We start from the raw sequence: 70,055 nt of genomic DNA, 5'->3' as shown, positions 1-70,055 counted from the left end.
TTTATTATTTTTCCCCATCACATGTAAAGATAAATTGCAACATTCATCTTTGTAAGATTTTGAGCTCCAGATTTTTCTCTCTCTTCCTTCCTTCCCTCACTCTTCCCCGAGAAATCCGATATTAGTTATACATGTACAATCATGTTAAATATATTTCCACATTAGTCATGTTGTGAAAGAAGACTTAGAACAAAAGGGAAAAACCACAAAAAAGAAAAAATAAGAAGTGAAAATAGTATGTTTCAATCTGCATTAAGACTCCTTAGTTCTTTCTCTGATAGGGTCCAGCATTTTTTATCACAAGTCTATTGGAACTGTCTTGGATCCTTGCATTGCTGAGAAGAATTAAGTTCAAAGTTGATCATTACATAATCTTGCTGTGTACAATGATCTCCTGATTCTGTTCACTCGGCATCAGTTCTTGTAAGTCTTTCCAGTTTTTCTGAAATCCATCTGCTCAGCATTTCTTATAGAACTTTAGTATTCCATTACATTCAAATATTACAACTTATTCAGTCATTTCCCAGTTGATGGGCATCCCCTCCATATCCAATTCTTTATCACCACAAAAGAGTCTGCAGTGAATGTTAGTATACATGTGGGTCCTTTTGTCTGTTAATGATCTCTTTGGTATATATACCTAATAGTGGTATTACTGTATTAAAGGGTATGTGCAGTGGGCCGAGTTCCAAATTGTTCTCCAGAATGGTTGAATCAGTTCACAATTCCACCAACAATGCATTAGTGTTCCAATTTCCTCATATCTCCTCCAACATTTATCATTTTCCTTTTATGTCATATTAGCCAATCCGAGAGGTAAGAATTGTTTTAATTTGCATTTCTCTAATCAATAGTAAGTTAAAGCTTTTTTTTCATATGACTACAGATAGATTTAATATCTTCATCTGAAAATTGTTCATATCTTTTGACCACTTATCATTTGGGGGATGACTTGTATTCTTATAAATTTGATTCAATTGTATCTAGGATATACTGTGACATATTCAACATGTAAAAGACTGCTTGCCATCTAGGGGAGGGGGTGAAGGGAGGGAGGGGAAAAATCGGAACAGAAGTGAATGCAAGGGATAATGCTGTAAAAAATTACCCTGGCATGGGTTCTGTCAATAAAAAGTTATTTAAAAAAAATAAATTTGATTCAGTTTTCTATATGATGAAATCAGGAACCCAAATGATGCAGTTAGTGGCAGTGCAAAGAGTTGTGGGAACCTGTCTTGGTTGGCGCAGGTCCAATGTGAAAAAATTCACGAACCTGAAATATTAGACTGGCAAAAGGAAGTTTATTGCACAGAGAAGTCAGTTTTTGCTAGAAAGGCTGACTTCTGAGTGACAAAGTTCTGGCAGAGAGATAAAGGTCCTACCAGAGAAATCCAGGTAGAGAGATAAATAGAGGTGTTAACACTGAGAAGAAAATGTCTTCTCAGCAGACCAGGGTCCTGATAGGCAGCTATGCCAAGGAGAGAGGTTCCTTGACAAGGCGTGGTTCTACTTTTGGGCCTCTGCAAAGAAATGAGCCCAAAATTGCCCTTTAATAGGAAATCTGAGACTGAAGTTTCAGTTGAATGAAATTACTGCTCCCAGGCCTAGATTTCCAGTAGAATGGGATCACTTGAGCTCAAGCTAAGTAGGAGTGCTCCTGGATTAATTTTCAACTCAATAGAGGGTGTTACTAGTCAATAGAGATATCAGGTCCAGATCTCCAGCTAAATGAGACCACTTAAGTTTGAGCTAAGTAGGGAGTGGTCCTGGGCTAATCTTAATGAAACCATTTAACAGCCCTGAAGGGTGGGTCCCAGTCAGAGGAGAGTTTCAGGGCTCACCCCAAAAGTCAAGAAGGACAGTTTCAGGGTTCCCCTGCCATTTATACTTGAAAAATGAAGCCTTTATCAGAAATACTGGTTATTAACATTGTTTCCCAGCTTTCTGCTTTCCTTCTAATCTTTATTGCATTGCTTGTGTTTGTGAAAACCCTTTTTAATTTAATGCAATCAGAATTATCCTTTTTGCATTTTATAATATTCTCTCTCTCTTGCATTTCATAAAATGACCATTATGAAATCTCCCTTTTCCAAAGATGACAGATAAACTATTCCTTGCTCTCCTCATTTGCTTATAATATCACCCTTTATGTCTAAACCATGTACCCATTTCAACCTTACCTTGACATAGGGTATGAGAAGCTGGTATAAGTCTAGTTTCTGCAATTCTGTTGATGTAGGTCGAGGACTAAAATGGTATGGGTTATGTAGATGTCAGATGATGGCAGGCACCAAAGTTGGGATTCAGTCATATAAGGAATTCATAATGGCCGTTCTCTCTGGCAAAAGGTAGATTTATTTAGGAAAGAGGTCACAGATGAAATTAAGGGATGCAATAGACACCAGGAATGGTAATTATGAAATAGAATGGGAGAGCATGTGAAAGATACGGTCCATGGTGGAACTCACAATTACCTAGTAAAAAAAGGAGGACCCCATGAGTTGGGGTATGACCTTAGCTGGGCTGAGTTCTGAAAGAGACTTAGCACCCTAAAAGAGTTGTTAGCTGTAAGGAGAAATGGGATTGAGAAGCGCAGTGGAATTAGGGAAGATACTACATGGGATGGGAAAAGGGGGAGGGAAGAGACAGCAGGAGACAAAGTGCCACAGCAGACTGACCCAAAGGAAGGCAGCATGGGATGGCCCATAAGGAGATTTTATAGGGAGATTTTAGCCTTAGAGACATGACTGGGATTTTTGACAGGGTGTAGCAAGGTGAGACTCTATGAAAGGTGGGTCTCAGGGGTTACCATAACATGGATTTCTCACTGGAGGACTTCTCCAAAAGGGTGAGATCATGGAACTGAACTAATCTTTATCAGTACCTTCTACCTGCTTGTCTCAGGGATCAATTCTTCAGTTTCTTTACTGGTCCAACACACCATTCAGGATCTCATCATTATTTTCCAATTTTCTCATAGTTTTGTCAAAGTTCTTATCCCAGAAGCTAGAATCTGGGATTGTCAAACAGCAGATAACTATAGTCATTTCCTACTATGTGTTGTGTACTTAATCTATTCCCCTGATCCATCACTGTTTCTTGGCCAGTTCCGAATAGGTTTGATGATTGCTGCTTTATAATATAGTTTCAAACCTGGTACAATTAGGGCACCTTCCTTTTCATTTTTTTATTAATTCCCTTGATGTTTTTGATCTTTTGTTCTTTGAGATGAATTTTGTTATTATTTTTTCTAGCTCTCACAAAATGGTTTTGGGTAATTGGATCGGTATGGCATTGAATAAGTAAATTAATTTAATTAGAATTGTCATTTTTATTATATTAGCCCAGTCTACCCATGAGCAATTGATATTTTTCCTGTTCAGATCTGACTTTATTTGTGTGAAAAGTGTTTTGTAATTATGTTCATATAGTTCCTAGGTTTGTCTTGACAAGTAGACTTCCAAATATTTTTTATTGTCTACTGTTATTTTCAATGGAATTTTTCTTTCTATTCTTGCTTCTGGGTTTTGTTGATAATATCTAGAAATGCTGATGATTTATGTGGGTTTATTTTATATCCTGCAACATTGCTAAAGTTTTTGATATTTCAAGTAGTTTTTTAATTGATTTTCTATGGTTCTCTAATTATGCTATCATATTATCTGCAAGAGTAATGGTTCGTTTATTGCCTAAAATTGAATTTTAAAATTTAAATTTTTTAAAAATTAAATTAAAAATTTTTTGTTACATTTTAAACTCTCTCTCTCTCTCTCTCACTTGCTCGGTCGCTCTCGCTCTTGCTCTCGCTCTTGCTCTTGCGTTCTCTATCTCTCTCTATCTCTCTTCCCCTTCCCCTGCTCTAGAGAAGGCTACTATTTGATACAGATTTATAAAATATATGTAAAAGCATGCTGCATATACTCCTATTTGTCATTTCCCCCCCTGAAGATGGATAGCATCTTCTTTCATAGGTTTTTAAAAATTGAAGAATTGAATTTTTAAAGATTTTATTTAATTCTTATTATGTGCCAAACACTAATCACTGGGGATACAAAAATAGAATAGACCTTGCCCTCAAGAAGCTTACATTCTAAAAGGGGAAGACAAAATATATAGAAGAAAAGGAATAGGAAAGGGGCATGGGTCTGGTAGAGGATTCAGATGTACCATGCAGAGTTTGGAAAAGACCAGGGAAAAGCAGGGTGTCAACTAGAGATCATCCAGGCCTGAGCTGGACCACTGGAAGAGGTTCCACCCCAATCAGGGATGAACACTCATTACCCTTTGGGGCCAACCGTTCTATTTCTGGACAGCTCTCGTCATGAAGGTGCTTTTCCTTATACAGAGCTAAAATTGGTCTTCCTGCTCCTCCAGCCGCTGCTCCTGGTTCTGCCCCGTGCGACCAAGCAAATGAAGTATAATCTCTCTTCCCTTCAACTGGTTGATGAAAGCTTTTCTCCACAGTGTTCTGATCTAGAAGTGAAACATCCCCAGCTTCTTCAACCATTCCTCTGGCTTTAGGTTCCTTCATCCACCCCTGAACATCACAGCCTGCCTGGGGTGGGCGCCATGTTTCTCTGTGTGCAGCCAAGTAGGATGTTAGCTTCAGGGGCTGCTGAGTCTCACTGTCAATGCACACTGAGTTAACATGAATTCATTAATGTAAAAATTCCTAAATCTTTTTCACATGTACTAGTCAGAACTATCACTCTGCTCTTTCTTCTCTCTGTGCAATTTTCAATAGATATTTTCCTTTATCCCAAATTATCTTTTTATTAAAGTCAGCTCTTCCTTGTAGTCTATTGAGACATTTAGAGATCCTATCCTGTCTTCCCTTTTGGCCCTCCCTTCCAATTACTTATCCAAATCTTGATAATCAGACCACCCATCCCTATCAGACTCACTATCAAAAATGTTAAACAAGGAAGCAGAATGTGATGGAAGGAGCATTGGATTTCAGTGGGGGCCTAGTTTTGTTTTCTGCACAAAATCAGGGCTTACCCAATGCTTGCTGAATGAATTAATAAATGGAGAGGTATAGGCCTGTGGCCCTTCCCAGTGCAGCCTGAACCAGAGTAAAATGTAAATGGGAAATATTTAACAAAATAATAAAGACTCAATGAAGCAGAGATGGTATAACCTTTTGAGTGGCCCCTGTTTCTTTAAAGTTGACACTGCTGGTGTAGACCTGGTTGGTGACACCCAAAGCAGGAAGAGCTCTGGATTTGGATCTGGATCCCAGCTCCTCTTCTGCTGCCTCTGTGATTGTGATCCTCCCATGTCACCCTTTCAGACCTCAGTTTTCTACTCTGTGAAATGAATGGGTTGGATGACCTCCAAAGTCCCTGCCAGGTCTAACGAATCAATCAGTTGATCATAAAGTATTTATTTTGTTGTTCAATATTTTTCAGTTGTGTCTGATTCTTCATGACTGGGATTTTCTTGACAAAAAGTCTGGAGGGGTTTGCCATCTCCTTTTTCAGCTCATTTTGCAAACAATGTTAAGTGACTTACCCAGGGTCACATAGCTAGTAAGTTGACTGGGGTAGGATTTGAACTCACAAAAATGAGTTTTCTGATTTCAGGCCTAGTGTTCGCTTATGGGAGCAGGATGAGGCAAAGGAGGCAGAGAATGCGTGAATAAAGAGATCAGAAAAGAGAATGGAGCCCTCTGAAGCTAAGGGGATGAGAGGTTACCCAGGAGACTGATTTGATACTTCAGAAAAACAGAGGATGGGAAACAGTAAAGTCAGAAGGAATATGTTTCTGGAGACATGGTGTCTCCAGACCCCCCAAACAAGCAGTTGAGAACTGAGGGAATGAATGAAAATTAATTTATTAAACATATCCTGTGTGCTGAGCACTGGACTAAGCTTAGAGTGAGGGCTTAGAGAGAGAAAAAGTAGGAAAAATCCCCAGTCTGAGGGAGCTCACCCTTTGCTTCAGGGAGACAACACATAAAAGACAGAGATAAGACTTGGAAGTGCTGAGGGCTAGACACGTGGTCTGGATGGCGAGGTCCTGGGCTTCTTAGGTTACATAAATAGGTCAGATGACAGCATTTCGCAGAATCACATCATTTGAGAATTGAAAGAACCTTCAGTGACCAGTGGACTCTATAAGTCCAACCCAAACATCACAGGACTTCTCTTTCATGCTGTTTATATTCTTCTTCTCACACATCTAATTTATGAGAAATAGCAAGTTCTATCCCCTTCTTGCTTTTTTTTACTTTCCCTTCTCTCTCTTTTCTTCAAAACCTCAGAACAGAACCAATCCTTCTTCCAGGTCCTCTGTTTTCCTAATTTAATTCTCTCAATACCCTTTAAAGATATTAATGGTTTGAAGGGACACTTGTTTCTTCTCTCTCATTAGAATGTTAGCACTGTATCATATAGGCCCTTCTAATTGTTCAAATGCATTTACCTTACTAATTTTCTCTTCAATCTTGGGTTTGCATTTTGAACAATTTACTAAGTTCTAACTAAGTTCTTATTAAGTTACTAACTGGTCTTTTTTTATTAGAAATGCTAAAAAAAAAAACTCTCAATAAAAAGTTATAATAAAAAATAAATAAAATAAAACTATGAAGTAATAAAAAAAAGAAATACTAAAAAAACTAAAACAAAACTCAATTCCATGAGAAGTCCATTTTTTCCCTCTTTAGAATGATGTGCAGCTTGTTTGTAAATCTTTATCTTTTGCCTTTTGAAGTTGAATTCCAACTTCTTCTCTTATTGTAGGAGAAGCTCCTAGGTCTTATGTGATCCTACTGTGATTTCTTGATATTAGTATTTCTTCTCGAATAATTGTAATTGCTCTTTTTTTGATATGAAAGTTCTGGATTTTGGCTGTTAACATTCCTGGAGCTTTTTCTTTTGTGATTCTTTTTAGGAGGTGATAGATGGATTGTATCTTTCTATTATCCTCTGGTTCTAATATATATGGGCACTTTTAATGTATGATTTTTTGATACAGGATTTCCAGATTTTTTAAATAATTTTTTAAGGAGTCCAGTGACTTGATCTATATTCCCACTCAGTTGTTTTTGATATCAGATGCCTTGTATTCTCTGCTTTTTTTTTAATCTTTGGGTTTTATTCTACTATTTCTTGCTATCTCATGCAATCATTGATTTCTGTTTTGTGTATTCTAGTTTTCAGAGAGTCCCTTTCTTGGGTAAGATTTGCTACATTCTCTTCTAAGCAATTTATTCTCCTTCCAATTCTTTCCTCTAGAGCAGAAGTGACACATTTACTTTCTCTGACCATGGCAGCAAAATCCCTGAATGCAGCCAAACTAGATCAAAATTTAATTGGGAATGTTTAATAAAATAAATACAAATACTGTATAACATAGATAAAATCAATTTGTGGTTTTCCAAATCAGTATGCAACTGGCAGAGATCTGCTTCTATTTTATTTAGATATTAGCCTATGGCTTTAACTTCATTTTTTTTTTTTAATCTCTTGCTTTATTTCTTCTAGATATTCAAGTAATCCTTATGGAAAATCCTTTTTTTTTCCCCTCGAGTCTCTGCTTACAGTTGCTATGGAATTACTCTCTACTTCTTTGGGAGATCTCCAGATCTAAAATAACTTGTGATACTGGTCAGGGTTTTCTTAGGTTTACACATATCTCCAGTTTCAGTTCTTGGATTGGGGCCTTGTGCCAGGGTCATTCTGTAGTTTTGGGTGGAGTAGTCAGGTTTCTTTGTTCATAGCCTGGGATCCTTTAGATTCCTATCTATCTTCCAGGGTCATGGTCCTCTGAATCTCCAAGTCCCTTTCTGTCCTTTCCTGGGTCCTGGACAGCTCCTGGGCATCTGGTCTGTTCTAACCTGAGTATTCTCCGCTGGGGCTTCTGAAACCCTTTACAGGTAGTTCCTCTCTGCTAGTGCTGGAAAGCTACCTGATGGTGATTCCTTTCCTATTGCCAGTGGGTTTCTAGCTATTTTTCTGTGTAACTCTGAGATAGAAGACTTAATATATATAATCCCTCCTAGGATTTCTTGAGTGTTCTACCATCTGGGGTGAACTTTAAGTTTTTGACGGAGCAGGCGTGTGGGAAGTGGGTGGCTGGCCTCCACTCAGGCAGCCATCATGGCCGTAAGAACAGCGTACACATCTACACAAATCTGGGGATTTAAAAATAGCTCCTCCCTGTGAGAGGTTGAGGACTCTCTGTTCTGCCATCCTTAGTGTAGGGAACCCACAGGATGAAATTGAATTAAAATGTTTTGGTTTGGTTTAGTTTTCAGGCAGACCCTAAAAAGCCCATTGGGGGTCACATCCTGGCCCATGCTTCAACGACAAGGATCTGCTTGCGTAAGGGAAGAGGAGAACTTCGAATCGCCAAAATTTATGACAGGTAACTTGTTTTTTTGTTTGCCTTAAGCAACTGCACAGATGGGGAGTAACAGAGAGCGTTGCCTACCTAAAATTTAGACTGTAGATGGGAACAAGGTCTCCCTTTGAAAAGGATTTCCTTTTCAAAAGTTATTTTGAGAGGAGGATGACTATATTAATTGTTTACCCTGGGGACTGAGGCTGGAAAAAAAAAGTCACATGGATTCTCAAGTCTCAAGTTGCTTCTTGATCCAGCCTCTGTATATTCTTGGCGCTGAACAAATGTTAAATAATGACATGGTTAAATAATGATCTGGCCTCCCACCTCTCTAGATTACTGTTTTCCTCGAGCCTGTGCCTTTTCCTTTTGGAAAACAGAGTATGCAAATGTTGTATTTTATGGAACTATAAGAGCTCTCTGGTAATTTTCTGGAAATATATTTAAGTGGATTCACAGACTTACTGGGCCTCTCCGGAGTTACTTGGTGGTTTCCTTGGAGGGGCCACTGGGATCCATGATGAAAAACCTGGAATAGATCCAGAGGAGGGGGATCAGGCTAGAGGGAAACCCAGAGACCATGCCATGGTGGGGATGGGGTGAAGGTGGAAAAGTTGAGCTTGGAAAGAGAAGACAAGAGGGGGATGTGATCACTGCCTCCAAGGATGGGAAAGACAGTCCTGGAGAAGATAGGAAAGACTTTTATACTGGGCCCTCAAGAACAGGACTAGCCATAATGGGTGGAAGTCACAAGAAGTGATTTGCAGAGTGGCTGGTTTCCATCCAATGCGAGGAAAATTTTCCTAAGAATTGGAGCTATTCAGAAGTGGAATGGGCTGCCTCAAATAGAGGCTCATCCTCACTGGAGGCCTACAAGTAGAGGCTGTGTAACTCTGAGATTCCTTTTTAGTTTTGCTTTGGCTTAGCTGACTTCTGAGTCTTCTCCAGTCCTGGGACTTTCCTTTTGCAGTATAAAGGGTTTGAGAATATGTCATCCCTGCATGTTCATCTGAGCCCAGTAAACTTGCAAGACCAAGCAACCCCACCAGGCTTGGGATCAGTTTTGCTAATCCAGTAAAAGATAACTCTGCAGAGCCAAACCTCACTTTGAAGTCTCTTTTTGGATATATCAGAATCATCAAAGATGCCCTGATGGATGGATGGATAGATAGAGATAAGAGAGAGAGGGAGAGGAGGGAGGGAGAGGGAGGAAAAGAGAGGAAGAGAGAGAGAAAGAGAGAGACAGAGAGAAACAGACAGACAGAGAAAGAAAAGAGAATAGAGGAGAGACAGAGAGAGATGGAGGGAGGGAGGGAAGGAGAGAAAGAGAGATAGAGAGAGATAGAGAGGAAGAGGGAAGGAGGGAGAGATGGAGGGAGGAAGAGAAGGATAGGAGAGAAAGGGAGGGAGGGAGGAAAGGAGGAAGACAGATAGGGAGGGAGGAAGAAACAGAGATAGGGAGAGATGATAGGTAGATAGAGATGATAGAGATAGATAAAGATAGATGATAGAGATAGATTAGATAGCTATAGATATAGTGGCACAGTTAGATATAGAGGCACAGGCCTCTTTGTGATTTTTAGTATCAAAAGAGTGATAGATTAGGGAGGTGAATGTGCAGCCATGCTGGCCACTGTCCCACAGGAGATCCAGCATAGAGACAAATCAGAGAGATTTCTTGCAGACGGGGGATTTCAGGGGATTTTCAGGCCCGTGTGTGCTGGTGCTGAAGCTAGCCCAAGGAAGGAAGGTCTGGCTCAGCTACCTGCAAAAGAAAGACTGAGTAGATGAAAAATAGTAATCCCATTTAAATTGCCCTTTAAAGTTTTACAAAGTGCTTTACATACTTTATGTCATCTGATCCTCACAGCAATCCAATGAGGTACTGTTACTGTCCCCATTTTACAAATGAGGAAATCCAGAGGTTAAGGCCCTTGTCCAAATGATGACATGCAGGTAGATAGAAATCCATAGTTTGTCCATCAGCATATGTCTCTCTGTCCATCTGTCAGTCTGTCTCTCTCTGGGGCAGACATTGCAAATAATGAACTAGCATTGCTCAGGATGAGCAAGCAAGGGTGACTTTGTTCTTCACTGTTGGAAATCCTGTCCAAGGTGATGCGGTCCCAGAGCCATTAGAACACTGTGGGATAACTACTGATTCCCAGGATGCTTCACAAGAGCTAAATCAGGGCAAAAGCCTTTTTGATGGGGCAGCCCTCTTGCCTCAGGGGGCATCTCAGACTCCATCCTTCTCGGCCCCTCTGGATGAGTCCCTGGGCAGCTCCCTAGTGTGCAGCCCCTCATTCTGCCTCTGCTTCAAGTCCACCAGGGAAACTCCTGCTTATTAGACACAAAACTTGTTCCAGTAAATCTAGCTGTGTGGTGAGCTTTAGGCCAGGTCCCCAGGCCTTCTTCATATAAAACTGTTCTCTGTTCTGGACATCTCTTGGGGAGGACACCCAACAGTCTTGCACCTGACCTCACGTAGATAGCTGATTGACTAGTGCAAATACCGCCCAGAACTCTGGAGCTGAGCTGCTGCTATTTCATTTTATAAATGGGGAAACTGAGGCTCCAAGAGGAGGGGCCACACAGCCATTAAATGACAGAGGCAGCATTCACCCAGACTTCCCTCCAGACTGCCCTTCTCTTTATTCCACTTAAAACACTCGTGGGTGACCCATTGCTTATGGATTTTCAGATTTGTACACATCACGTGTGTGGATCTTGGTCAGACACAGGCCCATGAGCTTGTGATCGCAAGTCCAGACAGGTAAAGGCTGCAGATTTCACATGCAGGTGACGTCCTCATATGCTCAGAGGGCCGTGTTAGAAGCTGGGTCTCCTCATGTGTTTTCATCCTTGTGTTTCGGTAGCCCCGAGATGCCTGAAAATGAAGCCACCTTCGCAATAACAGCTGGAGGAATTGGGGATGCCAAGGAGTAGGTGGAGAGCTGGTGCGGCTCGGGGGGGCAGAACAGGCTCCCTCAGACCCGAAGAAAGGGAAGAAAACCACAGATTCAGCGCATGAAGACAGGCTGTGTTTTTTCACATGATTCAGAGTGTTGACTAATGCAAAGTGGGTAAAAGAGATAAAAATTGTTCCTTGCCTTTTAAGTACCTGGTTCCTCTCCTTTCATCTTTTCAAAGTGTACCCCCAGATTTTCTAAATTCTCAGAACAGACATCGGATGAACCCACAGAGTTCTGCCCTGCAGTTTTCCGGAGTTCTATTACCCCCGCTCATCCTTCACTTATATTTCCAAAAATAGGAAAGCTTTGTGAATACTGGGGTAGAGAGGCTCATCGGGCCCAGGAGAAAACCGTATGTATTGAGCACATCAGAGTGTCTGAGTGGCCTTATCATTCCTAGCAAAATAAACTAAGTCACTGTGTAGGACAGGTTGGCTTCCAGCAGCTTCAGACTGTCAGATTGCAAATGTTTAAAGGGTTAACTTTGTTTCCTTCTGCTTATTAAACACAAAACTTGTTCCAGCAAATATAGTTGTGCAGTGAGCTTTATGCCGTGTTTGCTTCTGTTTATTAAACTTAAAACGTGTTCCAGTAAATATCGATGGATGTTGATCTTTAGGCAGTGTCTCCTCATAAGAGGTCTGTTCTCTGTTCTGAGAACTAGGTCTTGTCCATGTGTCCTTCACCAGGCCTGTCCTCAAGGCCTTTCCATTTTGGAAGATCCTGCTAGATTTCCCATCCCTCTGATGCAGCTTTCAAGAAACCGTGAGCTGACATGTATAAGATAGTGTTTTAGAAAAAGTGATTTGGGAGGGGATGTCCATCAGCTGGGGAGTGGCTGAATAAGTGGTGGTGTATAACTGTAATGGAATATTGTTGTTCTATAAGAAACGATCAGCAGGATGATTCCAGAGAGACTTGGAGAGACTGACAGGAACTGATGCTGAGTGAAATGAGCAGGACCAGGAGAATATTATACACAGCAAGATTATGAGATGATCAGCTGAGTGATTCAAGGCAATTCCAATAGACTTGGGATGGAAAGTGTCATCTGCATCCAGAGAGAGGGAGATTAAATGGGGATCTTTTATGAACACTTTCAAGAAGCCTCTTTAGGCTTCAGACCAATTTATTTCACTCTGATATTTCCTCTGTGGGTAATATCCTCGTCTGAGTTGGTGTTTGGGTTGAAGGAGTTTTCTATGGTCAAGGTTCTTTTCTGTTTCTTGCTCATTTTCTTTTGATATTTTTTGTTGTTGTTGTTGCTGTTATGGTCAAGCTCTGCTCCTGGGATAAAGTGCATGCTTTCCCAAGCTTCCTGTGCAGTTCTGAGCCTTGGCTTTGAGCACAAGGGTCCCTTGTGTTTGCAGGAAATAGCTTTGCCTGCTCTTTTCAGGAAAGAGCCTGTTTTCCCAGGGTTTGCCTTCTGAGCTGGGACTAGAAGCTGCCCCACTGATTGATCTTCTACTGAACCAGGACAACGAGTCTCAGTTGTTGATTTGTTGTGATTAAGACCCTTTCAGAAGCTTTTCCAGAGTCTGTCGGAGCTACACTGAACACCCTTTTCACTCCAATGAGACTGACCTTTCTTGAAGTTTTTCCAGTCTATCTTGAGCTGGAGAGAGTTTTCATTCCATCAGACTCTTTCCAAAGGCTTAGTTGCATGTGATTTTCTTTCTTTCTTTCTTTCTTTCTTTCTTTCTTTCTTTCTTTCTTTCTTTCTTTCTTTCTTTCTTTCTTTCTTTCTTTCTTTCTTTCTTTCTTTCTTTCTTTCTTTCTTTCTTTCTTTCTTTCTTTCTTTTAATATAACTTTTTATTGACAGAACCCATGCCAGGGTAACTTTTTTACAACATTATCCCTTACACTTGCTTCTGTTCTGATTTTCGCCTCCCTCTCTCCACCCCATCCCCTAGATGGCAAGCAGTCCTATATATGTTAAATATGTGTTGCATGTATTTTCGAGGAAAACTGGGAGAACTCAAGCAGCTTCTTGACTTTACATCTGCCATCACCCCCAAAAGTTCCTGAATGTGGATCAAAGTATTTTCACCATTTTTTTGGTTGTAGTATGTTTGCTTTTTTTTCTTTTTCACTTTTTTTCTCCCTTTTGATTTGATATTTTCTTGCACAGCATGACAAATATGGAAATATGTTTAGAAAAATTGCACATATTTAATCTATGTTCAATTGCTTGCTTTCTAGGGGAAGAAGCAGGGAGGGAGGGAGAAGGAAAAATTTGCAACACAAGATTTTACAAAGGTGAATGTTGAAAATTATCTTTGCATATATATGAGAAAAAAATTAAAAGCTATTAAAAATTTAAAAGAAGAGTAATTTGGCTGTTGGCCCAGCATTTTTATATGCCCCAAGGGCTGCCATATTGGAAATGTACTATACTTGTCCATACAAAGACTCCACCTTCATTTTATGTTCCTTTTGAATGTTTAACATTTACAAAACACTTTCATTTAGATCATATTTTGTTCTCTCAACAAGCTTATGGATTTGGAAGGGTAGTTATCACCTCCTTTTTCCTGCTAAACCCAAATATATCCAGAAGCAGGCAGTGAGCAGAGTGGAGAGCGAGCCACAGAAGAGTCAGATAACCCACAAGATTTGTTGAAGAACATTTTTATAGCCAGTCAAGATTGGCAGGATGAAGACACAGGCAGCTAGGTGGTGCAGTGGGTAGAGCACCATCCCTGAAGTCAGGAGGACCTGAGTTCAAATCTGCCCTGAGACACTTAATACTAATAAGCTGTGTGACTCTGGACAAGTCACTTAACCCCAACTGCCTCACTTAAAAAAAAAAAAAAAAAAGGACAGGTATTGGGATGTTTTCTAGAAGGATGGATGAATGAGACCTTGCACCATATCTGGTTATCCAGTTTCATACACACTAAATGCCCCAGGCTCCAGGTTAGGTTTCCAGACCATAATAGCCCAGTAAGTCCAATCTCTGAGGGGTATTGGAGATGTTTCCTCGCTTTTCCTGATTTCTTGAGAGTCTAACATAAGGTGTTAGCTGTTCCCTCTGCCCCTAAGGTTGTGCTTTGGGGTATTTGAACCGTATAATTGATTAACAGAGTAAAAGAGGGAGAAAAGAAAAAGGGAAGGAGTGAATGTGCTGGGCAATTTTTTTATTTGTGAAAGATGAAGAAGAGATAAGCCTGAATGGATGAAGGATGGCATTCTAGACAAGGAGAATAGTAGGGGCAAAAGCAAGGAGGTGGGAATGTGAATGAAACTTTCGGGAGAGAGGGGATAGAATAATGTGCCTGCAGCAGGGTATCCGTGAAGGGTATCCAGTTAACAATCAGGAGGAAATATCCAAAGTCTTGAAAGCCAGGCTAAGAAATCTGGCCTTTTTCCCACATGAATGGAGGGAAGCAGCAGAAGGTTCAGAGCAGGGGGAATTAAATGATGAAATTGGCCTTTGAGCTGCTGTTCCCTAGGATCCCTGAGCTGCCCTCCTGGGTTCCAAAGGTAACCTGACTACCTATTAATGCTTGAAAGCCTAATTACAGTTATTCAGCAATGGGAACACAGGCATCCTCATAAGGCCATTATTTTACATAATGCAGATCCCAGAGACGAGCCTATGAGTTTACTTGTTTTTTTGATTCCTCAAAGCTAATGATAATAATAACTAACATTTATGTTTCATCTACTCTGTGCCAGATGCTGTTCTAAAATACTTTATAAATATCATCTCATTTGATCCTCACAATGATTCTGGGAGGCGAATGCTATTGTTTTTTCCATTTTACAGATGAGGAAACAGAGGCCAACAGAATAGTTAGGTAATTGGGTTAAGTGACTTGCCCAGGACCACTCAACTAGTAAGCACCTGAGTCAGGATTTTTTAAAAAAATATTTTATTATAGCTTTTTATTTACAAGTTATATGCATGGGTAATTTTTCAGCATTGACAATTGCCAAATTTCTTGTTCCAATTTTTCCCCTCCTTTCCCTACCTCCTCCTCCAGATGGCAGGTTGACCAATACATGTTAAATATGTTAAAGTATAAATTAAATACAATATATGTATACACATCCTAACAGTTATTTTGCTGTACAAAAGAATCGGATTTTGAAATAATGTACAATTAACCTGTGAAGGAAATTAGAAATGCAGGCGGACAAAAATAGAGGGATTGAGAATTCTATGTAGTGGTTCATAGTCATCTCCCAGAGTTCTTTCGCTGGATATAACTGGTTCAGTTCATTACTGCTCCATTGGAACTGATTTGGATCCTCTCATTGTTGAAGAGGGCCAGGTCCATCAGAATTGATCATCATATAGTATTGTTGCTGAAGTATATAATGATCTCCTGGTCCTGTTCATTTCACTCAGCATCAGTTCATGTCAGTCTCTCCAAGCTTCTCTGTATTCATCCTGCTGGTCATTTCTTACAGAACAATAATATACCATAATATTCACATACCACAATTTATTCAGGCATTCTCTAATTGATGGGCATCCACTCCGTTTCCAGTTTCTGGCCACTACAAACAGGGCTGCCACAAACATTTTGGCACATACAGGTCCCTTTCCTTTCTTTAGTATCTCTTTGGGGTATAAGCCCAGTAGAAACACTGCTGGATCAAAGGATATGCACAGTTTGATAACTCTTTGAGCATAGTTCCAAATTGCTCTCCAGAATGGCTGGATGTGTTCACAATTCCACCAACAATGCCTCAGTGTCCCTGTTTTCCCACATCCCCTCCAACATTCCGCATTATCTTTCCCTGTCATTCTAGCCAATCTGACAGGTGTGTAGTAGTATCTCAGAGTTATCTTCATTTGAATTTCTCCAATTAATAATGCTAAGTCAGGATTTGCATTCAGCTCTTCCTGTCTCCAAACTGGATGCCTTGATGTCCCTTTCAGATCTGAGATTTTGGGATGATCAGAAGCATTTAGAAGTGAAGCTTCCATCAGCCTGTGTCCTATCACAGCTTCTCTGGGCGATGTCTCCTTCCTGCCTGGGTGGGGATGATAACAGGAAATTCTGAGGTTAGTAGTACTAGTGAGTACTAGTCCTGAAGTCAAGAGGAGCTGAATTCAAATATAGCTTCAGTCAAAAATAAAACAAATATAGCTTCAGTTTGACACTAGCTGTGTGACCCTGGCCATTTAACCCAATTGCAGAAAGAAAAAAAGAAATGAAGGAAGGAAGGAAGGAAAGAAAGAAAGAAAGAAAAAAAGAAAGAAAGGAAGGAAGGAAGGAAGGAAGGAAGGAAGAAAAGAGGAAGAAGAGAAAAGAAGGTAAGAAGGAAGAAAGGAAAGGAGGAAAACAGTAAAGGAGGGAGAAAGGAAGAAAGAAAAAAAAAAGAAAATGAAGATAAATTGAGAGACAAGATTTCAAACATGATCAATTTATTAGTTAGGTTAGCAGTAACCAGTTGGATCAATGGCCTCTCTCAATGACCATAAACCCCGAAGGAAAGTTCTGGGTGTATCTTTCTTCTAATTGGCTTGACTCGACATCTTTGGGATCTCTCCTGGCCAAGGAAAGACAATCCCAATTAATAGATATCTTCAGGAGGAGGTGGATTAAGAATTTACTTTGGCTTTTTCCCATTACTTCCTATAAGGAGAGGGAAGTAATCCTCAAGTGATAAAATGAGTCTGGAGACTGGTGTATCTTCTGGAGCATTTGGTTTTAATTAAATTAATTTAAATTTGAGATAAATGGGTGATGGATAAGATTACAAAAGTGAACAATACCAGGGCAGAGCTACAAATTATAGAACTGAAACTCAAAAAAGACTTTACTCAAAACAAATAAATAAATGAAACACACGAAAAGAAAAAAAAGGGAAAATAAAGGCTTTACTCCAAGGGTAGAGGTAGTTTAGAAGCCAAAAGCCTGACCTTCAGGCAAGTTTCTCTAGCAATTAGGTGAAAGGTGAAGTCACAAGGATAAGTAGTAGACTCCCCTGGCCTGGGAGAATATTATGGCAGATTGATGACATCTTAAAAACAGAATTAAAATCAATTTTAAATTTTATACAGATTTTAAAGGACCTGGGAATCAGGACTTTCCTCCTTCATGACTCCTCATTATATTCTGGGTGTTCCAAAAGTCTTAGTGCAGTGCTTAAGTGATTAAGCTTTTAGCACATCCTGTGCAAGCAATTCTTCTGCTATGAGTCTCATGATACAAAACACCAGGACCTTAGGGTTGGAAGGGACCTCAGAGGCCAGCTAATCTAGCCTGACCAGAAATTCCCTCTGCAACATAGTCAAGAGTTGGTCAACCTGCCATTGATTCAAGACTTCCATTGGGAGGAGCCCATCCCCTTTCCAGGTGGGACATTTTGAATTGTCAAGAAGAACAAGTCTGCCTTGTATAGTCTTAGAACTTTTACCAGGAGGTAAATCTTCCTGATTTGCAGGCTGGCCCTCTGCCTCTCTCCATTAGGCCACACTGCTTCTCACATCCAGGAAAATCTTCAGTCTTTTTTTAGATAACTGGCTGTCTAGATTTGTCTTTCCTATTTTATTTTGGTAAAATAGATTGTTAGCACTCATATTTAAAAACCTCAGTGTCTGTCACTCCAATCTTATCAGTGTCAGCCTTCAGAGAGCTGTCTGGATTTCCCTCTAGTTCATTTGCAAATCTACTTGGTATCAGGAGGCAATGTGTAAAACTTGTTGCAAACCATCAAGCACTTTTGCACTTTCCTATTTTCTATTATTATTTTTGCTATTTGTAATATATTTGCTACTATTATTTTATTTATTAAAAAACAACAATATTAGCAAGAAGGTCCCAAGTATATGGTTAGGGTAGGGATTGTTTTTGGCTTTCCCCTCCCCCCAAGTAGCTTTATAAACCCAATTATGTAAAAAACCAAAGGCCTCACCAATGTCAGTCCACCTCAGCCCATTCCACTCTACTCTTAGTGGATAGAGAGGGTAATACTTTACCAAAAGGGAAAAGAGGAGGAAAACAGAGGAGAAATTTTGCTGGTTTTTGTGTCCCCAAATTTTAGCCAGGTGCCTAGCACATAGTGGGCTGTTCACTTCACTGACTTCTGGGGCCATCTTTGGTCAACTCTTAAACTGCCAAATCTCTGCTTCTTTTCAAATCTTATTGGAAAGGAAAGAGAACTGAGGGGCTGGGCTGTAAAATGGGGAGCTTGAACCAGATGGGCTCCTTTCTGGTTCTGTTGGGTCCATGACATCAGTGATTATTTAATTTCTTTAGCCTAAAATCGGAAAGGACATATTTAAAGATCATGTTGGGGGAAAAATGTATTTTTCTAGCAATAATCAATTTTTTAAAATGTTGAGCACCTATCTTGAGTAAAGTCTCATGGTGAACAGTGAGTCACCAAAAACGTATACAAAACGTTATATACAAAAACATAAAGTTGGAATGATTTCTGTATTGTGTTTAGTGCAGCTTGGAGTAAGTCCTTAATTAATGCCTTTTTAATTTTCCTTTCCTTTCCTTCCTTCTTTCCTTCCTTCTTTCCTTCCTTCCTTCCGTCCTTCTCTCCTTCCTTTTCTTCCTTCCTTCTCTCCTTCCTTTTCTTCTTCCTTCTCTCCTTCCTTTCCTTCCTTCCTTTTCTTCTTCCTTCCTTCCTTCCCTCCTTCCTTCTTCTCCTGTCTACAAAAGCAATCATATCTTTACCTTTGGTCATTCTGCCCCCAAAATATGAATTCTGATCAGTTAAATTTCACAAACTATCTTGGGGTTCACCTATCCAGTCTTATTTTAAATGTGTTAAAAAAAAAAAAAAGGAAAATTAAAGGTAATTAATTAGAAAAAAAGATCTCCATTCAGAATCTGTTTCAGATACACCATGGCAGGACACTTAACTCCTCCGTGCTCTAGAAGACTGGAAGAGGGTTCCCCAGGTATACTCTCTGAGGGAATTTCTGTCCTGGAAGTGCTCCAGAGGGATGAAATTACAGATCTGAACATCAACCCCGCCCCTTTCTTTACCCCCTAAGAAATGTTCTAGTTACTTGCTAAATCCTAAAGATGCAAAATAAAGCATTCCTAATCCTCAGCCTATCCAGAAATTTGGGGAGGAAAGAAGGCTCACCACGTCATATGGTTAAGTGATTAAGCTTTTGGCACATCCTGTACAAGCAATTCTTCTGCTAGGAGTCTCATGACAAAAAACACCAGGATCTTAGTGTTGGATGTCACTAGATCTAGAGCTAGTTTTACAGAGGGGGGAAACTGAGGTCCAGAGAGGTCATCACCCAAGAAGTAATCTCTAGAAATAGGTTTTTAATCCAGTCTTTCTGAATCGGTAGCCAGTGGTTTTTCCACTTTCTTTGCCTTGCTTCTTCCTAGGATAATCAGGGAAAATTTCTCATAAGCAGTGACACTGAACTTGAACCTTGAAAAAACCTAGGGTTTCAGGGAGACAGAGCCATAAGGGGAGAAAGCCTTCCAAATATGCCAGATAACCTGGGCAAAGGCACAATGCTCTATATCATAAAAAGAAGTGGTATTTCCCAGGAGATACATGGTCAAAGGAGATGACCAGACTGTGTTTTTTTGGTAATTAAATCATATTTTATTTTTCCAATTAAAAGTAAAGACAATTTTCAACATTCATTTCTGTAAGATTTTGAGTTCCAAATTTTTCTACCTCTTTCCCTCCACCCCACTCCTCTCCAAGATGGCAAGCAATCTGATATGTGTTTTACATGTGCAATTATGTAAAACATTTCCACATTAGTCATGATGTGAAAGAAGAAATAGAAAAAAAAAGGGGGGGGGGACCATGAAAAACCAAAGAAAGTGAAAATATTTTGCTTTGATCCATATTCAGACTCCAGCAATTCTTTCTCTGAATATGCATAGTATTTTCCAACACGAATCTTTGGAAATTGTCTTGGATCACTGTATTGCTGAGAGCTAAGTCTAATCTTTGGAACACTGTTCCTGTTATTGTGTACAGTGTTCTCTGGTTCTGCTTTCTTCACTCAGTTCAGGTAAGTCTTTTCAGGTTTTTCTGAAGTCTGGAGTAGGTGGTTTTCAAAAGAAGAAATTCAAGCTATCAACAGCCAAATGGAAAAACGTCCAAATTACTAATAATAAGATATGCAAATTGAAACAGTACTACGTTCTAGCTCACACACACCAGATTGGTAAAGATGGCCCCAAAAAGGAAAGACACAATTGTTGGGAAGCCAGGACTAAGAGACTGTTGATAGTAGCTGTAAATTGTTCCAGCTATATGCTTGAAAGCATCTGGGAATTATAGCCCCAGAGCCACCTAAATATGAGCTCCTTGATCCCATAATACTACTTTACTACTAGTCATGTACCTCCCAAGAGGCGCAAGACAAAGGAAAAGCTCCATATATACAAACAATTTTATTATTGTTTTTTTTTATTGTTTGCTTTTTATTGTTGCAAAAATTGTAAACAAAATTAGTTCACATCAATTAGGAAAATATTGAACAGATTGTGGCACATGAATGTAATGGGATATCATTGTGCTGTGAGAAATGAGCAAAGGGACAGATTGAGAGAAATTTGGGAAGAAGATACAGCGTGGAGGAAGCAGAACGAATAAGATTTTTATAACAATGATAGTGAAATGAGAAACAATTGTGGAGGACTTCAAAACTCAGCTCCATCCCAGTTCTCAGAAAGTGGAGGATAAAGCCTGCTTCCCATGTCTGGGCAGAGGCTTGATGGAAGAGAGTCCAGAAGGAGACATTTACTTGAAGATGTGGTCAGTGGGTGATTTTGTTTTGGTTAAATTAACTATGCTTTTTTATAATAAAGGAGGCCCTTTTTTGGGGTGTGTGGGGGTATAGAAATATAGGAGGAGGGAGTGATACTAATATAAAAAAAAGTGTCAGTGAAAATTTTGAAATATACAGAAGGGGAATCAGACAAGCAAAGCAGTGTTGAAACTGCCATATTTAACTTAACACATATTTTTAAAAGCCAAGCTGTACATAATAGAGCTTTGTGATTTCCTACACAATCTCCCCCCCCCATTTTTCTCTGCACAGAAAAATTGGATTTTCTCTAATTTTTGACAAGTTTGTGATTAAAAAAATTTTTTTTTCCCAAAAGAAAGGACAGTGATCCCCAAGATCAGTAGAAATTAGATAAGGGGGTCATTTAGGAAGGTCTGGAAAAAATTGGTTGATGCTGGCCTTTAAAAAATGCCTGATTAACTCATTAAGAAGAAAAGATTAAAAGTCTTGACAGAATATTATGGTGGTAGATCATAGTGCTAGAGGCACCAAGGACAACATGGCTCCCTTCTGAGCCAGGGAAGGAAGGTGATGAGAATTGGGGGGTGGGGGAAGGGGTCCAGGTGGGTGTCCTGCACAAAGAGTAACAAGCCATGGGAGTGGCCAAGATTGTCTTATACCACAGGTCATGGGGATTGAATGAAACAATGCCAAATGCCAAAAAATGAGAATATTGCCCCAAAAGTGCTTGGCAGATCAAAAAAGCCCTATTATTATCCAAAGGGAACTCATTTGAGATGGGGAACCTTATGCCAAATCTAAAATCTTCAGAGGAGGAAACATGAGTCTTAGGGAAATGACTTAGTCAAGCTCATCTATCTTTTTTTTTTTTTTTAAGCAGAGACAAAATTTGAACTCAGGTCTTCTACCTTCAACTTTATAGCTCAATTAGCAAAGGAATGATACCATCTGGTTTTATATGTCAAATGCTGAAGCAAAACCTACTCATCTCCTGCTATTTGTCAACCTCAGAAAAAGACATTTTATAGGAATCCAGATGGTGCCATAGTGCACAGAGAACATGGAACCAAGAAGTCCTGAGTTCAAATCCAACCTCAGACACTACTTGGGAAAGTCAACCTTGTTCTCATCTTTAAAATGGATTGAAGGAAATGGCAAACCATTCCAATATCTTTTTTTTTTTTTCTGAACTGAATCCTTGACCCATTCATTTTTAAATTATTATTATAGCTTTTTATTTACAAGATATATGCATAGGTAATTTTTCAGCATTGACAGTTGCAAATCCTTTTGTTCCAACTTTTTCCCTCCTTCTCCCCCACCCCTTCCCCCAGATGGCAGGTTGACCAATACATATTAAATATGTTAAAGTATAAGTTAATCACAATATAAGTATACATGTCCAAACAGTTATTTTGCTGTATAAAAAGAGTGAGATGTTGAAATTGTGTACAATTAGCTTGTGAAGGAAATCAAAAGTGCAGGTGGAAAAAATAGAGGGATTGGGAATTTTATGTAGTGGTTCATAGTCATCTCCCAGAGTTCTTTCCCTGGGTGTAGCTAGTTCAGCTCATTACTGCTCTATTGGAACTGATTTGGATCTGATTGGAACTGATGGCCAGGTCCATCAGAATCGATCATCATATAGTATTGTTGTTGAAGTATATAATGGAAATCATCCTGCTGGTCATTTCTTACAGAACAATAATATTCCATAATATTCATATACCACAATTTATTCAGTCATTCTCCTGATGGGCATCCACTCAGTTTCCAGTTTCTAGCCACTACAAACAGGGCTGCCACAGACATTTTTGCACTTACAGGTCCCTTTCCCTTCTTTAAATTCTCTTTGGGATATAAGCCCAGTAGAAACACTGCTGGGTCAAAGGGTATGCACAGCTTGATAGCTTTTTGAGCATAGTTCCAAACTGCTCTCCAGAATGGCTCATTCCAATATCTTTACTAAGAAAACCCTAAAAGGGGTTGGGAAGAGTTAGAGAGGAACAAAAACAAAACACTGGATAAAAGCTTATGTTCTAACCCTGGATGATACAGGTTCATAACCATCCTCTTCAATCTGTAGCTCAGGGCCCTTTCCCTCAGTTTCTTCTGATATATAAAGAGGGAGTTGGATAAGATGCCCTAAGGTCTCTCATTGCTTCAGTCAAGCCAATAAGCATTTATTAAGCCCCCACTGTATGCCAAACCTTGCTAAGTAGCGAAGAAAGGCAGAAAGTTCTTCCTCAAATTGCTTTTTCTGTTGAGGGAGACCTGCAAACAAGATGTTTTACTCTTAAATCCAACGATTTATTAAGGGACTACTGAATGCCAGTTCAGGAAAAGGAGTATATCAGAGAAGGGGCTTTTTAGCCGCTCAGTTGATAAAGCTTAAGCCCCATGACCTGCTGGGCATTAAGTAAGTTCCAACATTATGCCAAAGCATTTATTAAGCGCCTGTTGTGTGCCTACTAGGCCCTGCACTAGCTAAATGCGGAGTCCCTCGAGAAAGGGCAGGGGGGGAGGCTGGGTCCTCGGGCCTCGCGTTAAGACCCTGGATGGCGGCCACGGGCGCACGCCTCTGGCGGGGTGTACGCGAAGGTACGGGGTCTTCCTCTAGCCCTCCGGTCCAGGCTCGGCCTGCCCTAGGCTTGGGCCCCACGCGCAGGAGCACCGCAAGCAGGGAAGGGACGAGCACTGCGGGAAGCGGGGAGGAAGGGCGGGGCCGGCGGAGCTCCCTAGCCCGCAATATGGAGAACGTTATTGTCGTCGCAGCGCAGCTTCTGCAGCCCCGCCGCAGCCGCAGTGGCGGTCAAGACCCCGGATTCTCCACCCCGCTACACTACGCAGAGTGCGCAGCCCCGTGGTCGCGGGCGGCCGGCGGGCTGTGGCCGCCAGGAATGTTACGTAGCGACTCGACCGCTCCCCGCCCCTCCCCCGTCCGGTTTACGCCACGTCGTAGCCTCGGCCGCGCGCGCGAGCTCTACGCGCGCTGCGTAGCTCGGGGGCATCGTGGCGGGCGGCGGGAGGCGGCCGCTTGCGCAATCGGCGTGGCTTGCGTTCGGGAATGGCTTTGAGCCGGCCGTGCGGGGCGGGGGGAGGGGCGCGCCATTCCTGGACGCGATTTACGTGCCGCCTCGGTCGTGCGTAGCGCTCGAGTCGCGCGGCGGCCGCCATTTTGTGGAGCTGCGCCGCTGAGGGAGGAAGGAGCAGCCGCCGCCGCCGCAGCGCACCCGCCTTCTCTCAGCCCCGCGCCCGTCTCCGACGCGACCGCCGGCGACGGTGGCGACGCCGACGACGGGAGACGTCGCCGAGGAGCGAGCCATTCCGAATCCCGGGCCGGCCTCGGCCTCCGCAGCCGCTGCCGCCGGGCCCTTCCGCGCGGCCTGTGCCCCCGCCGCCGCCTCGCTCCTCCTCAGGCCCCCGCCCGGCCTCGCCCCGTTGTCCGACCCCGGCGCCACGATGCGAGGAGGCGGCTTCGGAGACCGCGACCGGGACCGGGACCGCGGAGGGTAAGCACGGGGAAACCGAGGCAGGGAGGGGGGGGGAAGCTGGTGACTGCGACGGCGGAGACCGAGGTTAGTGCCGCCAGCAACGAACAGGGAAACCGAGGCACGGGGGACAACGGGAGCCCGCGAAGGCCTTGGACAATGGGGAAGGGAAGGGAACGATGCGAGCATTTCCTTCGTTCCAGGTGGGGAAACTAAGACTCAGAGAAGATTACAACTCTCGTGGCTGGGGTAAGGGGGCGGGGTTGGTGTCGACATCCTTTGGGCCCGTGGACACTGGGAAAACAGAGTCTTTGAAGTTCCCTAGTGTGGCCCTTTTTGTTAGATGGGGAAACTGAGACTGAGGCGTCTTTGCATCCTGTTTCTATACCCCGAAAGTGGACCTTAAGAGTATCCCTCGCTTAAAGGAGAGGAATTGGGGGGGAGGACCCCCGCGGGGGCGGGGCTCAGCGTGCTCCGGGTGAAGGAAGGGGCCGCCTGAGTCTAATTAGCACTAGATCCTATTAGATTGCGGAGTGGGGGAGGGGAAGAAGCTAGGTCCCCCTTGGAATGGAGCCGACGGACCCAGGTGGGAGACTTGATCCTGAATCTCTTGAACGTTACCGCTATTCCTCCGCGGCCTCAACCTCCAAGGGAATGCTGGTGGTGAGGGGAAAAAAAAGAAGAAAGTCTCCACCTGACAGATACAGTTTTAAAATTGCATTTAAAACGATTATTACAGAAAAAAATGTGTTTTCCTTAGGACGGTGGAGAAATGGTGATATTCATTATGTCTTGTAGGAGGAAGTGGAAGGTCTTTAGTGGCCAGTATGGTTTTGTTTTTGAATTTAGTATCTTGTGAACACTTAATGTTTCTAGAATTGAAAGGAATGAAGCATTTCCTCTGATGCATCAATCCGTTGCTTTGCTTCTTGTTATCTCCAGCTAGGATCTTGTGTCTAGCGTTTTGGGTTCAAAGTCTTCATTTGCTAAAGGCAGTTTGGCAAGTTAATAATCCTTTAAATTCGCACAGTGCTGCATTTCACAGGCATTCCTCTTGAACTTGGAAGCAGAATATTTCTAGCCAGGTCAAAAGACTTTCTTGGATAGGTCACATGACTAATTGATTGACCCTGACCTGGAAGCTAGCCAGTCTTACTCTTGACCTTTCTCCTCAAATGGTAGGATTTGAAGAAAAGGGGGAGAGCTAGTGGGGCATTAAGCAATAAACATTTGTGTTCAGTTGCATTGAGGTCTCCACCAGTGCAGAGTTAATTTTCTTTCTAGAGAAGATTCAAAGAAACTAGGCTGCCATTTTGGAATGTGCACTTTTTACTTGTAGAATCTTTTCTTGGATAGCATCTTTCTTAATTGAAGAGGTGCTTTGGGGCTCAGTTAAGGGAATAAACGTATTTAACTACTTGCCTCTTTGAATGATAAAACACTCTTGTGGTTTTGATTTTTTAAGGCTCTGTTCATTCTCTTTCTGGATCCTTGATCCAGTAAGTCAAATACATTTCCCATAAAAGTTCAAATTTGGGGAAGCAAAAGTTTAGATTCAAATTTTTATACATGCTGCATAATTCTAAACTTTCAGAACATAGCATGGTAATATAAAATCAACAAATCTGATTTTTATTTAAAGTATCAAAATACATAAAAATAGAATCATTCCTATTGTGACTCTGTCACTTTAGTATGTTGGAAAGGCCAAAGTTTGAGTTTGTCTATTCCTTTATAAATGCCAGCCATAGACACATTTAATGATAATGCATCATGCCTTAAGATATTACCATCTGAAGCTTTTGATTCTTGGTTCATTTCTTGCTACATATAAAATGGTACCATTTTAGGGGACCTTTTCCTTCCCCCATCACATACACTGGAATGATTATGGCCAAGTGATGAACATTTTAGATGGTTATTTTTATGATTATAGTACAAAGATTTGGCTAACAGCTGCTAACCATCCTTTTTATATATATGTCCCAGAAATTCTGTAAAATTACATAAATGTTAAGTATCCCAAAATAACCAGTATAAATGTTGGATAATACTGATCCTCTGAATTGTATTCTTGCAAAGTCCACTTAACCATAATTATCTTTAAGATGGCATAGATTTATACAAATCCGTATGTGGGCAAAAAGTTGGAACTTGGACATTTTTGACTTGGCTTTTATCAATTTAAGTATTTGTTAGAATTGAATAGTCTTCAATTTGTATTGTGTCCAGAAACGTTCCACTATAACAGGACAGATTATAATTATCACTGCTAATTTGTAAATTTAAATTACTAAAGACAGTTTAATAAACACAGTCATATAAATAGACTCATTGTGAAAGTAAATGCATAAAGTGTCATAAGCAAGTTTTTAAAACCAACTGTCATCTTGAGTGCAAAATAATAAAAGTATTTTGTATTAATAGCAAGAGCAAAGGTCTTTCCTAAGAAAATAAATTCCATCATTTATTTGTTAGTTAAAAAAGAGAGGGCTGTGTATTAAAACCAAGCTCAAAATAGATAGCCAGGAGTTTTAAATTCAGAACAAAAACAAAACATAAGCCTGTGCTTTCCTGTTTGAAGAAGAATCTGTTTTCCTTTGCCTCATTAGTCTGGCGGTTTAGGCTAGAGAAAATGGCGTTGAAGTGACTGCTTCGAGAATTATTCATATAAAAAGAATGAAATCTTTTTCTTCCAAGAATTAACTTTCTTGTTTGTTTTGTTGTTTAAAGTCAACACAGGTTTTTGGATTGTAGCAAAATATATACATACATATATATTAATATAAAACATTGGCCATGTTTGCTTGTGTGACCTTATTTGACATACTGGTACAAATGACTTTTAGCAAATTTGAACAGTTATCTGGAGGAATTTGTCTTTTTAATATATACTACAAAATTTTCAAATAGTTTTTCAAAATTTTAGTTGAAAGAGTAGGAGGAAATAGGCCACATTTTATGTAGATTTTCTTTAGTATCTGCTGGCTCTAATAATCATTTTTTTTTCCCCTAATACTTCTGTATGAATAAATATCAAGCTGGCTTTATCCAGAGATTGAAGAAAAGAACCTTTAGTAAGCCACTCAGCTAAAATGGCTGGCTGTCTCTGCTGGTTTCAGTTTTGAACGAACTTTATGGTTTTTATTTTTTCCACTGGTGAATGTTTTTTTTTTGTGAAATAAGTGGTTTGAAAAGAACATCAATGATTTTAATTTCTTAATACAAGACATAATTTCCCTTTTTGTCCTTTTCTATTTATATTTGAGGAAGATTGTAATTATTTATGTATATCAAGCTATTTGAATACTTTGAGTTGTAGGAATAAGTTGGAGATCATTTGAATTTTTAAAAACTCAGGCAATAATTATGAAGTTGCTTCTACAGCAGTCAATTCTGAATAGACTTGTGAAAGAAGAATCTTAATTAGGCATGGCATGCTACAAGAGGTAGGAGAGGCATCCTAATGCTAATAGCTGGGAGAAAGAACTCCAGGTTTTCTAATGTTCAGTTTTATGGAACAGGAATTAATGAGGAAGGAATTTGGAAGCCAGGTTTTATTTACAAGTATAGCTATCTGGAATGGCACTAAAGATTTAATATTTTATATAATTTTTCACTTTAAAAAAATAAGATCTACTTTTTGGAAAAATATAAAGTGGACTATTTTTGATGGGCTTAGGTTTGGAGCAAGAGGAGGTGGAGGCCTGCCTCCAAAGAAATTTGGTAATCCTGGGGAACGTTTGCGCAAAAAGAAATGGGACCTGAGTGAACTGCCAAAGTTTGAGAAGAACTTTTATGTGGAACATCCTGAAGTAGCCAGGCTTACTCCGGTAAGTTTTTTTAATAGTAGGTTTTGTAAATTTGAAGAAAATTTTTAAAAGGTCAGAGTATATTTAAGTGGTGCTTTTTGTCTTAACAAGCTGTGAGTCTATTTTCCCCCTTATTTTGAGAATAGAAACCTGAATGGCAGGATGGTTATATATGTACATACATGCATATATACATACAAACATACACATATGTAAATTTTTATGCTTGACTGATCGATGATCCTCCCTGCCTTACTTTGGTTTTTATATCTTTACCTCTATTAGAATTGATTAGGTGTAAAATACATTTTAGCAATAATATGATTTCAGTATCCCTGGAAAATATAAATAGCATTTGCTGTTTATCATAGTGTTTGAGAACAGAAAATGAGAACTGATATTTTTCCTAATTGTAAATGTTTGGTCAGATCCATTGGATTTGAAAGTTGCAACAGACCTTAAAGAAGACTTAGTTCAGTATTTGCTTTAATCAACTATAAAATAGCAGACTAGTCTGATTACTTATTTTTATTCCAAATGTTGACTAAGTAATAATCTGAGTTTATAGACAATATGATACGGATTAAAACCAAAGCCTTCATCAGAATGCTCTTTATATATTTTATGACCAGGTCATTTCTCCTCTCATCCACCTCTCCAAGCTGCCCCGGCAAAAGTCCCCACAGTGGGAGTAACCTGGCTTAGGAGGGGTTTAAGGAGGGAAGACATTTCAAAAAACAAATAAAACCACCACCTACCTCTTTAAGAAAAGTCTGTAGTAAAAAAAATAAAACAAAAAAAAAACTAGCTCTGTCTAGCTGCCCCCTTACAGCAGTAGCTGATGTGGGGGCTTTACCTTCATGAAGAGGAGCAGAGATAAGTACTGTATGGATGTTAATAAGCTAAGCAATGGCCTCACTTGCTCATTTGTAACATGGAGATAGTATTATTTCACAGGGTTGTTTGAAACATCAAAAGAGTTTAAGGGCTATAGGGTAATGTGGCATTTTAATTCAGTTACTCAAAAGGAAGTCATAATTTAAAAACAAAACAAACTAGCTTTATATAATGCCTGCTATGGGCCAGGCACTGTGCCAAGTGCTTTTACAAATGCTATTTCACTTGATACTCAAACAGCCCTAGGAGGCATAGGTGTTAATTTCTCTCATTTGAACATTGAAGAAATTTGAGACAAGCAGAGGATAAGTGACTTGCCCAAGATCATGCAGTAAGAATCCAGGCTTGGCCTTCTTTCCACTTCAAAAGATGCCCATTAAGCTGAAGCATATTTAAAACTGTTGGTAGAAAACAGCATTTTAAAGGTTTCCTAGACCCTCCAATGCACTTAGGGTTTTATTTTAGTGAATTGGAACTTACCTTTAATAGTTGCCAAGTTAAAGGAAGCTAGGTAATGGCTATCCCAAATAGAAACTTTATGCTAAGCTGCTTGGTTTTATTTTACTGTAGTATGAGGTTGATGAACTGCGCCGGAAGAAGGAGATCACAGTGAGAGGGGGAGATGTTTGTCCTAAGCCAGTATTTGCCTTCCATCATGCTAACTTTCCTCGTAAGTAATCTTCAGTTTACTCAAGTTATTCAACTAAATGTTTATTTGTTGTGTATGAAAAGCACTAATGAAAAAATGAATGAAGGGGGAGAATTTATTTAGTTGGTTAAAGGATAGACCGAAAGGCTAATTGCTAGTTCTATTCAGATTAGACCTAGAGATTAGCTAGCCTTACCTTGATGACATGAGCAGTTGTCATGTTGGAAAATGCTGAGTGCACAGATTTTGATGGGTGATCAGGAAAAGTGTGTCCACATTTGTGAAGTCTGGCATCCCGTGACATAAACTGGACATTATTTTCATAAGTGAAAGGAATGATGTGGGGGTCATGTAGGTTATAAACTTCTTAGGAATTGCAAACCTTGCCAGAGTGAGATTGGTAGATACCAAGGGGCCAAGCGTTCTCTCTGTGAATTTCATGTGATCTTGTTAAGAGACTTTGTGATATTCTTTAGAGCAGAAATTCTTTATTCTTAAATTCTTGTATAAATGCTATCTATGCCGTGGGCAACCAAGTCAGTGGAATACAAAGGGAGTTTGGTCTGGTCTTTTCATTTGATTTCCACCAGAAAGATGGAATTGTTGGTGTCCATTGAAAATGCATGTTCCGTTCTTACTGAACATGCATAAATCTTTTTATTTCTTAGGTGCACATGCATGGAAAATTTGACACTTTCCATTCTTATTGAATATGGGTAATAGGATGGGGAGGGAGGTTTAGGGATCAAAAACAGTTGGGAAATACTGCTGTAGAGTTTAAACTCTAAATTGTTATAGGAAGTGGCAAAATATGAGATTCCTTAACTGAGTTCTCTACGACTGCTACTCATGTTAAATTTTAAATTTTGAGCGAAGTATTGTGTTTGTTTGGGTTTTTTGTCTTGTAGAGTATGTGATGGATGTGTTAATGGATCAGAACTTCACAGAACCAACTCCAATTCAGTGCCAGGGATTTCCATTGGCTCTTAGTGGCCGGGATATGGTGGGCATTGCCCAAACTGGCTCTGGGAAGACTTTGGCGGTATGTACCAAGAACCATCATTTTCACAGTATTCCTGTAGTCTGCCTCTGAGTTGCTGAATTGTATACTGAGAGATTAGTGGAAAGTGCACTGAAGTTCAGAACTCTAGGAGACCCTGGTTTTAATTGTACACTTAGCAAGTTCCCAACTTCTCTGTGTCTGTATTTCCTTGTTTCTCCTGTAATTCCTGTTTCCTCTGTAAAATGGGAATTATAATAGACTACCTCACAGTGTTGTTGTGAGGTAAGTTTCATAAGCTTTCAATTGTTACCTAAATGGGAGCTTTTCTCAATCAGTTGATAAATTGCATTTTCTCCATTGTTTTCTATGTAGATGACATTTAAGTGAGCAGGATTGTGTTGATACTGCTACTTGCTTTAGTTGGTGAAATGGCAGAAACTTGGCTATACTATACAGGAACTAGAAGATTTTCTTTCCCCCCCTGGGTTTTAGCTGAATTTAATTTGTGCTATAAGGGAAAAGACAATGTCCTGTAATAGAGAGGGTGTTGGTTGGTATATAATACTCAGGAAGTCTGTGTTGGAAGTCCCTTATGCAAACTTTCTTAGCTTAAGCCATCTCATGTCATTATGTAATATTATTTACATCAAAAGATTGTTGTGGAAAAAAATGTTTTGTAAATAGGAGTTGGTCTTGCTCAACTAAAGGCCAACATCCTATTGAAATTTTCTTTTTGTCCCTTTTTCAGTATTTGCTGCCTGCAATTGTTCATATCAACCATCAGCCATATTTGGAGAGGGGGGATGGCCCAATTGTAAGTCTTGCTCTGTTTCATTTTTTTAAAACTAAGAAGCATTCCTAAGAAACCATGTAAGCACTTAAAATGCGGAGAGTATTTAGCAAACGTATGCTGTATGTTGCTAAGCACCTTGCTAGATTTTTATAGGACAGCAAGAGAAGAAAATATAAAGTCAATGTTTACATATACATACTTTACAAGGTAATTGGTGAGGCGAGACATACATGTATGTGTTGTAATGGTTTGATGATGTTGAGGTGAATATCCCCTATGGAAAATAAGGTTCGAGAATTTGTTTTAATCATATGTGCTTGTTAAGTAGGATCTCATTTTAATCCCTAATTTACATGCATAAGGTGTGTTCTACAGGTGTCCTTTTTACTTTGCAGTGCCTGGTTCTGGCGCCTACCCGAGAACTGGCCCAGCAAGTACAGCAAGTAGCTGATGATTATGGCAAGTGCTCTCGATTAAAAAGTACTTGTATATATGGAGGTGCTCCGAAAGGTCCTCAGATTCGAGATTTGGAGAGAGGTAATAAGGAATCCAAAGCTATTTTACTGTGTATAAAACGCATGTGCATTTACAGAGAGCTGGTTTTCTGCATAGCAGATGTCTGTAAATTAGAACATTTTTTTCTTTTAGCTTCCATTATAAAAGTAAAAATGTATTTTCCATAGTTTTTTTTCCCCCTTCACTGGGTAATAAAATTCACTTTTAAGAATATACCAATTAAAAAGTAGATTGTTTTTGGATTGGAAAAGTTCGTACTGTAATTGGAAGACACCACATAATTGGAGATTTGGGTATAGGGGGTAAAAAGTCTGAAAGTGTAAGTAATGTTTTTTCTCATCTCTAATTTTCTTTCTGTAGGTGTTGAAATCTGCATAGCCACTCCTGGCCGCCTGATAGATTTTCTAGAATCGGGAAAGACCAACCTTCGTCGTTGTACTTACCTTGTATTGGATGAGGCTGACAGGATGCTTGATATGGGTTTTGAGCCTCAGATTCGAAAGATTGTGGACCAAATCAGGGTGTGTAAAACTGATGCTTTTTCTTCTTAATCTCTAGCTATAAAAGTTCCTTCATCCAGCATCACTCTCTCTTTTTGCTTTTAGCCTGACAGACAAACCCTGATGTGGAGTGCCACCTGGCCAAAAGAGGTTCGACAGCTTGCCGAGGATTTCCTTCGTGACTATACCCAGATCAATGTGGGGAATCTGGAGCTGAGTGCCAACCACAACATCTTGCAGATTGTGGATGTTTGCATGGAGAGTGAGAAGGACCACAAGTATGGAGCTATTTTGAAATAACCTATTACTGAGTAGGCCAATTCACTTTAATTTTTGGTATTTGAATGTTTCTTAGTGATTTTCCGAATCATTCTCAAGTTACCTAAAAGGTCAGTGAGCATTGTAACTTAGGTTGGTAAGCATCTTAGAATTTGTGATTACCTTCTAGACTGATCCAGCTAATGGAGGAAATAATGGCTGAAAAAGAAAATAAGACCATAATCTTTGTGGAGACAAAGAGACGGTGTGATGACCTGACCCGGAGGATGCGCAGAGATGGGTGAGTGTGGTGTTGAACTGTCAGCTTCAGTCTGTAAGAAATTCTACAGTTAAAATGGGAGCAGCAATTAGCTTTTTGTTTTGCAAAGTGGTCACACTAATATATTGATTTGGTAACCTTGACAAAACTAAAACGTGATTGATGGTTACGATTATTTTCTTGACTTTGTTTTCTTCAATGTGTTTTCTAAAATGGAGGTCAATTTTCATTGACAGATGGCCAGCTATGTGTATCCATGGAGACAAGAGTCAACCAGAAAGAGATTGGGTACTCAATGGTGAGTAGATGTTAAGTATTGGACTTTTTGATGAAATAATATTTTTCTTTTAAGTTGAGCTCAGCTCAGAAACACTTTGCTCTGGCTTTAAACTTTGTAGCACAAATGTTCAAGGAAGGAATATCATGATGGTAAAGGAACTAATGTGGTTTTTTAAACTACATCAAGTAGGATTCAGTAATACCACTCACTGTCAGCAAAAATTTTGTACTGTTATTTGTTCCCTTTCCCCTCATACTTCTTTCTCTCTTCGGTTCATTGTCATTAAGATGGAATAAAGCATGTCCTTTTTGAAAGAATGTACCTGCCTTCCCCAAAGAACTTTATTCCTGGCTCCCCCATTCCTGATGGAGCTTCCTGCTATCTCTAAATTGAACTTAAGATTTGGTCTAGAAAACGGGGTGGCTGGGTTAGATATATAGTAATAAAAGGGGGAACATTCGGTGGTGGTGATGGTGAGGAGAAACACCTTCAGTTTTTAAACTTACAAAATGGAAGAAAGGCCCAATCAAACTTAGAAATGTTTTTGGATTTTCTTGTAAAACATGCCTTTTAGCTCTATTGACTCAACATGATATTGGGTGGGGGGGACTTTTGTCTTTCAGAATTCCGTTCAGGGAAGGCTCCCATCCTCATTGCTACAGATGTAGCCTCTCGTGGGCTAGGTTTGTACAGATAGGTGTCTCTTGCCTATTACTGGTATATGTATCTTTTTTGGTTGGGAGGTTTATTTATTACCTCAAAATAGACTCTATGTGTGTATATTTAGATATATTTAAAAAAAAAATAATGCAAAGCGTGATTTTCCCCACAAGTAATTTTTTTTTAAACTGGTGTTTTTTTTTTTTCTTAACATGTTCAAAGTCTCTTCCTGCTCCTAACAAACAGGCTTTGGTTTGCAGCAAGGCCTAGGCATGACTACTCAAGAGGGAGAAGAGACATTCAGTTAAAGCGGTTGATTCTGGCCCACCCCCAGTTTGCGTTCTCAGACTTCTTGGTTGGACAGCATGGGCTGTATTGATCTTGGCTATCTTCAGCTCACCTGTATGCCAAGGAAAGAGCCGTATTGCTTTGTTGCAATTTTCGTCGTAGCTTTTCTTCTTGATAGTTGGCCACCTGAACAAAGGTTATTTGCCCCCTTGTTCCAAACCATTTTGGGGTAGTTGCCTGTCTGTGAGGCAGAACTCTGAAGTTAGTTTGCATCTCTTCTTCCTCTGCTTCACAGTACTGTTGCAACGGATTGTTGGGGTTTAGTAATTAAGACTTGAGCATATCTGTGTACGGATGGCTTAGTCAATCACTGTTGCCCATTTTATCACTGACTGCTGTAAAATAAATTATCTTGGGGACCGAGTTCCCTCTTTGTGATAAACACACTTACTGCCAGTTTTAAAAATGAATCTTCTGGCAGCCTTCCACTGTGACTTGTACCCAGACATTTCTGGGCCACTTTGTTTTTTAACGTGGTTGTCAGACTTGGCAGTGCCAGCCTCGACTTTAAAGTATGTAGATAGCTTTGCTCATGAATTAAGTCCAGCTCGGTGGAAGGGTTCTGTGATTGGGAGCCCTGTCTTAATGGTGAAAGGCCAGAAAGGCAAGCACACCCAGAAGCCTGGTGAAGGCATTGAACCTAACGAGAGATGAGTGTTGGGACTAAGCCCCAGGTCTGTGGGTGCGATTTTCCTCGTCAGACTTTTCTTCCTTACCCGAAAAGTGTTGCCGATCGCCTCTCCTCTCAGAGGCGGTGGTTTCCCAGCTGTGACTGGAGACTGTCTCTGCCCTCAGAAGGTCATGTCTGGACCTGTGCAGCGAGAACTTGGGCCTGTTGGGAGAAGGGGCTGAGGCCTGGAAGCAGTTTTTATGGAAAAGAAAAGCTTTCAGTGATGGTGATTTTTAAACAGGCTTGCTATGTGCTGGTAGCTTCTTTGTGCATCTCGCCTAGACAGTTAAAATAAACCTGCAGCTCCCCCCACCCCCACCCCACCCCTGCACCCCTATCAACCTAATTGGCCGCCATGTTGTAATCAGCCTCCCACTCCCCCCACCCCCCACTCACCCGAGTGAAGGGGCCCGGGAAGGTCTCTGAGTCTGTTTCTTGTTACTAAACAGCACCCGTGCTTGTTTGGGCCCCTTTTGTTTGCTGCCTTGTAAAATCAAAAGGAGGACAAAATAAACTGGCCAGCTTGTGACCAAGGTCCTCTGAGATCTGGAAAGTGAAGGCGTCTACCTCGAGTAGACAGGGGCGCACTATTTTGGCGGAGTCACCAGGCCTTTTCTCTCCCTCCCTGGCAAACAGTGGTTTCTTAAATCTCCCTTCAGGTAAGTTCAAAACTCCCAAATTTCATTAGTCACTATCAAAGAGAAAAAGCTCCTTCCCCTGGTCTTTCTAAAATCTTGTTTTGTTAAACTTCACTTGGATAAACTAAAAACATTGAATTTCTTTTGTCTTGTTTTCTAACAGAAGCTTTGCTATCAGCTGCACGTCACTCAGTGCAGGCTCGGGGCATCTCTGCATGGGTGGTCCGGAGCCGCTCTAGATGAGCATATCTCTTAGCCTCTGTCCCCATCCTGTTCCCCACTCCCCACCCTTCCTTTGCCCCTCTCCTCCCCCAATATCGTTCGAGCTGCAGACCAAACCATAGGGCTTTTTCGATGGTCTGACCAAAAGGGTATGTGGCCCAGAGTACTTTCTTGTCCCCGTTACCTCTTTTCTAAAGGCAACAAGATAATACCTTTGTGGCACACGAATACAAAGAGCATGATTAGCTGGAGAAACCTAATCCTAGACTTGCTCTTGTGTGTACACTGGACCACCTTTTTAGTCTGGAGAACTATCACCAACTCTGACCCCTTCCTGCCCCCAGATGTTCCCAAAGGTTAGAATCTGAACTATTGACTACAGTCCCCAAAGCTTTCTGTTAAGAAAGCACTTCATGCATTCAGTGCAATAATTCAACTTGCTCTGCTGCTGGACAGACATGCGGAATGGGATTGACCAAGGAGCATACAGTTGGTTGCTATTTATCCTGGCTCTGAAGATGTGGCTGTGTTGATCAAAATTTCCCATCCCATATCTTACTCTTTGTCCTATCTTTGCACAATTTTTTTTTTTTTTTTTTGCTCTGTTAACATCAACGACCTTAGCTGGAGACTCGCGCTGCCCCCTGTGATATCTGCCTTCTCACTCTTTCTGGTGTGATTCAGGACTTAGGAGTCAGCAAAGACTGAGGAGCCTTTTCTGTAATAAGAAACAGACAACGTCCCTTTCTTCCCATCTCCTTTAACAACAGTTACATAAACATTTTTTTTTTTTTCAAATCATCTCCCCCTGAAATTAATGCAGTCTGGGCAATAGATGCAGTCTGACCCTTTGGATGTAACTTTTGCATTTTTATTCATTTTTTTCTACAATCACCCCTATTATCCCCGGGGGGAGGCGTTGGAGGACCTGAAATTTTTACCCGAACCCAGGTTCTCCGGCGCTTGGCAACCAAATGGGGCTACAGAGAAGCATCTAAGCCAGTTCACAGAGCGAGCGTGTGTGGGGACTTCTCACTGCCACGGACCCTTGATGCATGCTCCCCGCGCTCCAGTGGTCCCGTGTCAGAGGGCGGAGTTTTCGAAAGGAGGCCGCCAAAAATAAAAGGCAAAGAGACGGGATCGGCTGCAGCGGTTTCCCAAAGGAGGAGGGAGTGTGCATCGGTCTGGTAACAAACAGAGAATGTTTTTTAATTATTTATATCACAAAAATCTGTGTTTTATCTTGGATATTTTCTGAATATTCTTTGTAAAATGCAGATTTTTTTTCCACAAAACATTAGGACTCTAATGACAGTCTTAACTTTGCTTGTTTTAGTAAATAGATTATCTTACGACTTCCACACTAACATTTACATAGTTTTTAGAGATGGCCAGAATGTATCTCAAGGTTTCGTGGCATTTTCCAAATTGGCTATTCATCTCATTCCCTGGTCACTTAGACGAGTTTTGGTTGAGTTCAAACCACAACCTTGAGTTGATCAAGATCATCAGAAACTGGACTTGGTAGTGTAGTAAAATTTTAGAGTAATATGTTTTCAAGCTAATTAGAAGAAAAAGGTAGGAAAAAATGACTTCTTTCAAGTTTTAAAAAAAATTAGGTGAACAGAATTTGTAGCAGGAGTGTTTCTAAAGTTGAACAATGGGGAGAATTTTAATAAATAACATGAAATGCTTTGGTGTAAAACTCCTTTGACAAAGTAGTCATAAGAAAGTATATGAAGCTGTGTTTTTGCCATGTAACTGATTTGAAGGTAAGTGTGTAATATTGTTATATTTTGCTGGGCTTCTCCCAACAGAGTTGAAGTGGTTTGCCCTTATTTATACGATGGTATCATTTTGCTTCATGTTCTAGTGAGTTTTGGAGAGGAGTGGGCTGGAATTCACTTGACTCTTGAACAGAGTTTCTCTTGGACAGTTGCTGTCTTTTCATGAAGCGCTTTTGATTTACTTAACATGGGCACTTTTGATGAGATGGTTGCATTAATACTACTGCATCCATTCGAAACTGATGTGCCACTTATGGGATCCCCAAGATTATCTGATCTTGTTTTTCCCTCTTTTACTCTGTTGGGATAAGTCTGTTTTGTTTCTGTTCAGTGTGGTTACTAATTTAATCTTCTCTCCTCTTGCTGTCATCCACATCCGTGCTTCCCACCTATCGTTGGCACATTCTTTACCTTCTTTTCCACCACTTCAACCCCCATCTCCGGATTCATCGTTGGTCCTGAAGATGTGGAAGATGTAAAGTTTGTGATCAACTATGACTACCCAAACAGCTCAGAAGATTATGTGCATCGAATTGGCCGAACAGCCCGTAGCACCAACAAAGGCACCGCCTATACATTCTTCACCCCAGGAAACCTAAAACAAGCTAGGGAACTAATCAAAGTGTTAGAGGAGGCCAATCAGGCCATCAATCCGAAATTGATGCAGCTGGTGGACCACAGAGGAGGTGGTGGAGGAGGGGGTAAGTTAATCCTGGGGTTTTTCAAATCCTTAGATGGAACTTCAAATATTTTAATCCCCTGCTTTGGTCCAGTGGAGACAGGTGAAACCCACCTCTCTGGAAGTTGTATTTTATTAGAAGTTTAGGAGGAGAAAAGAGAAAACTGTAGCTTTGTTTTTTCCCCTTCTCCATTGAAAATTACTTAGTCCTTGGTTGCTTAGCTGTAACCTTGGTCTAATTGTGGGAGTTGTTTTTGTTGTTGTCTTTTGCTAAGGCAGTTGGGTTTAAGTGACTTGCCCAGAATCACACAGCTAGAACGTGTTAAGTGTCTTAAGACCAGATTTGAATTCTCAGGTCTTTATGACTTCAGGGTCAGCTCACTCTTTAGTTCAATGCAGCTGACCATCACTTTTGAAAAGCTCAGGTATGTATTCCCTAAAACCTGTAAAATGTGCTTATTTAGCTTACACACTTGAATGTAAATGTAAGAAAGACTGCTATACACAGCAGGAAAATGGGGAGTAACTGAAGATTTTAGTTGACTTAAGTTGACTGATCACTTCCCTGGGTGATATCCAGCTTTTGTGGATGTCCTCATTAGAATAGATGGGAGTTATAGAAATTTATTAGAAATAATTGCTGTAAGACAACTATATAAATAGGTACATATGTTATATTTAGCATATCTAACATGTATGGGACTACCTGCCATCTATGGAAGGGGAGTGGAAAGGAGGGGAAAAGTTGGAACAGATGTTTTGACAAGTGTCAGTGTTGAAAAATTACCCATGCATATGTTTTGTCAATAAAAAGCTGTAATTTAAAAAAAAAAGTCCCATCTCGGGCCCAGAAGAATTGGGGGGGGGGTGAGGGGGAGGGAAAGAAAAAAATAATTGCTGTATAACTTTTGTTAGAAAGCTATATACTTTTGGGAGTTCCCCTCAGATTAAGAATATGAAAAATATGAGGTCCTCTTGACCTGAGTATATCGGGTTGTATTAAAATCCTATGTTTAGGCACCGTGTAATTCCACGTATCCTTCCATTAGGTGGACGTTCTCGATACCGTACCACCTCCTCGGTCAACAATCCCAATCTGATGTACCAGGATGAATGTGACCGCAGGCTTCGAGGAGTTAAAGATGGTAGCCGAAGAGACTCTGGAAGCTATCGCGATCGTGGAGATACGGACAGAGCTGGTTATGCCAATGGCAGTGGCTACGGCAGTCCCAATTCTGCCTTTGGAGCTCAAGCGGGCCAGTACACCTATGGCCAAGGCACCTATGGGGCAGCTGCTTATGGCACCAGTGGCTACGCAGCTCAAGAATATGGAGCTGGTACCTATGGTGCCAGTAGCACTGCCTCAACTGGGAGAAGCTCTCAGAGCTCCAGCCAGCAGTATAGTGGCCTGGGCCGGTCAGGGCAGCAGCCTCAGCCTCTGATGTCTCAGCAGTTTCCACAGCCTCCTGGGGCTACTAACATGATAGGTTACATGGGGCAGACTGCCTACCAGTATCCCCCCCCTCCCCCTCCTCCCCCTCCTTCCCGTAAATGAAACCACTCAGGTGGTGGTGAGACGTGTCCAGACCTCTTACATTTAAAGGAACTCTTTTTCCTTTTTACTTTCTTCCTCCCCCCCCTTTTTTTCCTTTTAACCATTGTGATTTGTCTTTCATGCAGGTTAGTTAGAATTCCACTGCCAGATTTCTTCTGCCCGCCAAAATGATCCAGTCTATGTTAGAAATTTTATAAAAAAAAAAAAATACATAGCTGACTGGAAAAGTTTCCCTTTTTTCCCCTCCAACTTCTTGCATGTTGAGGAAATTTGAGCTGAGCTTTCTTTTCTTTTTTAAAAGAAAAAATGGGCATTAGGCAGTTTAGTCCTAACCCATTTTTTGTTTTGCCTAAGTTAAGGAGTTGGGCGGGAGGGAGATTTGCAGTGTGGCACAGGAGAGCACATGATGCTTTCCTGTGCTCATTTGACTGGAGTGTAGGGAGAGCATGCAGAGCATTTGCTGTGATGTTCTAAGTTCTCTGAAACTAGCTTGGAGTTGAGTTCTTACAATGGGCACTGGGCACCATTTTTAAGCTCATATATTTTAAGGTATGCTTGTTTTACGTGGTTGATTGCCTGTTAAACATTTCATGGCAACCAAATTCCAATTGGATTGGGTATTAAACTCTGCCTCCTCCCACCTCCCTTATGGCTCACTTCCCCCAAAAAGCCTCTCTCATGGGGTCCGCCTTACTGGAAAAATCAGCCATTGGTGGTCAGTCATAGAGTCATAAAGATTAGATTGCTGAGAATCTGGATTTCACTATGACCAGGAATACAAGCTGATTTTAAAATGAATGTCATTCATTTTAAAGGCCGAGAGTATTCTCTGTGATGGCTAAAGTAGAGCATCTCCGCAGCTGGGTGGGAACTGCCTGTATCTATTCTTAACATTGCTAGGACCATCTGTGGCAGTCAGTTTCCATCCAGATAGCTGCTGTGGGCTGGACGGATGGAAATGCCCATGAAAACAAAGTAGACTTTTATTTATCAATTAATTCCATCCATTTATCCTGCAAGATAAAGTTGCGGGTAATTTGCAGAGAATTTGCTGACTAGGTCACAGATGAGATTTTCTTATTAACACGGGTGTTTACAGAGCTAGGGTGGAACTTCTTTTTTCTATCATCCCTGTATCTTTTTACCCAAAAGGGATTAGACAGAGCTGTTCTGAGTTCATTGCTTTAAAACTTCCCTTGTCCTTTCTATAGACCTTTATAACTGAGCTTCTGGGTATGTTCCTCCAGGATCCTATTGTGGTCAGTTTTTACAGGTAGGTAGTATTGTAGGGACAGGTTAGGAAAGACTGGAACGTAAGCATTTAATTTGCTCTTTCTTCATCTGAAGGTAGGTGAGTGTTTCCTGTTTGTAGTTAAGCATGTTGTCTATCCTCTAATGTGACTTCATTTGGCAGATGGGCCAGGAACAGCAGATCCTGGAGAGAATTCCCTGCCTTTATTTCATACGATCTCTCTCATCTCTCCCTGACTAGTTACTGTTGGCATCCTTTGGTAAAGCAGCAGAAGCCCAAATGCCTCTCCCAGAGGCCAGTGCGAATGGCTCTGTGTTATTGTGGGCAGTGAAGGGGCTTGTGCAGAGTCTCAGTGGGCTGCATTTCTTCAACTGAAGGAGTGTGCTTGTTGATTGATAAGATCTGGGTGTGGCCTCCCCGCTCCCCCCTTTGATTTTGTTTTCAGGCTTCTTTAGGGGGAGAATAAAAAGGGGGAGGGGGGGGAGGTGGTCCCTTGAGGGCTTCCGAAGGTCTGGTTAAGTGTGCACCGTACAGGTAGGTTGTTAGCATAAGCTGGAATTCTGTGCATGTAAGCTGTTTAGCCTTCATGTTTTTTTTCTCCCCGTACCCTCCATTTTTCTCTCTGCCCCTTTCTTCTCTTCTTGTAAAAGTTGAGGATGTGGGGGTGGGAGGTGGGGAAAGGCACTATTACTGTGGCAAAAAGTTTGCCCTGTGCTTCGTATCATCGAACCCAGGCCCCCAAAAAACTTTTGCTGTCAAAACACTGATTAGTCTGTTGTAGATGTTTTCTTCTCCCTTCAAACAGATGGGAAACTGTTCACCTGTGAGTTCTCATGCAGAAGTCCGCCAGGGAGGTAGGCTGCCCTCTCACAGCTCTTAAAGCTGATGTTAATGAGAAGGGTCTCCTGGCAAGCGAGACAGCGTTTCGTTTGCTCCTGCTTCATTGTAAAATGAGATTAACAGCACATCTCAAAAGCTACCGCAGCTTGGATCTAACATCTGCAAGGGGGGGATCCCTCCCGTGTCATCCCGAGCGTCAGCCTTCATGCACTTGGTTCAAAATGCAGATTCCAGCTGCTGCTCTGTATATAGGCAGAAGGACCTGCATTGATAACTGCACTTGTATCATTGAACCCTTTTGGGGGGAGGGGCTTAATGTGAAATAGTGGGTCACTTCTGACCCCTCCCTGACAAATGGCTTTGCAGACTTCTTTCTCTATCTGAAGGGTCAGTGGCTTCCAGTGAGTGATCAGTGCTTTTGTTCATGCCCCTACTGGTCTCCAAATACATTCCTGTTGCATTAAGACTTGACTTGAAAGATTCATAGATGTGTAATGTTCAGGCACAGGATATTAAAAGCTATGTTACTATTCTTAGTTTGTAAATTGTCTTTTGATACCATCTTGTTTTCTTTTGTAGGTATAAATAAAAACACTGTTGACAATAAGACTGCCGTTTTTTCATTACTTTTCATTTTAGTGGAAGTCCATCTCTCTGTGATCTTGGTCAGTCTCCTAGAACTCTGGAAGGAAAATGTGTAGGACTCAAAAAACCCAGAGAGGTACAGCATATTTTTCCCTCAAAGTGTATATAAAACTTTTTTTTTTTAAGGGAATAACAATTTAAAAATTCTAGGTCACCCATTTCGCATTTTACTCCCAGCTTTGACAAAGATGTGGTGTTTGTCCTTTGTTCTCAAAGGAGGGCCATGATGTCAGGGAGGTGGTACCATTACAAGTGAATTGGATTTAGATGGGAGGGGTGGGGGGGTGGGGGTGCTGCGGGATCACCAGCCTCTCCTCCAAGCCACCCGGGTCCAGTGGCAAGATACAAGATCAGGATGCCTGGAGATGATTCTAGATGCAGGAGACCTTGGCCTTTTAAGCCAAGGTCTTAAAAAGATCTATTTGAGGCAGTGCCCATTCATTGATTCATGCGAGGTAAGGATTTAGGCAAAGAAACCTTTCTTAGCTAGTCACAGGAAAGCAATAACAACAACAAATCCAATGTGGGGGGAAGACCCTCACTGTATTGTGAATTGTTGTAGAGTAAGAGTGGTGGTTAGGATCTACTCCATTTGGGTGATCCATCCTGGTTTGGGGAGAATTACCTTGGAAAACAACATTCTGACTTGAGGGATGCTCGCTAAAAGGATTGTGCACTTCAGCTCCAGAGCTTGTCCCACCCTTCATTAAGTCTAGATGTGAATGGAGGGGAAAGGAAAGAAAATGTTTTTTCCATCCCTTCTCAGAAGTCCATTTGTTCAAAAACAATACCACAGTAACTCTAGGAGTTGGTGGTCAGGAAATCCAGATCCATGGCTGCCCCCAAGGGTTTTGTGTCACTTCTGGGTTGGATCTTCAAACGGGCATCGGGAGGCTTAGCTTCTTTCCTTTAAGAACTGTCAAGGTAAAAAGCAGGTAGGTCAGATTTGCTGTTGTAGGGGGAGAGCATGTCAAGGAGCACTGGAGGGGTGGGTGACGGTTGGGCTTCCTGTCTTGGTTGGGAGTAAGTTGAACAGGGGAGTGATATCACCTGGGCCTTATTAATGTCACAGCCCTGGTGTTGAGCAATTTGAAAGCAGACCATTCCACTAAAAGAATGTAAGGTTGGGACTGATGAGAATTGTCAACTTGGAGGGAGACTGAAGAATTTAAAAGACTTGGAGGTGAAGTGTTAAACTCCAACAGAAAAGAACTTTTGGGACAGGTTTTTTATTCTTGGATATGGTAATTTTGGATGGTGAGATTGTTAGAGGAGGAGGTCATAGTCGGGAAATGACTAGTGTCTGAGTAGGATAAGGGAGAATATCCATGGGGGGATGGTCAGCTGTAGGGGAGAACCCCCCCCCCCCCAAAAGGGTCTTTGGATTAGCCATTGTCAATTTTTGGGAGTTGTTGGGATATGGTGAGGAAGGGCTGGAGGGAAGTTCTAGGAAGGAATTAGAAGCATCCGTACTTGGCAATGAAAATGTCAGTCACCTGGGACCAGCACAAAGAGAAATTCCTGAGACAAAGGGAGGGAGTTTGGTGCATGGGGAGGAAGTTACAGAGAGAGAAGCTAGATGTTGGAAGAGGAAGCAGAAAATAGGATCGAAGGCCTGAGTTTGGTAAAAGAGTACCTGTTGAGAATGGGTGGTAGTGTGCCCATCTCTTCCAATAAACAGGTTTGAGAGTATTTCTGTCAGGGGCCTGTGATCTGTAGGAGACAACCTGGATTCTATTTTAGGGTGGTGGGGCAGTTCATTATGGGTTTAAGTGTTTTCTTGGAACAGTTGCTCTTGGTAATCATCTGCCAGGCAAGTCAAAAGAATTTGAGGAGCTGTGAGAACTGGGTTTCATCACTCTCCTCTTTGGTGATGGAGATGCCCAAAGATGGAGGTTATATGGGGCTATCTGGGGAGCTTATTTATTAGGTTTGGAGGCTAACCTTCCTCAGGTGTCTTTCAATTGGCTGACTATAACTGGGAAGACTCGGGAGCAATAGCTCAGATACTAGAGGGCTCTCTTTAATGGAGGATCTTGGGGGTGCTGTATAACTCCCAAGAGAAGCTCAGGGCCAAAGATGTTTGGAGTGGGATGGAGATTATTGGAGTTGAGGAGGAGGAGGAATTGTGCATAATAGTTTGTGGAATGGGTGGGGAAAGCTATGCTAGTATATTAAAAACCTGGTAATTAGCATAGGCAGAAAGATAGAGCAGTTTACTTATTTCTAGATATTCCACAAAACTAGCTAAAAAGATCAGTAAATGGCAACAAAAATCATAAAACTTTGTTCAGAGTCTGACATGAAATAAGTTGGGAAAAGAAAATTCCAATCAAGATTACCTATAAATAAACCAAAAAGCTACAGAAGATGAATAATTGGAAGGAAGCAAATTGTAATTTGACTGCATTGATGTAAAAATTGTTCTATTTAAATTATAGACTTAATGCCATGCTAATCAAATTATCAGAATATATAAGAAAATTGATCAGTGGACTAATAAGCAAAAAGAATTAGATTTCAAGAACACAAGAGTACTAACTGCAGGTGGAAAGACTCCCCTATTAGGCAAAAACTGGAAAAACTATAGTTGGGCAGCAATTAGGTTTAGAGTAGCATTTACATATCACAAAATGGTCCAAATGGACACAGTGCCTAAGTTTTAAAACGTCACATTATTTTTAAAAAGCTTTGCAGAGTTGTAATTGGATGGTGGGGATAGAGGGAAGGAAGATGGGTGGAATTCTTGACTAAAGGAATAGAGATGATAATGAAAAAAAAAGATAATTTCACTTCTGTAATGTAGAAGTTTTTGCATAAGCAAAACTAATGCAGCCAGAAAATGTTATTTGGAGAAAATGCATCAACTATTTTGATAAAAGGTCAATGAAAAACAATAGATTCAAATAATGTAAGAACAGAAGTTACTCCCCAATAATTAATTTCCAAAAGATAAAAAAGGGAAATTTTTTCAAAAGAAAATCTAGCTTTCAAAAACCTGAATGCTCCAAATTTAAACAAATTAATAATGAAGATAGAATAATGCTGGAGGGGCTGTGGAAAGATAGGTGCCTTAGTGCATACACAGCTGGTGGCCTTGGCCTGATAGCATCATCAGGTCATATACACTAAGGAGGGTAAAAACAGGCAAATATTTGGTATTTGCAAAAATGTAGCACACTTGAGTGTATCAGGACTGGGAAAGTGGCTGTGTGCTGATTGAGGAACATGTAAATAAACTGGATTATGGATGCAGTGCCATTGCTTTAGGAAAGAAGTGTGGAGAATGAGACTTGGGAGAACTTGTATGAACCAAAGCAGAGTGAAGAGGGGAGGGGGAAGATCCCATCACAAACCAATTTATGTTTATAAACAATAGTGTATGGATTGAAGGGCTTCAAAATTAATCGGTACATTGCCGAATTTATATTTTGGAAGATTGGTGATGGGGCAGGTCTTCCATTTGTGTATGGGAAAGGTGTGTTAATTTGGTTGGGGAGAGAATGATGTTGCTGCCTTCCGCCATCCCCTGGCACCTACCTTTGGTCACATACAGGTAGAAGAAATCACAGTAGAATATGGTCTGCACCACCCCGGACACCACTGCGATTTGGTCGTAGAAATTTTCCGTATGGTACCGCCAGATCCAGTTGGCCAGATAGAGAGCCCGGTAAAGCCCCAGAAAGAAAAGGTAGTGAGTGGTGATGGTTTCCGCCTCCCCAGTCTTGCTGATCATGAAGAGTTGGGGCAGGATCGCCACAGACTCCAGGTAGATGGAGAAAGTCCAGAGGATCTGAGCCAAAGGGAGAGAGGCAGGAGCAAGTCAGAAGACAGACCACCTGGACGAGTTACTGCCTCTCTGTGTCTCAGTTTCCTCATCTGTAAAATGAGAGGGTTGGGCTAGATCGCCTCAGATACACTCCAGCTCGCTCTCTATGACCCTATGACAAGGCCATTGTGAAAGGTGAGTCGGGACCACTAGTGTGTTAACAGGTTACCTAGCACCACCAGGAAGCAGCAAGAGGCAGTGCACGTTCTGGCTCGGCCCATGGAGGATTGTGCTTTTTGAAGCTGAAATAACGTTTGAGTCGATGATAGGGACATATCATTAAGTGGTTTGTTGGAGTCTATGCTAGAAGTTTATAGAGTCGGGACTAATGTCCTCCTGTGACAAATTGTGGGACTATAGCATTAGAGCTGGAAGAGACTCTAGATCTCCCATTTAGGAGTCAGCCTGGAGAGGCTAGAGCCTCTGAAGGTCGCAGGGGCCAGTCCCTGAACTCTCTTAGTCCAAATCCAAACTAAATGTTCCTCAGGATTAGAAGTAAATTAGCTTTTTTTCCTTCCTTTAATCTCTGGACTTAATTTTATGAATTAACCTTGAGAATGTGATGCTGAATGTAATCTTTAGAAGGGATTTCTGCTGTTTAAGCTACACATTCTAAAGTTTAAAGAAACAAACTGCCATTTGTGACAGTTAAGAAAAACAATTAAAGGATTTTTTAATTAACAGAAAAACACCTATAATAGCCAGGGAAGTATAATTGCCCAGTAGCTTTTGATTTGATTTGACTCCCTGAGCACCGGAAGTTTTGGTCAAAGGATGAAGGGGTGTTTGGCTTTGGGAGCATTGTGGCAGAAGGGCTGCTTCAGCGCCCAGGCTGAGGATGGGGACCTTTGAACAAGACTGGGAAAGGGGGCGAGGGCAGGACTGCTTTTCTTACCTCCAGAGGGGTGAAACTGTAATTCTCGAGGAAGGAGAGACCAGTGACTGGGACCAAGAGGAACTCAAGGCGGAACGTGTCATTTTCACTGTCGAACGATTTCCAAAATTTCCAGTAAATCATGTATACGGTGACATAGGAACACAGCAGGAAGATCACCTAGGAGAGGAGGAACCAAGTAGAGTCCATTCCGTTAGGCTCATCTGCATCCCCTTGGGTCCAAGCCTTGAGTTCTGGATGAGGCACCCCAGCCTCTAGACCTCAGAGAACACTGCATTTGATCCCCTCCTTTCCCCCCCACCTTGTTGAGGTTTACCCAGTCTAAAGAGGTGGGTGGGGACTGCTTCTGCTCTCCACCCCATAGATCTAGACAGTGAGTGCCGGTCCTCTCCCCTCTCCCCATTCTATCTCGCTTCCCCATTGCTGTCAAGGCTGACTCCATTCCCCCAGCTTCCCCGGCCAGCAGCCTAGACTGGTCCTCAACTAGTCTTTCTCTCACAGGCACCCTTGGCAACCTCCTCATAGGTCCCCTCCAGCACCCGTAGTAGGTCCTCCTCATTTCATGCCTCAAGACTCATTTTCTACTGTCAGGTGGATGTTTGTAAAACCCAGATGCCCCAACCGCCTCGTTCAGTTGGGTGGGACTCTGAGACTCTGGAGTTCTCTTGGCAAAGATACTGGAATGGTCAGCCATTTTCTTCTCTATCTCATTTTTACAGATGAGGAAATTGAGGCAGACAGGGTGACCTGCCTTGCCCAGGATCACGGCTAGCTAATTTCCGAGGCTGAGTTTGACCCCAGGTTGTCCTTAAGTCAAGGTCCTGGTATTCTATCCACTGCAGTGCCACCTAGCTGCCCACGAGTCTCGACATCACTCCCTTTTTTGGCAAAGTCTACTATTCCCAGAAAATAAAATCTTCTTTGGTGCTTACAGCTCCTCCCACCCCAGTCCCTTCCTGCCTTTTCAGGCTTTTTACTACCTTCCCCTCTCCACAAACATATGTTATTGGATGATGCTGGCCTTGGGGCTGCTCCTGACATGGGACACCCCACTTCCTGACTCCCCATGCTTGGAATGCCCTCCCTTCTCCTTTCCTCTGTCTCCTGGACTTCCTCCAGATCTCAGCTGCAACCCCATCTTCTGCAGAAAACTTCCCAGTCCTCCTCCATTCCCTCTAATGAGGGCCTTCCCTCTGGAATTGCCTCCCATGGAATTAAGCCGGTATGATTTGTCTACATATGCTTGTTTGGCCGATAGCTGCTCCCCCTCCACCCCTAGGCGTGACCTTTCTGATGGCGCTGACCACTTTGGTCTGACCACCTCTGTGTCTCCATCGCCCGACACACAGCAGGTGCTTCATAAATGCCACTCGGGGATGCTCTGGCTGTATCCCCGCCATCACCACGGCTCCTGGCACTTAATGTCTACTTCAGAAATGCTTGATCCGCTGCAGTCCGTGCTCTCCCGGCACGGTTCCTGAGAGCCCAAGGTCGTGCCAACCTCCCAGTAGGCCTCCCTGTGAGAGTGTTTCCGATGGAGCGTGGAAAATAACATTGGTGCTCATTGTTACAAGTCTGCATTGCTTGAAATTCAGTCTTTCAGAGAAATGTCAAAAACAGGTTGCTTTGACCTTCCTTCTTTCATTGAGTCAGCAAGCATTCTCTCTGCACAGCAGAGTCCTGTACTGAATGTTGGGAGGGGTGCTATTTTGTTGAAAGACAGCCCCTACCCATTGGGAGTTTCCAGTTCAGTAGCTGTGGAAGCCACAATGGCCGAGATGTTTATTCTCTGATGAAAAAACTCCCCCTCAACAAGGGAGAATGGCTAAACAAGCTGGGGGACAGGTTTGTTCCCGGTGTTTGGAAATTAGGATATTAGGATGATCAAGATTAGCTCCAGGGAAGAGATCTAAGAAGGAACCTTCCACTCTTGAAGAGGTGACAAAAGGGCAGAATGCTATATTGCTGAATTTTGCTAGATTGTTTTCCCCTCCTTTTAAATCTTTATTATAATATATTGGATTACTTGCTATCTAGGGGAGAGAAAGAGGAAAAATGGAACACAAACTTTTGCAAGGGTTAATGTTGAAAAATCCATGCATATCTTTTGAAAATTAAAAAGTTTTAGTAAAAAAAACAAAAATTTTTAAAATAATCTGTTATAAAAGATCACTCCCTGGGAGTAAAAGAGGGGGAGTGATAAATCAGAAAATGTTAAGTATAAACAATGAGAAAACAATAAACATTTTTTTTGAAATTTTTAAAAAAACATACACATGGAGGCAGCTAGTTGGTGCAGTGGATATAGCACGGGCCCTGAAGTCAGGAAGACCCGAGTTCAAATTTGATCTCAGACACTTAACACTTCCTAACTGTATGATCCTGGACAAGTCACTTAACCCCAATTGCCTCAGCAAAAAAAAAAAAATAAAAACGAAAGCATATGTATAGCGATGAACAGCGTTTGTAGGGATAAGCAAATGAAGTACATGCTAAATAAATTTCCCAGTACCAGGGGGACCAATAACAGCTGAGGTCATTAGGGGAAAGCCTTGGACACAGGAGTTCTCCAAGAGGTAGAGAGACTGACTAGGTTGGCCGGAAGGCTGAGGGGATGGGAACTAATTCAACAGGGCATCCCAAAAGTCTTAGTGCAGCTTTAAGCTTTAATAATTGCACGAGCGTCAAAACGACAAATTTACCCCCCAAAAGAAAAGAAATTAATAATTAAGATTTTTTAAATAGTGATATGGCTCTTAATCAAATTCAGCATATCTACCATCTCATGTCCTATGTGGCCCTAGTCAATTTTCAAAATTTGTAACTGGTAACTCAGTAACTGAAAGGATTATGTTTGTAATCAACCCCAAATCACCCAAAGAACTCAATTTTGATGCATATATGATGGATGGATCCCATGGGGGGGAGGGCAGCTAGTTGGTGTAATAGATACAGCACCAGCCCTGAAGTTGGGAGGAGCTGGGTTCAAATGTGACCTCAAACACTTAACAGTGCCTACCTGTGTGACCCTGGGCAAGTCACTTAACTCAAATTGTCTCAACAACAATAAAATAAAATGGTTGGTGGTGCAGTGGATAGAGCACCAGCCCTGAAGTCAGGAGGACCCGAGTTCAAATCTGGCCTCAGAAACTTAACACTTCCTAGCTGTGATAACCCCAAGTGCCTCAGCAAAAATAAAATGGTTGTATGTTGTGCAGAAATGCACAGCTCTTATGAAGCACCTCCCTCTCCCTTACCTTCATCACTGTGTTGTAGAGGGAGATAAAGTTGGTGAACAGGTCCAGGTATCGAGTTGTAAAGACAAGAGCAAATAGGACCTGGCTCTTCCCAGAGATTCCTGTGCCCAGGGAGAAAGAGCATGAATTAAAAAATAAAGCGGAAGCCCAGAATTTGCGGGCTATCTTTAGCCTACCCACTCATTTGGCCTTTGCTCTACCCCTTGAGTAAGCAAAGGTGGGACAAAGCTGGAGGGAACTTGACTTCCTTCCCACATTTTTTTCTCTCCTTCCTTTGTTCCTCCTTCCCTCCCTCCCTTTCTACTTTCCACTTTCCCTCCCTCCTGGAGGATTCTGACTCCAGAATCTGGATTTCTGGCCCAGCACTCCACAGACTAGACCACTTGAGTTCTTAGTCCCTCTTGTTTTTCGCTTTGGTTCCCTCTAAGGAGGAAAGGCTCTAGTTGGGAGGGATGGGGCCATTTCCTAATGACATCATCTTTTCCTCTTGGAGGCTCAACTGCAGCGGGTAGGAGGGGAGAAATGAGTGGTTTCTTTAGCTCCTCTCTTCCATCTAGCCTAGAAGAGCATCTGGTCTGAGCAGCAGCAAACGGCCACCCCTCCCACCCCGCAAAGGCTCCTGGGTCAGACCTGGCTGAGTAGAACCTCTAACAGTCTCCACATGGGATCTCGTGCATAAGTTTGGGGACCAGGGAAGGAGAAGGAGGGGCTCAGACAATGAGTTAAGAAAAGTCTGCAGGCTTTGGATGGAAACATTCAACTCTGAAAGCCCTCTTGGGGAAAAGCCAGAATCTCAGTCCGAGGTGAAATGGCCATAGGGGGCCCAAAAGGAAGGCCCATGATTAAAATACCCAACAAATGGCGGTTCTGTCTCTCTTCGAAGCTCTCTAATGGGGAAGGGGAGAGGCCGAAAGCTTTAAGCCAAACTCCTATTTCTGTTGGGATGGCTCTCACTTGGTTTTTCTTATTATTTAGCCTGAGTGAGATTATTCGCAATCGCTGCCCAGTCTTGCCCTTCTTTTCCGGTTCTGCCCTCCAGAACCAGGCCGAACAGCCTTAATCATTTCTGCAAACCCAAGTCCCCTTTCTGCCCCCCATTCCCCATCCCAACTACAGATGCAGCCGGATACAGCAGCACGGAGCGGGGAGTCAGGGGCCTGGATCCTGGCTCTGCTTCAATCGGCTGTGTGACAGGGGGACCCCCCCTCCCACCCACTGGCCTCAGTTTCCACGAGTGTAAGAAGAGATGGTTTCTAACGTCCCTCCCAGCTAGACTGTCCCTTTTGCTGAGGCCCCTCCCAGAAAAAAAAAAAAAAAAGCTTTGTTCAGAGCTCTGAGAGTGTTCTCTGCCCTTCCCCGCTCTGACACTGATCCCTCCCAGCTTTAATCTCCAGGTTCTAAAGTCCCTTCTCAGCCCCGAGACTGTTCTGATGCCCTTCCCGGCTCTGACCGAGGTCCAACGGGGTCAGGTCTCCCCCAGCTCCTCATCCCCTAGAAGCCTCTGCCCTGTGCCCTTCCTCCAGCTCCTCCTCCTTTTTGCAGTCTCCTCCACCAGCGCCTGCCACATCACACCCAGCCCTGGCCCGGTCCTTCAGCCATTCAGAATTCCAGGGAGGGGGGTGGGCATCAGTGCAGGGGGGAGACCAGCATGGAGATGGTGGAGGAGTGAGCACATGGGTAGAAAAGAGGAGAAAGAAGAAAAAGAAAGAGGCTATTCAGGTAGAATTTCAGTATTTCATTTAAGCACTTAACTCATTTCATAGCTCACAGCAACCCGGTGAGTTGGGGGCTCATCGCCATATTTTACAGCTAGGGAAACTGAGGGCTAGAGAACCACACGGCTGCTCCGTTTCTGAAGCAGGATGATCCTCTGGCCCTCAGATTGCCCCTCTGTCAAATGGAGGAGCCGAATGAGATGATCTCTAACTCGGGTCCAAAAACCTTTGTCCAGTTTGTCCAAGATCACCAGCGAGGATGTGGGCATGGCCTCCTGAGTGCCTTGCATAAAATGTGTCTCCCTGGGAGTCTGAGACAGAGACACACAGAGAGAAAGAGAGACAAAGACCGGGACAGACACAGAGAGACACAGAGAAAGAGAGACAAAGACGGACAGACACACAGAAAGAGACAAACACTCAGACAGACATAAAGACAGGGACAGAGACACTTTTGTCCAGTTTGTCCAAGATCACCAGCAAGGATGTGGGCCATGGCCTCCTGAGTGTCCTTGCATAAAATGTCTCTCCCGAGGAGTCTGGGACAGAGACACAGAGACAGAGAGAGACGCAAACAGACAAAGACAGGGACAGACACAGAAAGAGACAAACGCAGAGACAGAGAGACACAGAAAAAGACAGATACAAATACACACACACGTCCATCCTGCCTCTCCCCCTCTGAAGCCACCTTCTGCTCCATCACTTGCTTACCTCGGCAGGATTTGGATCTCCAGATCTTGACCAGTAAAAGGATCATGGCCAGTAAGTGGGAAACGTCCCCCAGGATCCGAAACAGGTTCATGCTGGCGCTGCCCACCCCCAGGGCCGGGGACCCCCGGGACCCTTCCTTTCGGCCCCCTTTTGGGAAGGCTGTTCCCTTCTTGGCTCCGACCCCGATCCCCTGTAGGAGCGCCTAGCCCAAGGAGAGCCGGGACTCTCCCGTGCCCCAGCCCCAGGCTCCCTCCCGCAGTCAGCCGTCCAGCCTCCCGGTCCTCGCCTCCTCGGGGCCCAGCGCCAAGTCGGGGCTACCACCGGCCTGGGGACCAGTCAGCTCTGTCTCTGCAGGCAGCCTTCCAGGCTCCTGGGCGCGGGCCGGGACACCCTGGCCTCCTCCCCTGTCCCGGAGCAGGCGGTGACGTGGCTGGGCTGGCCGGGGCCTCGGGGGTGGGAGGAGACTGCTGGGGAGCCAGGAAGTGGAGCCGAGGAATCCCGGGCCTCCCCCTTCCTCAAGTTGCTGGTGGGCGGCAGGGGGCCCTCCGCGGGCCGGGCTGAGGGAGGAAGGGAAGGAGGCCCCTCCTGCTGAGGTGGCCGGCTCCCCCTCGGGGTGCGAGACGTGGCTGGCCGGGGCCTGACTCCCCTCCTGCTTCCTGCCGGCCCTCCCACCCCCGCCCGACTGCTGGGACCAGCCCGGCTGGGAGATGGAGGTGCTGTGTGAGATGTGCGATGGCTCTGGGGCAGAAACCGTGCTTTCCCTCAGGCTTCCCGAGATTCTTCTTGCTTTCTTCCCATACATCCCCTCTCCCTGGAAGCCCCTCCAGGCCGTTTGGGGCTTCTGGTATCACCTGCGAACCAGCTCTGTGACCCTCTTTGGGCCTCAGTTTCCCCATCTATCTGACCATGGCACTCCCTGGCTCAGAAAACCTTCGGTGGCTCCCTCTTGTCTGTAAGACAAGTCCTTAACCTGCATTCAAGGTTCTACCTCCCCATACTTATTTCTCATCCGTCCTCAAGTCCGGCCAGAATAAGTTCTCCAGCCATGTTCTGTGATCATCAGATATAGAAGGTCAGACCAGCATGGGATCTATCATCTGGTGCAGTTTCTTCATTTGGCATATGAGGAAACTGAGGCAGATGAAAAAAAAAAAAAACTGGTTTCCAATTGCTACAGCTCCCGATGATTCCCCATCCTGGGCTCTACCCATCCATTGGGTTGCTGCTTTCTAAAGTACCTTCCCTGCAACATCCCTGGGAGGAAGATAAGGTAAATATTATTGTCCCGTTTTACAGATGAAGAAACTGATGGCCAGAGGAACTGCTCTAACCCTCTTCAGCCTCAGCAGCACTTATTAAACAGCTGCTGTACACCTAGCACTTTTCTAGGCCCTGGGGGATAGAGACAAAACTCAAACATAGTCCTTGTTCTCATAGTAAACACATCTACTTTTGAGGAAGCTAACAAGGATGGGGGAGAGAGGGAAAGAGAGGGAGGGGAGAGATAGAAAGAGAGAGAGAGAAACAGGGAGAGACAGAGACAGAGAGACAGAGACAGAGAGAGACAGAGACAGAGAGAGAGAAACACACACAGAGACAGGGAGAGAGAAACAGACAGGAAGAGAGAAGGACAGACAGAATCAGAGAGAAAGAGAAGAGAGACAAAAAGACAGAGAGGGAGAGAGAGACATACACAGAGATTGAAACAGAGAGGAGAGACATATACAGAGGCAGAGGGAGAGAGAGAAGACAGAAACAAAGACAGAGAAATAAAGCCAGAGGCAGAGACAGAGAAGGAAGAGAGACAGGCAGAGAAAGAGATATACAGAGAGAGACACAGAGAAAGATAGGAACAGAGAGTCAAAGATAAAGAGATAGAGAGACAGAGAGGGACACAGAGACAGAATGAAAGAAGAGGAGAGGGAGAGAAAGAGGAATCAGAAAGAGATACTTGGAAGACATGGCACCTGAGCTTAGTTTTGAAGGAAGAGGGGGGAAGGACATTGCAGGGTGGAAACTAAAAGTTGGACACTTTGGCTAGAATGAATGAGGAAGAGTAGTGGCTAGGGTTTGAAAAGTGTTTTGCCCACGTGACCTCATTTTATTCTCTCCACAATCCTGGAAGGGAACTTATTACTCTCCTGATTTTATAAATGAGGAAACTGAGGTAGACGTGACTTGACCAGGGTCACGGACAGCTAGTATTCATCATCTCAGGGCAGATTCGAACCCGGGACTTGCTGACTCGGGGTCAGAGCACTATCTGCTGCTCACCTTCAAATAGGCCGCCAGGTAAGAGGAGGAGCTTTGGCCCCAGTGGCTCCAGCGGGCTGAGCTTGGACCCCGAGGAAGATCCGCATGGAGAGAAGAGTCATCTCAGAGGCTAGAGCGCCCCACTGGGCTCCAGGGCGGAGTTAGACCTGCGTTCAAGTCCTGCCTTAGACCCTGAGCCTGGGCAGGCCCCTCCTCACGGCCTGGGCAGCAGCTTTAACCGCTGGGGTCAGATTCTGCCTTTGTCACCGCTTTGTCAAAGTGGCTGAGTCCTTTCAGCTCTGCGGCCCTCAGGAAAAAGGGAGGGGCGGGCCTGGTGGCCCCGGGGAGCCCCCAGGCTAGGTCAGTGACTGAGTGACCCCTTGGCGGGGAGCTTCCCCGCGCTGACCCAAAGCCGCAGCTTCAGGCGTCCCGGCACCACAGAGGCTCCCCTGAAAATCGGGGCGTCCGACGGCGAGGGGACCCCGCTTCCCGAGCCTGGGGGCAGAGATGAGGGAGGTGTGTGGGCGGAGGGAGCTCCCCGGGGAGGATCGGCCGACTCCCGACGTCCCTCCCAGCCCCGGGCCGCAACGATTCTCTGTAAGATCCGGGCCATCGAGTCAGGGCTCAAGGGGCCCTTTCGGATCTAGCCCAGGAGCCTCACTCCATAGAGAAGGAACCTTAAGCCTAAGAAATCAACGAACTCGCCCAAGATCGCACGCGGAAGGTTCCTTTGGGGGGGGCGGGGGAGGGGGTGTAGAGATACGGCCCCAGGGCCCGGCTCGAGCACGCGCCTCGCGCTCCCCTCCCGGAGCCCCCCCAGCTGCGGGGCTTCCTTCCCACAGGTGCCTCCCGCTCAGGTGACGCTATTTTAAGCTTTGCTATTCCGAGCCCCTCAGGTGCGCTCGCGCCCCTCCCGGCTCAATCTGGCGCCTTCCGCGTCTCGCCTGCTCCCCCAGCTGCCAGCCCGACACCCCCCGGCCCCTCCCCCGCCCTCCCCGCGGCTCGGGCACTCGGCCATTTGAGAGAACATCTGTCGGCTCCGGAAGCTCCTGAGCCGCGCTGCGGCCGGGTGACTCCCCGCCCCCTCCTGGGGGACCGTCCGCGTGTGGGAGGGGGCGGAGGAGGGAGTGCGAGGGGAGGCGCCGAGTCCGCAGGGTCTGTCCCGAGTTTGCTGGGCGCCCCTGGGCCAATTCCGCAGGCTCGCTCGGGGCTGGAAGCAGCCCTCCTTGCCTCAGTCCGGTCAGGGTGGCCCAGGGGAGAGAGCCCTGGCTCAGGGGCCAGAAGGTCCGGATTCAAGTCCTGCAGACGGCACTTTCAGTAACCCTCGCCGCCTCAGTTTCCCCCTCTAGCATCTAAATGGCCCCCGAGGTTCCTCCCATTTCTGTAACATCTGTTACTTTCCGCAGCCTGAATGCTCTCTTCTAAGGCACCCTAAATATCCCAGGATCTGACTGAGAGCCCGGAGGAACCTAAAGATGCTGGGGGGGTTCTGGAGGTACAGATGGGGAACGGGAGGGGAAGTCCCCGGGCACAAGACTCTCGGCAGCGCCTCTCACTGCTCTCCTGTCCCAGGAGCTCCAAGTCACTCCCTTGCAGACCTCTGGGGTGTCTGAGAGCAAAGGGGACCCAGGGATCAGAATCAGGGGAGCCTTTCCCTCAGAGTGCAGGTCCCTGAAGGCAGGGCTTTCTGTCAGTGAAAACCACAGCGCGGGGAACAGAATTGACCCGTCATAGTTCTCTGTTCTCCCCTCTCCTCTCTCCCTCTCTCCTTTCTCTCTCCCCCTCCCCCACTTCTTTCCCTCCCCTCTTCCCCTTCTCTAGTCTCCCTATTCCTCTTCTGTCTTCCTCCCTTCTTACCCCCCTCTCCCCCTTCCTCATCCCATATTTCCCCTCTTCTTTCCCTCCCCCTCCCTATTCTCTCTTCTCCCTTCCCTTCCTCTATCTTCCCTATTCCTTTTGTCTCTGTCTTTCCCTCCTTCCCCCCCTTATCCCCTCTCCCGCCTCTTCGTTCCCTCACCTCTCCCCCTTCCCCTCTCCCCCTTCCCCTCTCCTTCTCTCTCTCCCCCCTCCTCTCTCCTCCTCCTCCTTTCCTCTCATTCCCTCTCCCCCAATTCTCTCAATATATCTAATTGTCTCTATCTAATCTCCATCTAATTATTGAATGTAAGCTGCTACCAGGCAGAAGTGATCCAGTTCTTTCCCAGCATCCTCAGTGCTGGGCAAAAAGTTTGATAAATGCTTGGTGATTGACTGATTCCAGGGAAACCCCATCTTTCCCTCTCACCGGCTGCTGGCAGATTCTACTCCTGACTCCACCTCCAAATCAGCCAGGGCCCCTGCTTCTGGGGGAGCCTCTGGAGTCAAGGAGGCTCCGGCCTCTATCCCTGCCCATCAGCCTCCTTTGACTCCAGCCAGAGTAGGGCCAGGTGGCTGAGGGCAGGAAGAAGGGCCTTCTCTGTTTCTGACATCGAGGCTTTCAGGGGAGAGATTCTAAGGGCCAAATTTTAGGACGACCGTGGACGAGCCCTCCAGAGGAGTGTGGCCGTGGTGGGGGTCCGGAGCCCCCTTTCCCAGTCTGTGGAAGCCAACGGGGTAATCTTAAATACATCAAATAATACATAGGGCTAGAAAGGGAAGCAATGATAATATTTATAAAAATATGTCTAAAAATCAACCCCTGGTTAAGAACTCCTGTTCTTAGAGGATCAATTGGATGATAACTATGAATAATAACAACTGCTGGCACTGAGGTGGTGCTGGAAGAGAAGCCGTTCCTAGTGTCCTAGTGGCCCTGGACAAGTCCATGAACTACTCAGATCAGGTATCCATTTATGCTGGTAAAATGGGAATGGAGGAAGCATTTATTTGACACTCGTTTTATGCCATGCACGTGTCAAATATGTTCTCATTAGATCTCCACAACACCCTTGGGGGGTAGATGCTATTATTGGCCTCTTTTTACAGATGAGGAAACTGAGGCAGGAATTAGTGAAGTGATTCCTTAATCCTCTAGCCCCCGACTGGGTGCCCAAGTGGGCATTCTCATTCCTAGTTATGGGAGTAGAGTCAGTCCTTCTTCCCTGGAAAATCGGGCCCATCGGCCAACGGGCCTAGCCCCCCACGATCCTGCCCCCTTTTATTGTTTAGGCAGTTGGGGTTAAGTGACTTTCCCAGGGTCACACAGCCAGGAGCGTTAAGTGTCTGAGATCAGATTTGAACTCTTGTCCTCCTGACTGACTTCAGGGCTGGTGCTCTAACCACTGCGCCTCCCAGCTTCCCCGCTGAGGTCCTGTTGGGCTGCCCACTGGGCACCCATCTGGGGAGACCTTTGAGGGCACAGCCGCTGCACCCACCCCCGCCCCGAACCCATCGCCTTCTCTCCATTTCATCGGTCGTGTTCCGACCACGTTTTCCAGCCTCCGGGGCCAGACGCTCTCGGAGCCACCCGCCCCACGCTCCCGAGGGGTCCAGACGCGCCGCCGCCCGAGCCCCAGGCTCGCGCATCCCCACTCGAGCCCCTCCGGGGTTTCCACGGCAACCAGAAGCCACAAGCCGCGTCTCCCGGGTGACGGCGAGCGCTCGGCGAGCGGCTGGGTTTGGAGGACCCCTGGAGGACTGAGAAGGCGGGAGGGGGAGGGGAGCCCAGCTTCGCAGGCGGAGCTCCCCTCCCCCCGGGGCTCCCTGCCCCCCCTCCCCAGCTGAAATTGGAAGGGGGGCGCATCTCTGCGGAGGAGATGGTCTGGAGGGCCCCGGGCTCCTGGGATATAGAACAAGAAGAGGAAAGGCTTTTCTGGGCCAAACCTTTACCTTACAGCTGAAGGAACTGAGACCCTCAGTGGCCCCCAGGTGCCAAGTGGCCGGGCCTTCGGGGACCCCCCATTCCCCAGCCCCACAGGAAGCCCTTCTGCAGCCCCCCTTTGCCAGCCGCTGTCCACGGGGAGTTACTCTGAATTAGGTCCAGAACTGGGGGGGTGTTTGACCCCCCCCACACACTTCAGGCCCCTTTCTTTGGCCCCTCACCCTGTGCCCGGAAAGGTGAAAGCTTTTCCCATTTCCTCCAACCCTTTCTCCCTCCAGGTCAGTTTTTCCCGTTGTCTCTTCCCCTGGGCTTCTGGGAGGTTGGGCTTGGGACCCTCCTCCACAAACCCTGGAAGCCAGAGCCTAGAGCTTGCAAACCCCTCCCCCAAGCGGATTTAAGGGGAGGGGTCTTGCTCCCTGTTTCCCGAGGACCAGCTGTGTCTTCTTATTGCCTGGAAGGGCTGGAGATGTTTCCTCCCAGACCTCTGTCTGCCTATGCAAGCCCAAGGCAGGGGGACCAAGCCTAAAACAGAGAGAGGGAGAGACCCTGCTGGAGGATCCTGCCAGAGCAGCCCCCCTTCCTTCACTGCAGGCGATGAGTCTGGGGTGCAGAAGAAGGAAAATGACTTGTCTAAGATCACCCGGCTGCTAAGCATCTGGGAAGGAAGGGGTGCAAATCAAGGTCCTCCGGTCACCCTCTAATCCCTTCCCTCTTGGTTTGCCTTCCAGCTCTGCCATTTACCTGTCCCAGGAGTCTGAGAGAGCCCCTCTCCTCTCTGGGACTCAGTTTTCCCTTCTGAAATGACAATCTGGCTGATTGAGGTCTAAGGTCTCTTCCAGCTTGGGGTCCTGAGATCCCCACTTCCCCTTAACTTCCCCCTGGCCCGGGGCCTCTTGGGATCAGGATAGCCTGGACCTGAGCCGGAGGAGGAGGTAACATCAGGCTCCCCTCCCTTCCAGATGGGCCCGAGCAGCCCCCCCAGGCTCGGGTCCGGGGGCGGAGGGCCGCAGGCGGCCAGGCAGCTTCAGGGGACTCCGTGTTCCCCCAGCTCCCCCCTCGTGCCCCTCCCCACTGTCCTCCCTCCACTCCCCCTCACCACTCCCTCCCACAGCAGGAGCAGCAGCAGGAAAGGTTGGCGGAGGGGGGCTATTTTTGGGCGCGTCTCCTTAGCAACAGCTGCCACCGCCGTCTGTGGTGGCTTTTCTATAGGTGCTAAAATATTCCACCCTGGTGACTACAGAGAGCTGGGGGCCTGGGTCTGGGAGGGAGGGAGGGGAGGGGGGATGAGATTCCCCACCAACGCCCCCAGCCGGGGAAACCTGGCTCCGTGGCCAGGGGAGAAGCAGCCGGCTAGGCCTTCCAGTGGGGCCGGCAGCTGCGGTGGGAGGGGATCCTTGGGCCGAAGGCCCCCAATCCCTCGCCGAGCCCTTCCCCTCCCGGGAGCCCGGGGAGGCCGTCTTGGCTGCCAGGATTCCTGGGTTTAAAGCCGGAAAGGGACATTGAATGATGGCCGAACTCCGCCACCGTTCCCGGCAAGGACCCGGAAGCCCAGAGACATTTAGATTTCCTCCACAGCCACACAGCTGGCAAGGTCAGGATTCCCACCCAAGACCTCCAATTCAGTGCTTTTAAATCTTGGCTCATGTTTCCTGCCCTGAGATCTTGGGGAGTACCAGTGATACTCGCCCAGGACCTTTGTCCCGGCTAGAAAATAAAAAAGGGCTAGAGACCCATGCAGGCTAATGGCATTCTCTTATAACCTCATAAAGAGTAGGGACAGGGACTGTATGTGAGCCCAGGCAGAGGGGGAAATGCGGGAAGAAGCCCCCTTGGGTTACCTCCCTGCCTCTTCCACTAATTTACTCTGCCCTTGGCAAGGTGAAGTTTCTGGGCCTCAGTTTCCTTTTCTGTAAAACTTGGATGTTGGAATGATTTTCAAGTTTTCTCTTAGTTCTGTGATTCCCTGTTCCAAGGTCTGACATTACATGTTTTAAGGTCCCTTTCATTTCTGACATTCTCTATTCTAAGATTCCTGTCCAACTTTGACACCGCCTGTTCTAAGATCCCTCCCAGCCCTGACACCCCCTGTTCTAAGCTCCCTCCCAGCTCTGACACCCCCTGTTCTAAGCCCCCTCTCAACTCTGACACCCCCTGTTCTAAGTCCCCTTCCAGCCCTGACATCCCCTGTTCTAAGCTCCCTCCCAGCTCTGACATTTCCTTTCCTAAGCTCCTTCCCAGCTCCGACATCCCCTGTTCTAAGGTCCTTTCCTAGGTCTGACATCCCCTGTTCTAAACTCCCTCCCAGCTCTGACATCCCCTGTTCTAAGGTCCTTTCCCAGGTCTGACATCCCCTGTTCTAAACTTCCTCCCAGCTCTGACATCCCCTGTTCTAAGGTCCTTTCCCAGGTCTGACATCCCCTGTTCTAAACTCCCTCCCAGCTCTGACATCCCCTGTTCTAAGGTCCTTTCCCAGGTCTGACATCCCCTGTTCTAAACTCCCTCCCAGCTCTGACATCCCCTGTTCTAAGGTCCTTTCCTAGGTCTGACATCCCCTGTTCTAAACTCCCTCCCAGCTCTGACATCCCCTGTTCTAAGGTCCTTTCCCAGGTCTGACATCCCCTGTTCTAAGCTCCCTCCCAGCCCTGACATCCCCTGTTCTAAGCTCCCTCCCAGCTCTGACATTTCCTTTCCTGAGCTCCTTCCCAGCTCTGACATCCCCTGTTCTAAGGTCCTGTCTCCCAATCCTAATATAACCTCTCCTGAGATCCTTCTGAACATCAGCTTTCTAGATTTGAGTTTCCATGATTTTATTCTCAGCAAATATTCTTGACGTGGATCCAGACCAGTAGCTGGCCTTTGGACTGTTTCTTCTGCAATATTCTTTGTCCCCAATGCTTTCCCTTGAAAATCCTTTGTCTCCAGGTAGCACCAAGGACAGCGGGCTTCATGACAACATATCCCAGAGTGCATGTGGTGATCCAGGTGAGCGATGCTTGGCTCCTGCCCCTGGTCAGAGAGTTAGCATCTGAGGCATGGATTCCTCCGCGGGCCAGATCACAGTGACCGATATTTCAGTGGGACCTCTGTGAGAAATTCAGAGTTGGACCTCAGAGACGGAACCTTGAGCCCCTCGCTCCTGGGTCTGCTCACTCCTCCCTCCCTCTTCTCTCTGTCCAAAGACAGGTACTAGAGGTGCTCCCCTCCCACTATCTCTCTTCCATCCACTGCTACCTCCTTTTGAGATCTTCTCATTTCCACCTTCATTATATAGATGGGGAGACTGAGGTCCAGAAAGATCCTAACAGCCTTTGATGGCAATAATGAGATGGGTGCTATTCATATTCCCATTTTATAGATTAGAGAACTGAGGCCCCAGTAGGGTCACACATTAAATAAGTATCTGAGGCAGGAGATGAATCCAGCCTCAGAGTCCAGCACTTTATCTCAGTACATGTCCCTTCTGATTGCCCAAGATCACACAGGCTATTTTTTTGAATAGCAGAACTGGCACTCAGATCTAGAACCTCTGATTCCTAATCTAGACCTTTTGCAGTAAAACCCAGCTGCTTCCCTAACAAAAAGCCTTAAAAGACCACAGGGACCAACATCCTTTTATCTCCAGACTAGGATGAATCAATTCCCAGAGTTTAGCACAGGGCTTGGCTCCTAGTAAGTGCTCATTCGAGTACTCGGAACACTCCAAACAGAAATCCATCTCTTACTAAAAATCTCCCAGATGGACAAATCTGATGGCCATCAGTAAAGAAAAGGCTAATGTTATGGTTCACGATTGCAATGGAATAGGATTATTGTGCTGTAGAGATTGAGGGATGTGATGAACATAGAATTCTGGGAAGACTTCCCTGAACGGATGCAGGGTGAAGTCAGTAAAGTCAGAGAAACACCGGATACGAGCACCACAACCATTCGGCCAGAATAACTACAAATCAATTAAAAATGAATGCTGGGAAATCGGGATGAACAAATCTGACTCCAAGAGTACAGATTCAGAGTCAGGTCTATGAGTGTGGAACCCTGATTAGAACGTTAGATTATTTTTTTCTGACTCTAAAGAATAGAGATGAAAAGATCCCCCTGCTCCTTTGCAGAGTTCAAGTCTATGAGTGTGGAACCCTGATTAGAACGTTAGATTTTTTTTTCTAACTCCAAAGAATACAGATGAAAAGATCCGTCTGCTTCTTTGCAGATTCTAGATCTATGACTGTGGAACTCTGATTAGAACTTTAGATTATTTTTTTCTGACTCTAAAGAATACAGATTTAAAAAATCCCCCTGCTCCTTTGCAGAGTCCAGGTCTATGAGTGTGGAACCCTGATTAGAAAGATTATTTTTTTCTGACTCCAAAGAATAGAGATGAAAAGATCCTCCTGCTCCTTTGCAGAGTCCAGGTCTATGAGTGTGGAACCCTGATTAGAACGTTAGATTTTTTTTTCTAACTCCAAAGAATACAGATAAAAAGATCCCTCTGCTTCTTTGCAGATTCTAGATCTAAGACTGTGGAACCCTGATTAGAATGTTAGATTATTTTTTTCTGACTCTAAAGAATACAGATTTTAAAAATCCCCCTGCTCCTTTGCAGAGTCCAGGTCTATGAGTGCAGAACCCTGATTAGAAAGATTATTTTTTTCTGACTCCAAAGAATAGAGATGAAAAGATCCCCCTGCTCCTTTGCAGAGTCCAGGTCTATGAGTGTGGAACCCTGATTAGAACGTTAGATTATTTTTTTATGTGTTGATCGTTTTTCTGACTTTTTTCCCCTCCTACTTTTTTCTTTAAAAAAAAATTTTCTTTGTTGTGAGCGATTGCTCTCCAGGAGGGATGAGGCAAGAATAGGTGGGAAATCTAGGCAATGAAAAAGAAAATATATGGATAACAATTGATTTCATGAAGCTCCAGACATAAACGGGGCAATTTTGCTTCTTCTTATGAATTGTATTATACCATAAAATTAATCTATAAAAATACGGAATGGGAATTTCCATTTAATATACAATCCTCTTTACTTTGTATGTTAAAATGTATCCACTGATGATTGTTGAAGAATATGAAAAGGCAATTTCCCTAGAAGTGGCTGCTGTAGTGAGGATCTTGCCTTTCCTCAATTACAGGGGATGCCAGATTTAAAGGTGGGAGGGACTTTAAAGGGCATCTAGTCCAATTCTCTTTTTCTTCCAGGGGAGAAAATTAGATCCAGAGGGAAGTGACTTGCCCTTGCTCTCTTATTCAGCCTTTTGGTACCAGGGCTGAGTTTGAGGCATGTGACCCTGTCCTTCCACCGAGGGGGGGAGGGGAGGCAGCCTCCACAGAAACAAGAAGACTGGAAGATCGTACAAGTGATCCTGCCTATCCTGGTGCTAAGAAGGGCCAGGATATAGTTCCTGCCCAAATCTCACCAGTCACTTTCTCCATGAAGCCCTCCTGTTCCCCTTTACCTTGGAAAACTCTGGCCATTCTGTTTCATTTTTCCTCTACCCTTGTGCAACCTTGAGCAAATCCCTTCATATCCCCAGGCCTCAGTTTCCCTAAATGTAAAAAGAAGAGGTTGGATTCCATGGCCTCTGTGATCTCTCCCAGCTCCAGCTCTAGGATCCCCTCATCCCCAACCTTTGCCTCTGACATAATTAGCTGCGAGTTTATTTCTAACTCTATTAAGGGCTTGAGTCTAGAGGCCCTATACAGGAAGGGTTAAACAAACATTTATTGAATTGAAATAGAACTGGTCATCTTCCAGCTCCAAAAAAGTCACTTTATTGTGTCGTTTCCTCCTCTGTATAAAATGAGAGTGGATTAGGTGGCCTAGGAGCTTCCTTCCAACTCTCTGCCTCAGTTTCCCCCTCTGTAAAAAGGGGATGGGTCTCTGAAGTCCGGCCTCTAGAGCCCCGAGGCTGGGCTAAGGTAGTCCGGCGGATGAGTTGGGATTCGAGGGCTGTGTGTGTGTGTGTGTGTGTGTGTGTGTGTAAGATCTGGCCAGGATGGCTGGGGGCTAGAAGCCTGGGAGTTGGGGGTCACAAGAGGCAGTAGTGGGCTGGAGGATTGCCCGGAGTGGGTGACTGGGAAGTAAGAGCCGTAACCTCCATTCTGGGGTCCTGCAGCTGAGCCAGTTTCGGCTGCTCGTGGGCCTCCGGATGTCCCCCTCTCCTCACCCTGTAGGGGGGCCCCATGGGGCAGTGGGGCAGTCGGGAGAACTAGGCTTGGCTTCCTAATGCCGACTGACCTTGAACAATTGCCCTTCTCTGGGGCTCAGTCCCTCCGGGAGACGGAGGGCCTGCCACGGCCTGGGAGACCCCTCTTGCCATGGGAAGCAGTGGGAAGAATAAGCCTCCTGGAGGCCGGGGACCTGACTCTTCCCGTGACTCCCTGGACTTCCCCTCTCTGGGTCTCAGTTTCTTGGTCTGTAAAATGAATTCAACAGTCTGTAGTGTCTCATCTTCCCAAATCTGATCAGCTATGGAAGGAAAGGGGCAGGGCAGAGGTCCTCACGGGCCCGGGCTCTGGCAGCGAGCTGGGATCGCCTGGTCTAGTTGAACCCACCCTTTTTAGAGAGAAACTGAGGCACAGGTGTTAACGGTTTGCCCCGGACCACACAAGGAGGGGAGAACTGGGCTTTGGATCCGGGTCCCCGGACTCGAGCTCCGTCGCCGAGGGGACGGCTCCGTCCGCGGCCCGGGACCCTGGAGGGGACGTGCAAAGCTCGCACCCCTGCTCCCCACCTGCCCCCGCGGAAAGGAGAAGACCTGGAGTTTCTCCCGATCCCCTCTGGAGCGGGTCCTGGGAGGAGCTCTCCTGGGGCTGAGGCGCAAAGCCCGGACTGGATCCCGGGGAGCCGGAGCCGGAGCCGGAGCCGGCGGAGAAGTTCCCCCCAGCCCCCAGGCCCCGGGCCGCCGGCCGCGGCCGCCTCGCCTCGCCCCTCTCCACGTGCAGCGGCCGTCCGGGGTGCTCGGCTGGCCTCTCCCGCCCACCGCCGGCCGGCAGCGTCGGGGCCGGAGCGTCTCCGGCGGCCGGCAGGGAGGGAAGGGGTGCGCGGCGTGGGGGTCACGTGCCCTGCGGGGGGCCGGGAGCCCGGGGCTTAGCGGAGCTGTCTGCGGGCTCTCGGAGTCGAAGACTTCGGGGGGCGGCCGACGGAGCGGAGCTTGCAGAGCCGCCCCCGGGGCGTGGAGAGGAGGAGGGCAGGGGCAGGGCGAGGAGAGAGAGAGGGAGAGGGAGAGACGCAGAAAGGAAGGACAGAGAAAAGTGGGAGAGCGCGAGGAGGCAAGGGAAGAGAGGGGGAAACGGGGGAAGCAAGGGGGGACAGGCAGGCAGACGGTGGCACGGGCGCAGGAAGGGGAGCCGGGATTCAGAGAAGAGCTTAAAAAAGACAGGGGAAAGAAGGAGTGAGACAGAGAACGAGAGAAGGTGAGGGAGACAGAGACAGCTACAGGAAGGGGAGGGAGGAGGACCCAGGCAAAGAGAGGGAGGGGAGGAGAAGAGAGAGAGGGAGCTCAGAGTGGGGGAGAGATGGAGTGAGACGGAGAGAGGGAGAGAGGGGGAAAGGTAGAGGAACCGAGGAAAGAGAGGGAGACAGAGAGGAGGGAGGGATCCACGCAGAGTGACAGAGAGAACAACCGGGGAGGGGGGTTGGTGGGGAAGGAAAAAAAAGCTTGGAGAAGAGAGGCAAGTGTGAGCGGGAGCAGGCAGGCAGGCAGGGGAGCGAGAAGCGGCGGCTGCGAGCCCGGAGGCGTGCGGGCCGCGGACAGCTGTTGGCTGCGCAGCCCGAGGGCCGTCGGGGAGCAGCCCCTCGGGGCGGCAGAAGATGCTGAGGAGCCGGAGGCCAGGGGAGCGAGGAGCCCAGGCCCGGGGCAGGCGCCAAAGTTAGGGGGCCCCGGTCTGCGAGGGCCGGGCGGAGGGGAGAGCCGGGGCGAGCTGAGCGCTGGGGAGACCCCCGAACGGGAGCTCGCGCCCCGCCGGGCGGGACAAGTTTGGGGGAGGGGGGAGATCGAAGCCACCCTCCTCCCCGGCCTGCGGCCCTCGCCTCCCTCCGCCAGCACGGATCCAGGCCCGGCCGGAGGGACGGATTTCTCCGTGGGATGTAGCACCCACCGCCGGCCTTCAGTCTGGAGCTGTTTCCTCCAGAGGTTACGCTGGGAAACTCCAACCCCCCCTAGGTAAGGGCGCCTCCCTCCGCGCGCTCCCCGGCTCGGCGCGGGGCTCCTGCTGGGCCCGCGGACGGGGCAGAGGGGGGTGCTCCCCTAGCCCCCCACCTTTCCCCCGCTAGCTCCCTCCCTCCCTTCCCCAGCCCGGAGCAAGCTGGGTGCACTCCCCGCTCCGAAGCTGCCCCGTGACCGCCTCCTCTGCTCGCCGCCTTTCCCGTCCGGGGGCGTCGGGGGTCGAGCGGGGGCTCGCGGTGGGGCGGACAGACCTCGACGACCGTGTCCTTGCCCCGGCTCCTGTTGCTTTCCCCGTCCCCGAGCGCCCGCGTCCCCGGACGGGGCTGCGTCCCCACCCCAGGGCGCTCGGAACTCGGTGGACTCGAGTTCGGTTGTCAGCCAGAATTGCCAGCCTCGGCTCAGGTCACATGAGGTGCACAACCACGCAGGGAGCCCCCATCCTCCCTCCTCTTACCTGTCATTTTTCTCTGCTACTTTGGGGTTTACAAAACCTCCCGGACGACCCCGGGAGCTGGGGAGTGGCGATGGGACTTGTTCCCACTTTCAAGGTGGGGAAAATCGAGGCTCCCGGATGAAATAAGTGACCAAATGGTTCACAGCTCAGATTTGAACCCGGCTCTCCCCTCCCCAGGGAATGGACCTCCCGACTTTGCCTGAACCGACCCCCCCCACTGGAGAGAGTCACTCCCGGCCTGATCGGGAGGAGGTGGGAAGAGGAGGAAGAGGGAGGTCAGTGTCTGAGCGTGAAGACTGATAGGCTACTAGAGGCAGCAGGGAGGGGGTGGGTGGTGGTCCTGGTTAGACCCTGCATCCCTATCCCGGATCTGACGCTTGGCACCTCGGTGACCTTCGGCAGCTCTCAGCCCTGTCTGGGCCCTCAGTTTCCCCATCTATAAAAAAGGGGGTTGGACCAGGTGTTCTGTGAAGTGTCTTAGGATTTTCAGCCTCTTGACTGCTCAGGAGCCTTTTCCGGGGCCCAGAGTCCTCTCTTTGACCTTACTGACCAGTAGAATAGCCCCCCAACTAACTGCCCCCATCCTGACCCTTCTCTTTTCTCTCCCTGCCCCATGTGCTGAGGGGATGGATGTGGGAGAGATCAGTTAGCTGGGTAGCTAAAGGAGTCCCCTCTCCCCCCCCCCCCCATTTTTCAGGTAGGAAAACTGAGGTCTGGGAGAGGGAGGAGCCTTAGATGTAGCTCTGGAAGGTCCTCTAAGTAAAATTACTTGCTCAAGGTCACACAGACAGTTAATGTCAGACCTGTTGCTCGGAGGGAGCAGGACCGACTCCACCGAGGCGGGCCTGGAGGTCGGCCTGGGGAAACCGACTTTTTCCCATCTGCTCCTCCGAAAATGCCGTCCCGAGGGTGACCAGAGACCTCACCACGACTGTGTGACCGCAGGGGCAGCAGAGAGAGGGACTGCCTCCCTCCCATTCGCAAGGCCTGACTCGGAGACCTTGCTTTGCCATTGGCTGGCTCGGTGACCTTGACCGAACGGCTCCAGCTCTCTGACTCTATGTCCTTTCTCAAATAATGAGGAGTCGGACCCGAGCTTTCCCCTGGTTCCAACGTTCGATGCCCCAGCTCCTGGCCTCTCGCTGCTCTCCGTTCCTAGGAGGATGGCCGGTGGGTCTCTGCGATTAGGGAGGGGGCTTTCATCTCCGAAATGGGTCTGCAATTCAGACGGGGCCGTGGGTTAAGGAAGCAGAAGAAGCCCATCTGCGTCCGACTGGGCCGGGAGGGGCTCTGGATCCGAACAGCTCTCTAGCTTAATTAGGGCTGAGGATTGGCCACCGGGGAATGACCTGGACCTGGATTCCCTCCTTCCTCCTTTAGTCGTGTGACCTCCGGGAAGCGAGTTCACACCGTGGGCCTCAGTTTCCTTTCTTGTAAAATCGAGCGATTGGATTAGCTGGGGGTTTGAGGGTGTCTGCATTAAGTCTCGGGATCCCGGTGTTTGGGGGGCCGGGAGGAGCGGGTCCCTCGGCCGTCTCCCCAGATGGCGGCGCTGGGATGTGGCTACCGTCGCCCCATGCGGGGTCCCTGACCCGACGGGAGGAAGCGGCCGACTTCTGGGGGAGATCTCGGGGCCGGAGAAGACACTGAGATGGACCCTTTGATGGAAAATCAAGGGATCCTAGTGCTCGAACTCGAAGGGGTCTCGGAGGCAGCTCATCCGACCTCTTCGTTTCTCAGATGAAGAAACTGAGGCTCCGGTAGCTTAGGTGATTTTCTCAGGGTCACATAGATAGTAAAGGGACTCAGATGATCCTCTGGGAGTGAAGGAAGAGAGGAGGCCATCGGGGGGCCCTTTCGTGATCCCCTGCATAAAGTTAATCGATGAGCATTTATTAAGTGCCGACTGTATGCTGGTCACGATAGTGCACACGGATAGCTTTCAGCGTTGTGTGAAAGGCCGCGCCCCTTTGGGGTGATGTCTCAGGTCCCCCAGAGCCATCTCTTGGAAGGGGGGCTGGTGAGGGGGGAAGAGCCGGGCTTAAAGGGCCGCGTTCCTGATTTGGCCCCTGGAGGGGCGGGAGGAGAGACCGACCCGGCCCCGGCGGGTGTTGAGGGGGAAGCGACCCTGCACTGGGACGCCTGAGTCACAGGGACATGTT

The 70,055-nt window shown here is 45.3% G+C and overlaps 4 protein-coding genes across 6 annotated transcripts in view; 3 read left to right on the top strand and 1 right to left on the bottom strand.

Moving 5' to 3' along the window:
• The window catches only part of DMC1 (DNA meiotic recombinase 1), a 47,918-nt gene extending 36,070 nt beyond the window's left edge, over positions 1-11,848 (top strand). For all 3 annotated transcript variants that reach the window (XM_051961972.1, XM_051961971.1, XM_051961969.1), the window contains 2 exons: positions 8,254-8,370; positions 11,226-11,848. In XM_051961972.1, the coding sequence (XP_051817932.1) occupies positions 8,254-8,370; positions 11,226-11,295 (187 nt within the window). In that variant the 3' untranslated portion in view covers positions 11,296-11,848. The remainder of the gene's footprint in view (positions 1-8,253; positions 8,371-11,225) is intronic.
• A 12,400-nt stretch (positions 11,849-24,248) lies between these two features.
• Positions 24,249-42,774, top strand: DDX17 (DEAD-box helicase 17). Its single transcript, XM_051961966.1, has 13 exons — positions 24,249-24,549; positions 28,211-28,361; positions 29,808-29,907; positions 30,795-30,928; positions 31,638-31,703; positions 32,078-32,219; positions 32,559-32,719; positions 32,804-32,976; positions 33,147-33,257; positions 33,473-33,534; positions 34,140-34,199; positions 38,306-38,542; positions 39,570-42,774. Exons 1-13 carry the CDS (start codon positions 24,500-24,502, stop codon positions 40,073-40,075), a joined length of 1,953 nt encoding a protein of 650 aa, XP_051817926.1. The 5' UTR covers positions 24,249-24,499; the 3' UTR covers positions 40,076-42,774.
• A 562-nt stretch (positions 42,775-43,336) lies between these two features.
• On the bottom strand, positions 43,337-53,625 carry KDELR3 (KDEL endoplasmic reticulum protein retention receptor 3). The gene is made up of 5 exons (XM_051961967.1): positions 53,223-53,625; positions 50,794-50,894; positions 47,537-47,695; positions 46,353-46,605; positions 43,337-43,728 (listed from the first exon to the last, which is right to left on the bottom strand). The coding sequence occupies exons 1-5, from the start codon at positions 53,311-53,313 to the stop codon at positions 43,688-43,690; spliced, it is 645 nt and encodes a 214-aa protein (XP_051817927.1). The 5' UTR covers positions 53,314-53,625; the 3' UTR covers positions 43,337-43,687.
• Positions 53,626-66,753: 13,128 nt separating this feature from the next.
• KCNJ4 (potassium inwardly rectifying channel subfamily J member 4) overlaps positions 66,754-70,055 on the top strand; it is a 33,373-nt gene continuing 30,071 nt past the window's right edge. Inside the window, exon 1 of the mRNA XM_051961965.1 lies at positions 66,754-67,436. The gene's annotated coding sequence lies outside the window, so the exon portion shown is untranslated. The remainder of the gene's footprint in view (positions 67,437-70,055) is intronic.

Source organism: Antechinus flavipes, chromosome 5 (genome assembly GCF_016432865.1).
Source record: "Antechinus flavipes isolate AdamAnt ecotype Samford, QLD, Australia chromosome 5, AdamAnt_v2, whole genome shotgun sequence".
NCBI classification, from domain to species: Eukaryota; Metazoa; Chordata; class Mammalia; order Dasyuromorphia; family Dasyuridae; genus Antechinus; species Antechinus flavipes.
This window is presented reverse-complemented; position numbering and strand designations above follow the sequence as displayed.

Bases quoted from the DNA above. Each gene is read 5' to 3' on its own strand.
- KDELR3 (XM_051961967.1), bottom strand. From the start codon at position 53,313: ATGAACCTGTTTCGGATCCTGGGGGACGTTTCCCACTTACTGGCCATG. The intron at 47,696-50,793 runs GTAAGGGAGAGG...CTCCTCTCCTAG, and splicing joins TCTACAACACAGTGATGAAG to GTGATCTTCCTGCTGTGTTC. The intron at 46,606-47,536 runs GTAAGAAAAGCA...CCTTTGGCTCAG, and splicing joins ACAGTTTCACCCCTCTGGAG to ATCCTCTGGACTTTCTCCAT.
- DDX17 (XM_051961966.1), top strand. From the start codon at position 24,500: ATGCGAGGAGGCGGCTTCGGAGACCGCGACCGGGACCGGGACCGCGGA. The intron at 24,550-28,210 runs GTAAGCACGGGG...TGATGGGCTTAG, and splicing joins CGGGACCGGGACCGCGGAGG to GTTTGGAGCAAGAGGAGGTG. The intron at 32,977-33,146 runs GTATGGAGCTAT...ATTACCTTCTAG, and splicing joins GAGAGTGAGAAGGACCACAA to ACTGATCCAGCTAATGGAGG.